This window comes from Dermacentor andersoni, chromosome 4 (assembly GCF_023375885.2).
Source record: "Dermacentor andersoni chromosome 4, qqDerAnde1_hic_scaffold, whole genome shotgun sequence".
NCBI lineage: Eukaryota > Metazoa > Arthropoda > Arachnida > Ixodida > Ixodidae > Dermacentor > Dermacentor andersoni.
In genome coordinates this window covers 158,771,754-158,843,842 of record NC_092817.1, presented here as the reverse complement: position 1 = coordinate 158,843,842, position 72,089 = coordinate 158,771,754, and the positions used below count along the sequence as shown (strand labels likewise).

General features: G+C 46.2%; 1 protein-coding gene, 1 long non-coding RNA gene and 1 other non-coding gene across 3 annotated transcripts; 2 read left to right on the top strand and 1 right to left on the bottom strand.

The window, feature by feature from the left end:
- The first annotated feature begins 20,216 nt into the window (after window positions 1-20,216).
- Window positions 20,217-20,287, top strand: TRNAG-GCC (transfer RNA glycine (anticodon GCC)). The gene has a single exon. It is a non-coding gene; the product is annotated as a tRNA-Gly (tRNA).
- A 4,429-nt stretch (window positions 20,288-24,716) lies between these two features.
- LOC126537983 (phosducin-like protein) lies at window positions 24,717-65,452 on the bottom strand. The gene is made up of 7 exons (XM_050185099.3): window positions 64,569-65,452; window positions 50,590-50,715; window positions 48,223-48,344; window positions 44,243-44,348; window positions 43,501-43,614; window positions 37,017-37,141; window positions 24,717-32,828 (listed from the first exon to the last, which is right to left on the bottom strand). The coding sequence occupies exons 1-7, from the start codon at window positions 64,737-64,739 to the stop codon at window positions 32,738-32,740; spliced, it is 855 nt and encodes a 284-aa protein (XP_050041056.2). The 5' UTR covers window positions 64,740-65,452; the 3' UTR covers window positions 24,717-32,737.
- Window positions 65,453-65,790: 338 nt separating this feature from the next.
- LOC140217391 (uncharacterized) lies at window positions 65,791-71,581 on the top strand. The gene is made up of 2 exons (XR_011893946.1): window positions 65,791-71,284; window positions 71,342-71,581. It is a non-coding gene; the product is annotated as an uncharacterized lncRNA (long non-coding RNA).
- Window positions 71,582-72,089: the final 508 nt, after the last annotated feature.

Here is a 72,089-nt window from a genome sequence, read left to right as displayed (position 1 = left end):
AATGACTGAAATATTTTTATGATCCCTTACAAGTTTATTACCTACAAACTGTATGTTATCTTGGTTCACTATGCCGAAAAAGTCATTACTGCTCGTAGGAGAGGCTTCTGGAAGAAGGACGCATAATTAAAACGTTCGACAATCTCCAAGTTAACATGAGTGATTTACACCGGTGAAAAAGCGAACAAAAGAGTAATAACAGATGGTACGTATCCAGTTACAGGCTTGAAAGTTGGATGTTTCTTTATTTTCTGCAACATATTAAAGTGTAATTGGCGGTGATAGAACGATGCTAAGCGACAAAAACACAAGGAAGACATGTACTGTACTTGTTCGATGTAGGGGTCAGATAAGTATACTAAGACCCCAGGCTCACAAGACGGACGTAGGTGCAGGGTACAACTAGGTCAACTGAGAAGCACATGATGAGCAGGCGATCCATGTGAGGCTGCCACATGAACATTTTTGGTCCTGCTGTTAAACGGTTAAGTGGGTACGAGCGAGTTCGCATGTGTGATCAGTCAGTTCACATCACCTCGAGCATCTGAACTCTTCTCAGTGGTCACATCTAAAGGCGGAAGTATATTCAGAGGAAATACAGCATGCTTCTGTCGATAAAAAAAGTTATGAATAAAAAACGGTGTTGAAGAGTAAACAAGCGACTTCAGTTGCTTAGGTGGCTAGGAAGGCCTGATTAGCAGGTTAGCGTTGGGCATATTTCGTAACTACAGCGATAGACACATGTCTCGGAAATAAGCAGAAGGAAGCGGCCGAATTGAAAAAATAACTTAATAGGAGCACTCTTATGGCATATCAAGGGACTGAAGAAGACAACCAGGCCAGATAGACACAAACTATGGCAGAGTTAGTATGTGGTGCCATAACGACGCACAAAATAGGATATGCCAACCAAAATGGCAGCAGTGTCGTGAACAGCACTGGATTATTCGCATGGACTGACAGCAGTATCTTTTGCTGCAGGTTGATGAAATCTGTTTACTTCTTTTGTAACTTCGTCACTACACTTGAAATTGTGCCACGCCACGGCTGCCATACGATAGCATACCAAAGTTTGTTGTAACTTACTGTTGATCATCTTGGCAAAAATAAGTAAAGAATTGGTAAGTTCCCTTGAGGACCTGAAGGGAGAAATCAGGATCGGCCTCAAGAATTTGAAAGATTCTCTGGAACGAAACTTTCGAAATGAACTCAGATAAATAAAAGCTGATCTCAAGTTTACTGATGACAAATTCGATGATGAGGTAACCTATCTGAAGGCAGTTCTAGAAGAAAATAAACGCTTGCGCATTGAAAATGACAACCTAATGTCTCGTTGTGATCAGATAGAAAGTCAAACGAAATCGAACGAGTCTCGAATCGTGGACTGCGAACAGTATTCGCGAAACGCAAATATAGAAATAAAAGGAATACCAGTGAGTGCCAATAAAAAACTGACGAAAATCATGATGAAGCTTGGTGACTGTATTGGGGAACCGATATTTCCGTCTGATATTGACGTGTGCCGCCGGGTTTGAGTACCAGGAAGCCAAACTGGAAAGAACATTATTGTCCAGTTTGCCCTCCGAAGGAAATAAAATGCAGTGCTGGAAAAAGAACGACGAAAGCGACTAACGGCTAGTGAACTTGAGTTTTCTGAATCTGCGCCCATTTACGTCAATGAGCACCGGTGTCCTCAAAGGAAGCGCCTCTTTGCGCAGGCCATTGCCAAAAAAACGTGAAACGAACTGGAAGTTTGTTTGGGTGAGTGATGGGCCCATTTATGCCCGCAAATCTGAAAACAGTGCCAGACTAAGGATCACTAGCTCGAACGATTTGAATAAAAGGAGCTAAAAACATGGGTGCCCCCATGAGCTGCCTCGAACTTCTTTCTGTCGCAGATCTAGTTAGCGTTTACTGTGAAAATAGCGTTGCTGTTTTTCATATGAACTGTCGCTCTTTGTGCAACAAGGCTGATGAAATACATAGCCTGTTTAGTTCCCTTAATTTTTCGTTCCATGCGATAATGTTTACTGAAACCTGGTACCACGATGATTCGCCATAGTTTGTACTAGACAATTATACTTACTTTGCTAATAACAGGCAAACTCGAAGAGGTGGCGGTGTATCCCTGCAAATTGTGAATTCGCTTCCTGCAACGACACTTGAGAAATTCACGTTCTGCACTCCGGACTGTGAAGTGTTAACCGTTCAGTGTGACAAAAATATATTTCGTGTTGTCTACAGCCCTCCAGACGGAAAACTTCAAATTCTTTTCTCATTGTTAGAACCCCTTTTTGACTTATGTGTCTATAAATGAGCATGTGCTATGCCTTTCCTGTGATATGAATACTGATATGCGAACCGCATCACCAAACCAGACACGATTTGCTTCTTTATTTGATTCTTGCGCTCTTGTGAATGTAATAACTGTACCAACGCGCGCAACTTGTTCCACTTCATCTACTTCAGATTTAATTATCACTAACAACAATAAAAGCACTATAACTTCCGGAAAGCCATGTGCCCATGTACAATGTGTGCCATTGCACCGCTTGGTCAACACCATTTTGTCGGACTGTGTACCGATTTCAATCAAGCGCCTATAAACTTCCTTGTTACCTTAATACACTTGAACGGAATAATATCTCACAGAAAAAAATATTGAAAAATAGGTTAATTAGTATTTTGCCGCTCTTGCACTAATGAATGGTGTTTCATTCTGTTTCTTGTGTGTTGCGGTATTGTTTGTTACATCACACAATGTAAACAAACAAAACCTATGGTCAGGCTTTCTGAATGGTCTATTCACACATAGAAACATCTTTTTCTTATGTGCATGCATCGCCTAAAAGTGAATTGTAACTTGCTTTGTGGTGCCCCTCGTAAAATATCGCCCTGTGCCGCGTAGCATCACGCAGAAATAATGGCCATTTCTTCGTCATGCAGCCTATTAATAAATTGCAGAGCATATCGCTTGTTACCGGAACTCAAAAATAAATTAAAAATGCTGTTATAATTTTCAACACAACTGTAAAATCGGCGCTTCATGCATTGCAGCGAATAAAGTCTAAATGCAGCAAGACATCTGCTTCATGCAACGTGACAAAGTCAAACTTTGTTGCATAATAAATTAGAAAAGAGTGCAGAATGTGTAATCAACAATATTGACAAATAAAAGCAAACGTTGCTGCGCATGCATCTTGACTATGATTGCTGTCGCAGCTATAGTAGGCCAACCTGCCCCCAAATTTTTCTCTCTGATGCCTCGTGTGAAGGTTCTTGTAAACATACGCTAGAAAAATCTGCGTCACAGAAAACAAAGCGAGCTCAGGAAATTAAAACATGTAAATTCGGACTTCAATTAGCAATATGTGCCAAGCAAGAAGTTTGACTCACATTCAAAATAAATTTAAGCACTCTTTCTCTTAACCCATTAGGAAAAATCTACCAGCCAGGTTTTGTTGACTCGTGGCAGACAATGGTCTTCTAACTCTGTAAATCCTTTGTGAAAGCTTTATGAAGAGGACTTTATTATTTGGACATTTTGCACTGTCCTGTAGTTGCCTTCATACTTAAACGTGACATGACATAGGGCAAGAAAGCACCGTACAGACAAATGGTGAAGCATAACAAAGCAACACTTTCAGGGCTATATTCCGTGTCAATCACTTTTCTTCCAGCTGACCCTTATTGGCCTACGTCCATCACCAGTAAGGCGTAACACTAGAATATACGTCATACAAAACTGAAAGTACTTCACGATGTGATCAGACGAAAATTTTGCGCCCTCTCTTGGCAGTGAACGTTTGTTGTTTGCGTTAGAAAGTGCAAAGTGATTTGTAGAAGTAACACAGTCATCAGCCCATCTATAGCCTCAGGTAATTCTTAGCACCTGCGTTAGCTATATGACTTTTGAGAAGCCATTGTACACCAAAAAACTGTATTCAAATGATGGCCCATGCTGAACAATTGCACACGCAGCGAAAGGTCAAACGTACGTGGCAGCCTAATCAGAGGGCCAAGGCAAATAAGTTATCAAATTTCGATAACACCGCTAACTTATATTAGTGAAAGAGATGACAAAAACGTGATGGTTCGACGGTGGTTGCCGGTTGAGAATTATTTTATTTTGTTTTATCAATGGACGGTATATGTGCGTAAGTAATATAAAAGGCATATGCTAGGTGTCCAAATGCAATGCTATACATAAGTGTTTCTTTGTGAAGTATTAAGATTTAAAAAATACTGCATAATAATCTACCTAGGCACTTTGAGAAACTATGTAGGTTACCCAAAGTGGAATCTCGTGGCCTTGCCGTTACGATTGGCTCTAAGGGCAGTAGTGGAATGCCTAGATTGTCCGGCATAATGTTGCTGTGTGCAAAACTTCGGCAGAAACACGTAATACTGGTTACGTGTGGCAATGCAAAGCATGAAGTCCCTTTCGTGAAATTAGGGAGGCTACATGCCAGCGCCGTTATTAAAACAACGCTTCTTAAACAGGGGGCATGTAGGCTCCCTGAGCGCAACTCTCGGGAACCCCTTCATTGCGTCCAGCACGGCAGGAACGAACACATTGAAGGATGGAAGAGCGAATGCGGTGCGAAACAGGGATGAAAGACAGTGATAGCGATGAGAGCGCGAGGAGGAAAGCGGAGGAAGCCACCTTGGAGTACCACCAGATCGCGTTCAGGTCCGCGCATCCGCGGCACCCGCCGTCCGGGGAAAGAAAACTAAGAACCAGAAAGCTCGTCTTAGCTCATAGTGTTCATCGCATACGTTTCCCAGTAAATATTGCGGTTGCATGAGCTACAGTTGCCGGGAAGCGGCAACGGTGTGGCCTGTCTATATACAAGGTGTCCCAGGTAACTTTTGTCAGAGTTTGAAAATACCCGAATGCCACGCAGCTGGACAGAACCAATGTAATGTTGTTTGTCGTGTGACTTGGAGATATTCAAATTATTATTTTTACATTCCGCCTAATTAGATGATTAGTCTTGGTTTTTCATCAATTCTCAAATATTATAATTAGATTAAAAGTGTAAATGAACAAATTGTAGAGCGACATGAAAAAACTCCCGATACAGCTTTCTGTTGCTCAATGCGTGCTACATAAAAGTGTTTTTCCGTGCGTGAAAGAAGCCCGTCAATTCACGCAAAATTGCCGCGCGACTGGCCGCTCGAGGCACTTTGTGCGTACCTGTCAGCCTTCTGGTGGTCGTCTGTTTGCGCTGTTACCCATATATTTCATGATGAGGCAACTCGCCCAAAAAGAAGTATCGATGACGTATAGAACTGCGCTAAAATTTCGCATTAGGTAGCATCGTGATCGTCGGTGATTTTTTTTTTCCGCTCGCTCCTCGTCCGCGCAAGCGTTCGTCAGCGTTCTAACTCCGTCTCGGTAAGGCCAAATCAAAATTCGCCAAGCCTGTCAACGCGCTCGCTTGCCCGCGAGGAGTTCATAACTCCAACGACCGCTCAGCAGCTTTGAACTGGACATTTATGCTTTTCATTTTATACACTCATGATGTGGCGCCAATTACAACCCATCGGCTTCGCCGTCATGTGCTCAATGATGTGAAGCATAGGTGCACTCCGCACTTTTCCCACAAAACCCCGTCTGGTTTTTGTTCAAAATTGCGGTCGTCGCAAAATTTTGCAGTTCCGTCTTTTCGGCATCTTCTGAGGTTCGTCCGATGAGAAGTCCAAGGAACGTACTTCTCCAGTTCGTCTAGAGTCGTGCACCTTTTCCAGGACCAATCGCTCTCAGCCTAGCTGGGCGACTACAATATTATGGATCCAAACATATCTGTTGGCATTATTGCAGATTGGCTTTATCACTTCTGCAGAGAAGAGTAGGAATAAATACCACGCCCTTTTAAAGTGTCTTGCGCTGATCCGTTGTGCTGTGCCGAGATGTGCTACGGACAGTCTTCTTGCATGAATAGAAGTTTCTTTGCTGCCAATGGCAGCAAGTCTTGACCAAGCAAAGTATGCACCCTGAAGACAATCAGTGACTCTCTCAGGTCGTGCAAAAATATCGGCAGATAAGCGCGCACAAAAAAGGAAATCGCTCAAGGCCGTAAAGGAAACTCGCCGGTGAACAGCTGCGCATGTCTCATGTTGACTCAAAACATCGTCGCCGTCAGAGCTTGGATCGGCTTTGCAGTCATTTTCGGAATCATAACTCGAGCCGTCACCACTAAGTTGAAGTGTGTATGCAGCATAGTTTCGAGAATGAAGCTTTTTTCGCGACGCAACCACGCGGGACGACGCCATGGGAGCGATTTTCGATAACTGTGCAGTGACACCTGCAGCCCACCTTGCCGGGGTTTTACAAGAGAAGCGAAACCGAAACTATTTCAAACTGGTTTAAAATACCAGGTCCACATGTTGTAAATTGTGGATATGGGTTTGCACAAGGCTCACCCTATAAGCGACGGTCAGGAAAGGGCACGACGCTCCTCCACTCCGTAACGCACAAAGGCGCTATGGTGCGTTGACTCTCCGACACGGCAGAGAAGGCTCCATAGTCAGATCGCCAACAAACGCGGATTTATTCACCCAAGGTATATCACAGTGCGACAGTCACGGCGCTTACGGGCAAAGGCTCACCGCAAGACCGATCGAGTACGCGCGCTCGCTGCGCTAGGGCTGACCGGTAAGCTGTCCACCAAGCGCGACAATGAGAAGTCGCGGAAGCAAGGTGCCGTTGTCAGATGGGAAGAGGACTTGGCACCCGGAGATGCCGAGTCCCAGAGCTTACATGTACTCATTAACCCAACATCATTCGGTACATTGACCCCGGCGCTTCCCCTCTACCCGGGCTGACTGGCCGGGGGCTTTGGTTCGGGCCAACTGTCCTTCCCGGACAAGGGGGCTGCTGTGGTGCAGCACAACTGAGTTACTGCCCTCAACACACAAACAGCCATGTCGGTCTTACAGTACACAAGCCTGTCTGACCCTCGGACTGCCTTAACGCAAAACAGGTCAAAACATATAGCCATGGAGACCACCCAAGCCATCCGCGGAGCAGCGCGGCTACACGAGGGCGCGCCACGACCGGTTCCGGCTCTAGGTTCCACTGAGCTAAACAAAACCCCGTAGATCGACTGGCACACACGGCCGAGTCGAGCGCCCTTAGGAGCATGCAACATATTTTAATGAAGAGCTTTCCACCTGACTCATCAAAAATCACGGCAGGACGAGCCCACACTTCGAGAAAGTCCTTGTCGCCCAAGCGATGCCGCTCCCGGATGAGATGGAACCAGACCTCCTTCCGTGCTTTCGCAAGCACTTCGTGAAGGCCCGGCGCCCGTCCCCCGAAAATTACATCACAGCGTGCCAACCAAACTTGGCACGAAGTGGTTGATCGCCTATTTAGGCAAAGGCAGCAAAAATCGGACAGTCTGATATGGAACACCTGAGAGCTTAAGGAGACTAGCAATCCTTTGGAGAAGAGCTGCAGGAAGCAAACACTACGTAAAGATATGAAACGAGTCCTCACGACCACACAAGAAGGGTACACTCCACGAGCCGAAACGGCTGTGAAGGGCCTGTAACTCAACGGCAGGCATCCTCGCGCCAGGTGGTACATGAACGTAGCTCGCCTAGCGTCGAGGAAACTGGCGGGAATGAGCTTCCAGTGTGGCCTGTGGATGGACAGATCGTACCTTTGGCAATGCTGGGGGAGACCTGGGGTGAGCATATCGATTAGTTCTTGGATTGGAGTTGAAACTACGTCGATGCCGGGGTGAATCTTGCGGAGGCTTACCAGAGAATTGGGAGCCGCCGCATAAATGGTGGACGGGGAACATGAGCGAGGCACACAGTGGGAAAATGTGCTCTGCGAAAACAAGCGTAGTCGTGTGCTAAGAAAAAAGGAAGTAAAGCTTCGAGTTAGGAGCATATCCGAGTTAAGAGCTACCTGGGTCCGCCTGACGTGTAATGCAGTACCCACGATGCCCAGGTCGGGAATTCCGAGTCCTCCCTTATCCCTCGACAACTTGAGCACATGCCTAGCTACACAACCATGTTGTCCCTATTCAGAGGAAGCGAAAGAGGACCCTGTCCAAGATAAGCTTGGTTCGGGTTGGAACAGGAGACACACACGCCACATAAGTCAGGAAGGAAAATAGAAGTGAGCGAAGAATTGTCGCTCGAGCAGTCAATGGGCATGACAACGCGCTGAATCCTCGTTTCGTGCTTCTCCTTAGCCTGTTGCCAGTTTTCAGGAGAGAGACCGTCTGGTTCGAATTGGAAACTTAGAATGCGCAACCACGTTTTCACGGGAAGACCATGAACGGGCTGCGGACTGTACGGAGAGGTGTTAAAGTACATGTCTGCACTTTTCGACCTATTCAACCTTGCACCGCTCACCCTGCAGTAGCCGTCCATGACCTCCAAGACGCTGAAGCTGATGTCTCGTCCGGGACGACAACGGACAAGTAATCCGCATGGGCAAGAGTGCAACCGGAAGGGAACCTAGGTAACCAGCGCGTGGTAGTAGGAACCTGCCAATCCTACTGTCACAGGACAACGTCTGCAGAGCGGTTCAGAAGCGAGTACGTAGAGGGCAGGTGAGAGAGGGTCGGTGAGAGTGAGAGAGGGCAGGTGAGAGAGGGCCCTGCCGTACACCACGTGCCACAATGAACGTCTCCAAGACGCGATCCCGTATGAGAACAGCAGAAGTAGGTCGAGAATACAAAGCTTGGACTATTTGCCGAAAACCCATACTAAAACCAGCCTCTTCCAGAACACGGAAAAGGTACCTATGGCTAATAATATCAAAAGCCTTCTCCTGATCGAAGGAGCAAAGAATGCCTGGAAGTTTCCTGGTATTTGCCCACAGGAGAAGGTCCCTCACTGCTAGACCGTGAAGCTGAGTGAAGTGCCCCGGGACACGACATGCCTGGTATGGACCCAAAACAGTGTTGAGTACTGGCGTGAGTTGCATTCACAGGCAGTGTGATTGGACGCCATGCTCTCAGATCGGAGCTTCTCGACTCGTCCTTACAAAGGATAGTGATTAGCCCCTCTCGTCGAGACGCTGACAAAGTCCCTTCACTGAGCAGCCTGTTCACCAGTGACGTGAACGGCTTCCCTAACAGTGTCGAAAACTTCGCGGACCCGCGTAGCCGACCCGTTGCGGGCCTGTGAGCATCTGCCGCGGTGATGAAGCGTTCAGCGGAAGAGAGAGAGTTTCTTGTTTGCGGAAGGAAAAAATTGGCGTTAAGTGCAGCGCAGTAACTGTCTCTCACTTGAGGACACCTCAACCGCGCTGCACAAGTGCGAGAGGGAATTGAAAGAGGGGTGAAATGGATGCGGCGGCGGCGGCCCGAACAGCGCGCGTGGGCAAGTTGGTGGCCTTCGCTTATGTGGCGCGGTGACGCGCCTAGTCGTGGTGAAGCAGAGCTTCCTGCGCAGCGAGAGCCGCGTCGCACATCTGTCGCACGTTGCCGTCGATAGCTGGGCACTGTACCAGCAGGGCACGTAGTGCAGGCGCGAGAGCGGCTATGAGCGCGTCCCTGGGGTCGCTGCTCGGAGCGGTTTGTGGGCCGCGTAACGGCTCAGGAGCGGCCGTCTGGGTGTTGCGGCCACGCAGGGCGTCACTGTAAGATCGGCCCTGCGGGGTGCGAGCAGACGTCGACGGAGCGGCTGTATGCGGCTCGTACGATGTGGCGCCGGCCAGCTCAAGCGCCTTTTTTTCTCGAAAGGGGCCGCTCAGACGAAGACAACAACACGGCCGCCTTCCTCTCGCGCTGCCACTCGGGACAGCTCGGCTCTGTCGAAGGGTGTCGGCCACCGCAATTGACGCAGCGTGGCTTCTCCGCGGGGCAGTCTCCTGTAGGATGCGACTCACCGCAGCGGAGGCAGCGGGCGTCGCGGAAACAGGTGGCGCCGGTGTGGCCGAAAACGCCGCAGCGGTCGCACTGAAGTGGTCGGGGCAGACGGGCACGAACGGCGCGCAGCTGTTTGAAAAGTCGCATGTTTGGAGGCACGACGCTCCCGACGAAAGTGACGGTGACGCTTGCGCCACTCCGCGAGCATGACAGCACCGCGACGGGTGCTTCCAGGTTTTCTCTCACTGTGCGGGCGTCGAAAGAAGGGTCGACCCCATAAATGACACCCACACAGGAGTTGCTGTGCAGTGCCTTCGAGCGCACCGCCACGTCACCAATGACGCACACTTCGAGAAGGGGCGCCGAGTCGGTACCGTGTGTCACGTCCACAGCCACCACGTTGCGACGGAAGGTGACACGAACGCGCCTCACGCCCGGCACGGCGGATAGCTGAGCGGCAACACTGTCCCGCGAGAGAGCCAGGAACGTGGCTCTGCGCTGATGGGCCGGTAGAGGATCGTGACGGTGGTATCGTGAGCGACACCGCCGCAACGGGTGGGGAATGCGGCTCAAAGTCGACGAACCGTCGGAATCGGCGTCGCCTTCTTGCGGCGTTTTTCGGCTTTTCCGCTGCGGGCTGGCAGGCTTGGGAGTCCTCAGCGACCGCGGGCGGCAGCGGAGAGTTCCTGAGGAAGTGCTGCCCTGTTCCCTCAGCAACTGGGGTAGGCGTTCTCGGCCGGCTGTGGTTGGAAGAGGGGCCGTCGGCGGGATCCTCGAGATCACCGGGAGGAACCACCGCCGTCGCGCACGGACCCTCGTCTGGTGCGGTGGACTCCGCGGTGTTGAGCGGAGGCGACGAGCAGGCTTCCAGCGACGAAAGCAAGGGGCTCTCCGGGCGGATAGGACTTGCCTCGGGTGAGGCGGTCGCGTCCGTGCGGGAGGACGTAGTGTCGGAGCCAATCATGCTTGCGGTTGGCAAGAAGAAGGTGCCGGCACTCTCGTCGGTGTCGCCGGTCGACGGGCAGCTGGCACTGTCGTCGGTGGAGGCAGCCGAAGTGGGGGCCTCCGCGGTAGTGTCCGTTGAAGCGGACCGCGCGGCGTGGTGATCGCTGGCAGTCGTTTTCGGCGCATCAAAGGGAAATGCGCGGAAGGGAGCATCCAGAGCAAATGGGGCGCGCGTGGACGGTGTCGCGCTCACTTGAGGAGGCGGGCATGACGGCGCGGAGCTCGTCGAGTCCGCCGAGAGTGCACGTAGTGTACGTGCTTGCAGCACGCTCTTCCATCGTAAGGCAGGAGGCGATCTGCCGGTGCGTGATTGCCGTCCACGTGGGTGGTGCTGCAGGGCTCGTCTGGATGCCGGGCCAACGGTGCAGTCAGGAGTTTGCTTCGTCGGCCTCTTCCTCTGCTGCTTCTTCGGAGGGTCGCCCATGAGGTGGGGCCTCCGTCTGTCGTGCGAGCCCTGAAAAGGACTGCGCTCGTAAGCGCGGTCGAAGGCGGAGACGTACGCGCGCGAGAAGTGGCGGGCGAGCCGTAGTCGTCGGAGCGAGGGGCGACGCGACCGCACACTTCGAGTGTCCGGGAACGTCTCCAGAGCTCGGGTGGAGAGGGCGCCCGGGAGCCGCCACTCGGTAGGCCAATCACGGCTCGTCACGGTGACACTTGCTCGCGCGGTGATTCGAGCCGGGGAGAAAGAAGCGCGGTTTGCGCGGAAAATTAGCTCCGGCGCGCTAGCCGTGTCCGTCATGTTGCCGTTACGGCGGCGGTTCCCAACGCTTCCCGGAGACTGAGCTAAACACAACGTGCGAGCTGGGGGACGAGGCGCGACAAGGTACCTCCATCCCTGGTACCTCCAGTCGACCTCCATGCGGTCGATACACTTTGGCGGAATAAAACGACTCGGACTCCAAGCCAAAGCTCACTAGTGAACAGCTGGCGTCAGTTTCAGATAATCATCACCGCTCAGCACTGTTCGACAGCAAAGCCGGTGAAATAATTTAATTCTTTACTTGGTGTGAGTCATTTGATTACAAAATTTTGATGCTAGTGCGGCGCAATCGTGAGCGGCATGCTTTCTTCTCGAGCGCGGCAGAAGGTGACAGTCACGCTTCTTTTCGCCACAACATACGCATATTAGTTCGCAAAAAGGTCCGTCAAAATCACAGCATCACCGCAGCGCAAAAATTTAAACCAATTCTGAAAGTGCAGTGTCTGTACTAACTAATGGATGACATTAAGTGGATAACGAACAGCTCGAACAAGTAGAAATGGGCCATTTAAAACATCGATCACCGGTGATCGATTTGAATAGGCGTGGTAACGAAAGAGTTCAGTGTTGTCAAGCACACACCCGAAGCGGGAAAATCTCCCCACTTAATCAGAGCCGCAGCGCAGGTGGGACTTTGAACTTTCGTTTTTGCTTGCTTCGGCGCTTTCGAAGCAGCTGACGCAGCCGCTGTGTCCACGTGATCCCACATACCACGTCACGCCGACGGCGGCGCCAGATTTTCCAGCAGTGGAGCTGGCGCCCAATATTAGTCAGGTTGAAAGCACCGCATTTATTTATATGGAAAAGAAATCAGATGCATTGCGTAAACTGGCAAGAACGCATTTTGCCTGAATATTTGCAACCAGAACATGTCGTTCAGGCTTGCAGTGTCAAACTTCTGAATAGCCATCCTGTACCGCTACGGATATTTGTTCCATACTGTAAAGCTTCGTACAACCGCTTCAAAACGTTATATGCACCATTTTTCCGTGCGTGGGAGAGGCCAATGTAGCAGCAAGTTTGGATTTCTCCCAAATGGGGGCCATGTTGTAGGACATACGGAAAATTTTTAAAACAGTGTAGTTTATTTGCAGTTAATTATTCTACCGCTGGAAAGCAATACAGGCGTCATACGCATGTTTTGTCGTTATTTTTAATAATGGAATGTGACATCATGTTTAAACATGCACAAAATGAGAGACATAAATAATAAGGGTCACATGCGCGTGTAGCAAAGAATCCGGGAAGCCTTTGCGGCCGTGAGGCGGCGCTATGAAGCCTTTCATCTGGGACCCGCTGTGCCACTGTCGCGCTCGCGCGCTGGCCCGATGGCCGTCTAGCTCGCCTGTCCTTGTCCACGTATTTGTGTTGTTCTGTGTTTTGTGCACGCATTCCGCCGCGGTTTTTCTCCAACCGATGACGTGTCATGACGAAGCCTCGTCGGAAGAATCAGTGCTTCGCTCCGATCCCCCTTTCCCTATACAGGGCTAAGCCTTGCACGGCCACACGCGAGAGGGTCCAACCCTCATGTGCTCGGGTACGTGGTGTCACAACATACCAAACGCCTGCTGACGCAGATGCCCCTGCGGGATGTTCATGTTAAATTGCATACCTTCCCCCCCCCCCTCTGCGGGCTGCAAGTCGCAGCACGCTATTAATGTGGCGCCAGATTTGAACCGGCGAACGTGCGAGCTTCAAAACGTGTAGGAAATCTACGAACAATCGGTTTCCGCGTGCTACATTTGTGGTGCTGATTATGCTACAAGGGGTTTCGTATGACTTATCAATGCAACTATCCCCTATCAACGCAAGCTCACCTGTTCCGAAGCATGCCGGCACCTTCCGCGCTTACAAAGTTTACTGTGTCGCACCACCTCGTTCACTCTATGCACCGGCGAACCCCCTCCCCCCACCACCACCACAAATTCGTTAAGGCTTTTCTGGATCTTCCCTGGCAATGCCTTCGAAATTTAGATACATTTTTTCCAAGTACCTGTCTTCACAATGGCTATAGGAGCGTGTGGCTTGAAGACATCAAGTGCTTGCCATCTTGAAGATGTCTAAACTATATCTTGACATAGCTCTAGCTGCTTCTAGCCTGCTCAAGCTTTATTAAGCTAACTAGTAGCCAACTTGTGCTTCCTCCACAGAGCAGCTATTCATTCTTGAATAGCTTCTTTATTGGATGCTCGAAAGATGTTCAGAGGCTATTGATAACTTCTCTTGTTGATTTTATAGCGATCTTATAGCGATAGAAACAGAGCAGTTGCGTTACCCGAAGAAAACCTAGTGCATATTGTTTCCAGTACCGAGGAGTATCCGCCAGTAATTATTTCGTTCCTGAAATTTAATTCGAAAATTGCAATTAATTATCCAACTCGAGAAGTGCTGTCCTAATTATCAAAGTGTCAATGAGGCATTTGTAGGCACCCCCAAATGACATCTAGCTGCTGTGTTTTCAGCGACGTACTAATTGCGTGAAATTCTTTCCGGTTGGCATTAAATAAACCCCACGAGATACGGCAAATACGACGTGACTGAGCTTCTACCCGCATCATTAAGCAGCGCCCTCAAATAAGCTGATTGAAAGCAACTGCATTGCCTGACGCAAACCCGAAAAGACAGCGCATCACCTTGATAATGGCACGGAAGGAGCACCAACAGCAGGTTTCGCGGCTTTGCAGCTGTTCCTTCCTCTCTACGTTACACTTATTATCCGTCTCTCAATGTCGACTGATCACAGTGATAACAAAAGCCCATTGATAATGCGCCCGAAGCTCCACTCTGACCAAGCACGAAACGCGAAAAGCAATGTAATAGGCATAGCATGTTTCATTATACCGACTTTGCTCGCTCCGCATCGACAGAGTGGACTGCGCGCGCAGCTATATTTGGCGCCAGAAACTTGCTTCGAACCAAAGTCAAATTAAAGTGACGGTTTTAGTTTTCATGAGTGTGCATACGTGCTGCAGAAACAGGTTCATGGCATAAAATAAAAGCGAAATAAACAGTCCTGGAAGCCACCCACGTGTCGAGAAAAGGCAAAACCGAAGCGTTCAAGATATTAAATAACCACTTCTAAATGAGCCGAATCGGCAATCGGGACGCCTGTACAGAAAACAAACAAATACATCAGATTTCAGTGTGTCATTATCTACGAATTCGTAAGCGCCGTTGAACACCAGCTGCTGCCCAGAGGACGTACTCGAATAGGTCTGCTCCTGCAGCTACGCAGTACCGAGTCCGCTTGCTTTATCACATCTGCAGTAGCTTTTTGATGACCGACGCTCGAATTCTACGGCAGACATCCGTTATCCTTGTCATGAGCTAATCGGACGTCCATCTCGATCCTGTAAGCACGATGTTTCACATATCCCCAAAGAAAGAAATCGAGTGGAGAGAGGTCAGGTGACCTAGCCGGCCAATTTGCAGGCCCATGCCTTCCACTCTATTGATTCCGCATGAAAAGTCGCATCCAGCCGGTTTCGTGCTCGTCTGCTGCTGTGTGCGGGTGCCCCATCTTGCTGATACCACAGTAGGGGAAGACGTGACAGCGGGTCTTCGCTTAGAAACTCATCCACCACTCCTTCAAGGATTTCGTCCACGTAACGCTGTCCAGTCAGTGAGTGATCGAAGAAGATGGGAATAATTATAGCACCGGCGTAAATGCCGCACCCCACATTGAACGATCACTGGTACTATTGGCGGCGAAGAGTTACGGATTCGCCATCTATAGGAAGCGCCTCGCTGGCGTAGTATGAGGGATCACGTGGCGCGCTCCTCATAGGTTTTGCTGTCATCGCTCATTGAAAACACCACGCGCGATGATGAAAAACTTTATTTATCCCTCTTTAAAGGGAAGGGGGCAATGGAATAGAGCGCGAGCTCTCCCGGACATTTCTCTAAGTACTTTCGAAACGAGAGATGTTTTTTAGTGTCTAAATAATAATCTTGGGCAAACTGAAAGCACAGAATCGTTTACAGACGCTATCTCTTTACTGAATACGTACAGTGAACGCCACTGCGCGCGGTCGCCGCGATGGAGTCTCCCGAACCGGCTTCTTGCCTGAAAGGTAGGTAAACGCTGGGAGCAAACTATGTCAAATATGTTCTTATAGTGTTTGTATAACTAAATGGAGCGTAATAGAATAATAGAATAAAGCTTCAATGCAGCGATCGCACAGATTCGCAGTGACCGACTGCGCGTCTGCATGCTTGTCCGTGCACTATTTCGCTTTCGCCGCGTGCGCGTTTTCGCACCGTGCCATGAGCTTTAGGCCGCAGAATATTAGCATTTGACAGTATACTAGCAATCATTGTTGCGTGGGCGCTATCAGAGCTATTAAAAAATAATTTCATTGTAGAGACTTCGACGCCTACGAGGTCTGTGATGTGCCGTCGCGACGATTCAATCTTTTTTTTTTCTTCTGAATTATTGGACGTTTCAGTATTATTTCTCGAGTTGCGTCGCACTGTATGTTTATCAGTGCTCTCAGAATGCGATTTCCCGCTGCTTCTTTTTTGTAATGCAGTGCATTAATTCATAACACAAACATGACCATATGTCATGCTTTTTTTAATATGCTTCTTACCGCTCCCTTTCCACTCCAGTGAACTTGCCAGTATTTATAGCATCGACAAGTTCATAGACCAAACCGTCATGACATTAGTAGGGCAGCCGACTCGGCCGAGCGCCTCAGTGCGCGTTTTCCGAACATCGCAGACCCGGCGCCGTAGCAGAAATCTTCCTCGCGTCTGTGCTTGCTGCATACCCGAGTTGTAGCCGATGGCTGTTTGCCGGTTTTATGTTTCGCGAGCCAAGCTTCACGCAGCTTCTTGTCCTGCGCCTACGTGTGAATAAGGCTGATACCGGGCTCCGTTGCGTACGTCCAGCACTGCGGCACCGAGCAGCAGTCTACCATGTTGCGCGCCTTCTAAGGCAGCCGCTACCTACTGTAGTGCTTTCAAGCGTTGTAAAGGAGACACTCGAAGCGGGAAAATCTCGCCACTAAATGAGGACCGCAGCGTACGAGCGAATTTAAACTCTAGTTTTCCGCTCGCTTCGGTGCTCCCTAAGCAGCCGACGCGGCCGCTATGTCCACGTGATCCCTAATAGCACGTCACGCCGACGGTGGCGCCAGCTTTTCCAGTGGTGGAGCTCGAGGCCAATAGTGTGCATTGTAGTCGCTCCAATAGTGTGAATTATGCAAATTTACCTGGATGTTTCTCTGAAAATTGGCTGCATCTGTGCACATGACGTTGCTCAAAAACTTCGGTGACTCATCGGCTCTCGTGAGCACCCAATTCGAGAAATCTACATGATTCCACAGTTCCCTAGCTTCCGAGCATTGGTGCTGGTTAAGGTGGCACGGGTGAAAGGCCGTCGTTTAGAATCCTCCAAACTGGTGACTTTGAAATTGGTACGTGGGCGGCCATGTCCCGCACGCTAGCGTGAAGGTTTGAGGCCATAAATGCTATAACACCCGTGCGTGGCTGGAACTCAAAGATGGAGTCCTCCGCCGCTATTTCTGGCAGCTGCCGGTTTGTTTGAGGTTTTTCATAATTTCTGGTGATAGTAGATGCTGTTGCATCTGGGTCGCAAGCCCCAAGGGTAGCGTTGGCCTGGCGGCCTGGGGCACAACTGGAAGCATCCGAAGGTGCTGGCAAAGGAAGAGTCGACTACTAACAGAACAACTTGTTTATTCTAGCATCTCAAAAGAACGGCCGGTCAGATCGAGCGAAGTAGAGACGGGAGAGCACGTTACTCAACAGAAGAAATCGGAGCCCCTCTCTTGGCGTCCGGGGGCAGCTGCTTTTATACTCTCAGAGTCGAGGGCAAGAAGAAACGGCTTGCGAGAGGCGCGCGCGTGACGGCGGCGCCCGGACACGTTGAGACTAGAAGGTGACGCATCCGCCGGGCCGGCGCCGGTCAGACCTCCTCGCTTCACAGTGGGGGAGCTCCTCTCCCCGGCTGCCGCGCTTTGACAAGCGTGGGCACCAACATGCACACACACACACACGCACACACGAAGACACGTGGCATGGAAACATGCCTGGACACGCATGGCAGGAGGCGTTGCGGCAGCGCTGAACGGGCCAAAATGTCCGCCGCTTTGAACGAAGCCCCGGCGTCCATTGCATCCGCGCCGGCTATACCGCGCGTCGTAGGCGAAACGTAACAATGCATTTGGTCTACCGCCACACTTCCATGACAGATATATATTTACGGCCTTCCTTTTGTTACTATTTGCAGCTCCCAAGGCAAATATCATGTTTTCCTTCTGTTCATTAGAGAAAGACATGACTGGGACGAAACAAAACGCACCTTTAAACATTTGCACTGACGTTGTCAATTCGCTTTTCTGGTGATATATTTTGCGGGGAAAAAAGCCATCCGTGAACTTTATCTGCGCTAAGACAACAGCTATCACAGCTTGTTTCCAACTAACGCCAAACGCGTCCTATTACTTCGGCCGAGGCGCAGCAGATAAGACACTAGCTCGATCACGATGTTTTACAGCGAAGCTGTATGTGGCTAGCCGATTCGTACGTCCGTCTGTCGTCTGTATGCCGAAAACTGCTCCGACGCAGCCTCATGCGAATGCACTAAAAAAAACCTAATGAGAGGCGCGCGATTGGCTGCGCCAGTAGTGGCGTCGTTGCTGTCACAGCAGAGCGGGCGCACAGCAGTTTCTCTCCTGCTCTTAAATGGCTAGGCCACGCTTCATACGCACTCCTGAGGAGCAGGCAGCTTTTGATCAGCAACGCCGCGAGCAGAACCGGGAACGAGCTTGCCTACGCCGTCTTGATACTGCAGGCCGAGCACAAGAAAAGGCTCGTGCAGCCGAGCGCAAGCAGCAACTGCCTGCTGATGAACCGGCAGCCTACCAAGCCGTCGTTTAATGAACCGTCGGTACTGACCCAGTGATAAACACCAGGGCCGCACGTTTCAGCTTCGCTGGTTAACCATCTGTACGGAGTGCTTGGGCGTTGATTTTTTGCTTTATTTCCTTTATTTCGTTCTACCTAACTCGGAAGAAGCCTGTTCGAGGGCGCTGCTTTATGATGCGGATGGGAGCGTAGTCACGTGGTATTCACCATATTTCACAGGGTTTACTTATCAGTCCGAAAGAATTAGTATGCAATTAGTACTTCGCTGAAAATCCCGCAGTTAGGTATCCCTTGGCTATGCCTACAAATGCCTCATTCGCACTTTGATAATTATGACAGTACGACTCGAGTTACATAATTACAATTACCTAATTAAATCTCAGTACCGAGAAAATTACCGGCAGCTACTCCACTGTACTGGAAACAAACATGCACTAGGTTTTCTTCGAGTGACGCACTGCTTTTTTAAAATCTTGGTGCATATATGAGAGTTAATGGGGACACCCTGTATATATTTATGACCTCTGCATGCAAACTACGATGTTTCCATCCCTAGTAAATGTTGTAAATTCTTATATGTAATTTTTTAATAAGTCATTAGCTTTGCTTACTGGAAAGAGAAGCGATACTGAGACCCATATCTTTCACGTGCATTTCACACGCCGTTGATAAAAGATCCTGCCGAAGGGGTCACTAAAGTCCACGTTTTTTTTTTTCAGGGTCAGAAACAGCATGCAAATCATTTTGAACCGAGGTGAACATACAACAACATATTCATTCTCTAGGTATGAGCTTTTTATGAATAATTGTTAATTGGCTACCTCCTTCTCTTAAAATATATAATACTTTGCCCTGTGTATATATTTAAATATATTGCGTGTGTGCATGGTGTTTACAGTGGAAAGTTAAAACAATGTCGACGTGAGAAAATAGGGATGAGGCAGCCGGCGCTGGTACTTCTAATACGCTTGTTCTCCTATTGTCAGGATTTGCAGAAATCAAGCAAAGTATGAATTAATATCCGTGCAGGTCCGCGCCAACAATCATGCAGTAAGCTATTAGCTTCAATAGAATTTTCAGTGAAAAGGTCGAGACAAGTCAAAAGAAACTTCAAATGATGTGGGTGACAAAACTCTGGCAATGACACATTAGGCGGGGCGGGGGGGGGGGGGGGGGGGGGGTAGGCTGCGGCGCCGTCGGTGGGGGCTCAGCACACATCCCCCCCACCCGGAAAACTCCGGAGGGGGGCTCGGGCCCCGAAGCCCGCCCGTAGTCGGCGCCTATGCTATCAGTACAACCACGGTACCTAACTATACTGAAATAAATATTCGCGTCTGCGTTTCACTATTCGATATATTCGATATTTACTATTCGATTCATATTCGACAACGTTGATATTCGCCCACCTCTGGACATACGTAGATCGAATGCACTAGAAAATGTACCATTACATTCCTACAGTCCTCTAGTTTTGAGGACAGTATAACTAAAATATAATGAATCACTGTGGCACGGCCCTTCGATAAAAACACACAATGTGTGTGTTTTCGTCTATGAATCATCGAACAGCCGTGGCTTGTGGATTGCTGGCGCAAAGAAAGGGATAACACGATACTTCGTGCTTGTGCAGCAGAAATGAGCTCGCAGCTGCGGCGACCTCGATATACCCGGACGTTGGACAGCTGGCTGGACTGTTTCAGGAAAGCTCACGTCTGTCGGCGTCGGTGGTTCAGTGGTAGAATACTCGCCTGCCACGCGGGTGGCCCGGGTTCGATTCCCGGCCGACGCAGACTTTTTTTTTTTGATTTGACAATATATATTAAGAGTTACTGAGCCTTTTTTGTAATCGTTATTGTGCGACGGATGATTTAAGAGTGTAATTGTCAGTGATTATAACACAAAAGTTATCTTGCATGTAATCGCGGCTTTTTTAACCCGTAATCCGGCAGATTTCGAGAAGCAAAACAGCACAAATTTCCTGAGTAAACGAGAACGTGACGTTTCGGCTGCGATGCGGCAGTGTTTACGTTGGCCAAACTGGCCAATCTATTAATGATAACTGCGGCAGCATTTCCGCTCCTTGAAGGGTGATGGCAGCGTCAATCTCCCCAGACACGCCAGGGAAAGCAAAGGTTGCTACCCCAAATTCAATCAAGCCATCATTGTAGGTCGGAAGACTAGACTTGAGCGGGTAATTTTGGAAGCGGCACACATGCGTATACTTGGCCTAGACACGTGTGTTCGGTTGCTCTCCTAAAGAAACCCGGTTTTCGATTAACCGGTGATAGTTGTTTCTTGCCCCTTGGCACTTTCCATAGTAATCTAGGGTGTTTTCTGCTACGTGTGTTTCATCTTCTTCAGCATGTCAATTGAGGCATGCTGCGCGCAGGTGCGACCTTTTGCTGCTGTATGGTTCGTGGTAATAAGCCTCAGTTGCTTTAGTTGCCGCTCGTCCTGTCCACTTCTTCGCCTTACGTCCCGTCTGAAGTCGCGGTTCTTTAAACGCGCCGTTGTCAGATGGATGCGGTTCAGGAGCTCGTGTCCCAGAAAAACCGGCGTCGGACATCACATAAACAAAAAGGTTTTCGAACCACACATACTCGGGCCGTTCATATGACGAAAGAAATTCAATGAAATAATCGAATTTCTCAAGCTAAAATATGTAGATAAATCGTAAACTACGACTTGCATGCTACCTACAAACATCATTGCTCTCGGATTGTAATTTTACTATACGAAAAAACATAATTCTGAGGCATAACTTGAGGCATAGACAGGCGCTTCGACCAGAAAGGCCGCCTTCGAGCACTCGCCGCAAGCGTTCCCCGGTAAACATTACGGTTACAAACGCTGCAGTTGCCGCGGAACCACGAGAAGCAGTCAGGGACCTTTGAATGGTATCGCGTTCCACCCTTAAAGGCGAAGCTTAAGCGTCCTCCAATTTCTTTCCCTCTTTCTGGTAGAAACGCGGCCTCGTGTGTTCTTGTGTGGGCAGCGACGGATGGATGGACGTTACGAGCATCCCATTTGAAACAGAGCGGTGGATTGTGCCACCAAGCTCTTGCTAGCTATTATATCGTCTAATGTCCTACCTGTGTTTAAAAAGAAACGCAAGAAAACCCCCAATGAATAAATTCCCATAAGTTTCTGAACCCATATTGTGAACTCTGTTTTTGTACGCCTCCATTGTTTGTCATTTCCCTACTTTTCTTCCACCAATCTTCCAACTACCTTTTACTAATCTCTGTTGCGGACATGTTTACTTTCCTCCTGCTCTCGCTGAATCCAAGAGCTTCAAGGAGGCCAGTGGTGCCTAAATCGACCGCCGGGCAGATATATTCACATTCTAATAAAACATGCTCCATCGTTTCCCTAGCTTTACCACAGCAAGAACATGCTTCTTCCTTCTTATATCTCGCTTTATAAGTGCATGTTCTAAGGCACCCTGATCTCGCTTCGAAAAGTAATGAGCTTCCCTTTGAGTTATCATACATTTTCTTTCCTGATTTCGTTTTTTCCTCTTAAGTAGTTCTTCATGGCAGGTTTCTTTTCCATTGCCGCCACCCATGAGATTATCTCAGCCTCTCCGACTTTCCGCTTGACATTCTTTGTTGCTGACCATACAGGCCGCGTACTTGCCAGTAAGCTTCCTAGTTCGTTTCCTCCACTGTGAATCAATGTTTTCGCTGTACAAATACCTAGACACTCTCCCAACCCGTTTACTTTCTTCCATATTCCTTAGTCGTTCTTTATAATCAATTTTACTGTGAGTTTCCCTCACTTCAAAACTTGTCCAGCCCAGCGTAAAGATGCGACGGAGGCGAGCACCACCTGGAGGTGTTGCAAGGAACAGGGTGTGCTGATTTATGGCCTCTGACATTGGCGCGTGCAAATCTCAGAGGCTATGATCTCTCTATGAATGGTACAAATGCTGGAAAAGGGGTTTGTGTCTTGAGTTTCTGCGTAACAGAATTGTTTTCGTGTATATTTAAATTACAATCCCACGCTATCATGTCTGTAGGTTGTGTGTAAGTTGTGCTTTAGGATTTTTCCAACGTATTTTACCTTGAGCAATTCAATTAGTTCAGTAACTTCCTTCCGCTACATGGAATGCCTATGTGGTTCGAAATTATTTTTGACAAAATGACAGTCGACGTTGGATGCCAATGCCAGAAAGGCTACCCGGCGCCATCACCGAACATGCCATTTCTGTTGCAGTTGCGTCCATATGTGTCAATGCGCGCAATGTGTGATGGCTTTGTCTTGAAAGAGGCCCACTTCCTTGGGGCTCCTGCTGTTGATGATTATCTTCCATGCATATATATGGCTGTTTGAAAGGCTTTATCAAAGAAGCCATTTGTTTTGCATTTGAAAAAGGAGGCGTGTTTCAACATGATTCGGGTGCCCCCCCTCCCCCCACCCGTCGTAGTGGCTGCAGAAAATATAACGAACCACCATACTTATGAGGTAAATGATAAAAAATTGTGACGTCTCGCTTCAACACGAACTAGGCATCGAAAGCACAACGCATACGAAGCTACCAGCACTCTGTGCACTTTGTCCTCATCGCAGATCGCTTCCAAGATATGGGCGCCCTCGCAGCGGGTGCAGTAGTCGCCGGTAGTGGCAGGCTAAGCCCCAGTTTGACCTCGGCCAAATTTGAAGGTCAGATTTACGGAACCAGTCATTTTCTGGGTTTGCACCTGGAGTAGCAGAGCTATCACTCTAAAATGTGCTCAGCCGCTCACGTTCATCTGCCACCCGCTTGAATCACGTTGGAGCACGCTCGCCCATCCGCTCACGCAGGAAGCCAATGCGCATCAAACCGCCATTCTTTTTTGGTCACTTTAACACCCATAACGTAGGGCACGCGGGTGCCATAGCATCATATCGCATGTGGACTTATACACAACATGGCACAACAGAATCTTGCTGCTACGCTTCGGCGACTGCTCTCTCTCGAGTGGTGTGCGATTTGCGAGGTTCGCCAGCAACCGCTTGTAATTCAGCCATTTGACCACCTGCGACCGTGGTAGTTTCCATTTGCCTCGATCCTTCGCGGCGGCAGTTAAATTTCGTTATATTGAAATCATGTATGAACACACTTCGTTATGTTAAGAGTTCGAAATTCGTGGTGTTTCACGGAGAGAAATTATAAAAATCTAGGATATTTCACTATATCGAGAATTTCGTTTAATTGAAGTACATTATATCAAGGTTTAACTGTATATATTGTTCAATTGTTCAGCAGCATGCTGCGGTTCATATGGCCATCTATCCTGACACTCCATGCCTGCACGGTGAGTATGCGAGTTCTCAAAACCCAGGGCCATGGACTTCGTTGACGCATACCCACAGCAACTCCTTCACTTCAAACAGCTTGTAGTTGGCACGGTGGTCACAGGCAAAATAGCCAATATACTGTTAACAAAGACTGTGCCTTGCTAGTTATCACGCAATATATGTACTGCATATATTACACAGTGCACAGACACTCGGTAGACAGTCTGTCTAAAAGTGTGACCACCAAGACTTGCCATTTTTGTCAGGCCACACCGGTCTAGAATACGTGGCAAGCCGCAAGTGCATTCAAGTTGCCACGAGCAAGTGGTGCTTGTGAAAGTGCAACCAAAAATTGTGATAACAATGACCATGTGGCGACTTTTCCACCATCACAAATATTTCTTTCATTACTTCACTAAATTAATGCAGCACTCAAAGGCGTTATGCAAGCGTCATTAAGTAGTACGTTTTCGTGGTTTCCAGGGACAACAAAATGTTACACCAATTTAGTCTTCTAGGCAACAGAAGCCATATTATAGGTCACAGACTAGTAATGTTTAAATTTATCATTTAATTACAGGCACTTAAAACATTACTAATATAGCTTCTTGAAAGAGACAGCTTCATTGAACATTTGGTCGTGATTCTAGAAGGTTCGAGAAATCCACTGCGTTTCATTTTCTTGTTCAAATGTGTGCATTAACAAACTCTACATTAGCCCATGAAAATTTAAAGAACTGAGCTAGGCAATTCATATACATTATAATTCACTTAATGAGCAGGGACAAAACTCGGGGATACGTAGGTACCCGTTTATTGATTCATTAGGAGCCTTTGTTAACGTGAACTATTATTCTCAACATGACTGGTTGCTGAGAGATGCTGTATGCAAGAAAACAATGCGAAATTTCAATAAATATATCAGTACACATTGCTCCACCAGAAATCTTTATTTTCCTTTAGCAATTAAATCTTTAATGCAGTTCTTGCCATGACACTACAACACTTCATTTTAAAAACTGCCTCCCAGGTACATAAGGAACAAGGTTAAACAGACATAGAAGCTTTGACATGGTATCATGTGATGACATGCCGGTAGAAAACCACCGATATTACGAAGATGCCTTAACATGCAAATAATACATTGTTTCCTCCTAAGGACTGCTGTTAAATGTGCAGTATGCGTGTGGTTACAAAACAACCGGCTCCAAACATTGAAAGGAAGGATTCAGTGGGTTCTTCTAATCCCCATACATGGAATTCTAACACACCGACAAATATAAATGCATGTTTACCCTGATAATGAAAAGGCTCTGGCTTGGGTGACAAAAGCCTGTAATCAAAGTTTATTGTGCACATTCTAATCACTTCAAAGTTAGGTGACAAGCATAACAAAGATCTCCTGAAGCTAGGTCAAGCTTATGCTGGCAAGCCTAGCACTGTGCAATTCCAAGCCAACATGGCGCTGCACATGAACAAGTCGTAAGCAAATGGGAAAATACGGATTCCTTAATCAGTCGTCTCTAGGGAGAGAGAGATGATGTTTCAGAATGTGTGCTCCATGTTGTGTGCTGAGGCATGTTCAAGCAAGGTTCTGCCAGACAAAAGTTCTTTGTGCCAGTCAAAAAACCTCACAGGCTCGCCATAATGCACCTTTCCTAGTCACGGCATGTAACGTACATACATCACAATGGGGCACAAGAGAATGAACTACATGACCACTAACAACATGTGCACATTGAGGATTAAGGCACAATCGTCACAGTGTCCACGAGAATCAAATTCAAGGCAAATACAACTTGCCAAGTGCTGGCGTGTTAGCACTACAATGACAGGAAACGAATGTTGACTCATTGCCTTTTTTTTTTTAATTCCACCAAATTGATTTGCTTATTGAGTGATCCTGTGCTCACAAGTTGTTGATTAGTCACTCTCACCCTACCACCTGGTCGCCTCATGGTTATCTATGGGTGCCATTTTGGTTACTGTGAAATTCGGCCGTGTAATAAAATTCTCCCATCTTGGGGCTTTGAGCCAATCGGAGAGGCCGTAGCCAAGCAGCGAGGCAATCAGAACTGACAAGATGGCAAAATCAACAATATGGCAGAACTTGACAGTGTCCAGGACTGGGATAACACGATTCTATCCCAATGCTATTCCTTCTTGTGCTCCACCAAATTTATCACTGAGATCGTGTGACTGTAAATAAATAGTGGTAGTCGATCATATGGTGGATGAAAAGAGAGGCACAGAATCAAGCAAGAGAAATCCTTGCATTATACCAGCCCAGAATAACACCTTCTGTTCGCAGAGCAACTGCCCTGGAAAACCATTGCTGCCAAGTTTGACACCCAGAGCAGGAAAGAATTTTTTTTTTTCACCTGCAAAGCTTTCTTTCCGAGGAAATTGCATGGTTTTCATTTGTGGCTTCACACTTGGAAATGGATGTCAACATTTTGCTTCAGTGAAACTTGCTTTGGGATCAGTCTATAGCTTTAAGCACACCCTTAGCCTGTGCACTCTACTGGACACTACAATCAACTTCAACATGACGGATAGACGGGGCATGCCACATCAGGAGGTATCAATCCTCTCTATGCATGCAGGTACATTCTGATGGTGTGATAGACCAGCACCAATATTCATAAAAATGTGCTCCATGCTAGGGCTGCTTGTAAAAGCAGGTTCCAGCCTATCAGAATATTGGGCATATTATCAGTTAATGCGGCCAGTCAACGGCCAACCACTCTAACGAAAAGGTTTGTTATTAAAGCCCGTTTCTTAATTTACAGGAGTGTTTTTCTCTGCATTGCACATTTGTGCGACTGATGGTATAAGCAGTTCGTCGTTCAAGTAAGATCAAGTGCACGTTCTACATGCTCGTAACCATCCATTGCATATGGATTTTTTGTGACAACCATCTTTATATTTTTCGTCCCACAAAAGGCACAAAGCCATGTACCTACTTGCAGACTGCAAAACCGACTATGCCATTTGCCTGGCAAACTGGCTTGCAGGAAAGCTAGCTTTAGGATGACGAAGCATGCCTATCTGTCGGTCAGTGGCTCTAAAATTGAGTGCTCAGACTTGACTACAGATTATGCATTTTGTTATTTACTCCTAATGGTGTTTACCAATGTGGCAGTAAGGCCTAATAATTAATGCAAGGCCAGCTTTGAGAAAAGCATTTAAGCTTGCCACAGCTGCAAGCTTATAAAAGCAGTACAAATTATCAGTTGTAATATTTAGAGAAAAATGCCAGTTTATCCAGTTTTGCATACTTTTTACAGTTTTGTTGCATAAGCAGGACTTAGAAACTGAAACACTGTGATAAAGCCACCTGTTCTTGCCCAAAAGAGGTTTTTCTCGTATGCTTTTTAAAAGCAGGATTTGCATGACAAAAAACTTCACTTTTAATTCATAGGCTCAATGGTCATTGAAACAATTACTGCACAGAATACGCTATCATGAAGAACCTGAAAAAAAAAAAATTTATGCACAAATAATTTTCACTAGTTCTTTAAATTGAGGGGCACAGTACGATGGTACCAACTGATTAAAATCATCTTACGGTTTCTCAGCATAAATAATTGCATAAATGTACCAAGTTTGGTACACGAATAGCTAAAATGTGACAATCCTTCACATGAAGGACCATTCTCATGAAGGGACCTGGCCTTTTTGTTTGGAGACAGCTTCAAAGTAAAAACCACGCTAGGCAAAGGAAGGTGTGAAAGACAGGCTTTCATACTGTGCAGGTATGCTCTCACAGTGAGGGCCGCACTTTCTTTCTTTTTATTTTCACAATTTAGACGAGGTGCAGCCCTTCCAAGGGATCGAACCTTTTAGTCAATATGGTGCCAGCGCAGCCGGTGACTTTTGCACAACCCGAATCCCCGAATGAGCCATTGCATCAGAGGTCAACGTGCAACTCTGGCTATCTGGCTATCTAGTAGCGGCACGCAGAAGTACGCGGCGCAGAAAAACTCGCCAATGCCCGTGCGCAGCAAAGGGCCACGGAACACGATTACTTTCCCGATGGAAATTTTTTTCTCCAGATTTTGGGCTGCCAAGATGGGGTCGCGGCTCTTACACAAGTCTATACGGCACTTGTTGACTGTTGTTTTCTTCTCCTTGCACAATCGGACATTCGTGAAGGTTTCGTAAGATAATACGTGCATTTATGCAACAACGATTTGCATTCCGCTTCATCAGTCACAATCCAGATTCCACGAAGCCGGCTGCCTCACTTAGCAGCATATGATCACGTGCAATTAAGGAGGAGATTAGCCTCGTAATAGTTGTATGTTCCATAAGAGGTAAAACAGAAAACTGCATTATTTCTAGACTTTCAAGAGCCCTACCATCTGATACAGTTTTGGTGCTGTGCAAGCACCAATGTGCGCGTACAGAATGTTATAAAAAACTGAACATGCAACGCCGAAGTGTGTAAAAACAACAAAATCACAAATTTTCACACAACACAAAGAAAGAAATTCACCGACGATTACAATAATCCCTAACGCGAAATTTGAGTACAGCTGTTAAGGTGTTTTGAATTCACGATATATTGAGACAAAGAATTTGGACATGAACAGCAGGGACCGCTCGGCAGCGACTCAGAGCCTCTCCTCGAACAGCGTGCTTAGCAGCAGCGGCAGATGAAGCATTTCTACCGATTGCGTCGCTCGTTGTTCAGAAAGAAAGCGTGAACCTAGGTACACGTGGCTCACACGGAGCGCATTCTCTAGTGGTGGCAGTGCAAGTAGCACATGGGTAGTGGGTCCGACGCCCACGCCAGCGCTTTGTATCGATGGACGCACTTGCCACGAGTTAGTAATGACGTCATCAGCATCGAGCACGTCGCATGCGGCACTCCCCTTTCTTCATCCCTCTTTCACCATACTCTCCTCCTCCACTCTCCTTCTCATGCTGTACCCTCCCCCTCGTGCTTTCTTCGTTGTCGCCACCTTTGATCCTCCACTGCGCTCCATCACCGCCCTCTTTTTTTCATCCTTTGGTGCACTCATTCGTTCTGCCAGTTACACTGACGATCAAAGCAGGAACGGCCATCTATGAGCTGTGCTCTAAAACTTGGCTAAGCAAATAAGAACCCAGTGCTACATAACACAGAAAGGGTTACTGCATCACTTGCACCCAATTCAGGATATCAGACGAAAACTGAAATGCACAGCTCAGGTTGACCAGAAATGAAGCGTTGTATTGCGACCAATTATGAAAACCAGAGAGACAATCACGAAAGCCACCCACAGCTCACATAACGAGGTGAGACACCAGAATCATGGGATCAGAATTAAGTTTCTCACGCCAAAATGAAGCTCTGCGCGTTGAAGAAGAGACAAAACTTGCTACCTCTGGCATGGTCCCTTGAATAGATTCTATCAGAAAATAAAAACCCAGCATTCACTGCAGTTTCTTCGCTGCACCTAATTAGATATTGCCATGCTAACACACACTGATGTACAAATTTTAGTTGTAGTTTTTGTCCGCAAAACTCGTATGAGTTTGCAATTGTGTGGCCCTGCCTTCCAACCTACAATGTTAGTGATACCATCAAGCTAGGGATCCCGATGTACTATGCCCATTTGCACTTATTTTTTGTTCGATATAGTCTAATTCAGATTCAGGAAATAATGAAAGCTTTCCTGCATCCTATGCACTCGTGACTACTTGACGTGATATGAACACTGTCAAATTCGTGCAGTGGGAGACGATCGCAGCATTAAGAAGGCACACTCACCATGGACATTAAGATCCGAAGTAACAGTAGTTCTAAAAATTCAATAATTTGAAAAGTATAGGATGTAGCAAGATGCACTTTTCACAGAAATGTACAAAAAAGCACGACTTCTTTTTCAAATATAAAAAAAATCTTGCATTTGTAGTTAGATTTCTCACAGAGCGGCAGCGCTGTTGTGACACAAAGTGAAGTTGCTGATAAAATGAAATTAATCAGAATATAATTTCTTTTGTTATAAATAAATCATGTTTCTAAGCATTTCTGTGAAAATGGTATTTTCGTACGCTCTATATGACTCTCATGAAAAGTTTTTTTTTTACTTTGTTACTTTCGGACCACCTTACAGAAGGGTGCAAAAGTAACTTTCACATAGTGTGTTTTTTTTTATACAATGGTCAACAAATACAAGCCTGCTTAACAGTATATGTGCTTTCAGGCCTCACACGTAAGCCTGGCAGCCCAAGATGGAAGTGAACAAATAATTACAGCGTGCAAACTAAGACAAAGGAATACATTACAAGTTGACATGCCCAACATCGTCAACAAGTCTCACCCTCACAATCATTTCATAGCTTCCTTGAATCTCTTTCACCATTTTGTAGCAATCACATGCATGGTGCATGCTGACATGTCAGCCAGGTCACGTAGTGCCCTTTACACTGTAGGGGCATTACTGGCGTGTTTCACGAGCCATTCGGCTACTCATATCTGCACATATTAGAGCCAAGGATACATGACAAGGAAACGTGCTCAGTGCAGCTTTAAAGAGACACTAGACAGAAATACCATGTTCACCCAATTCTAACATGCATCTTTGTTTTTCGAGAAAAACGGGTCTGAAAACTGCTCGTGCGTTACAATCAGAGACAAAACAGAAAGTACATTCAAGCTGTTGGCTACCATCAAAGCCAGCATCATTGCCATTGTCATTGCAAGATGGCAACAAAAGTTTTAATGCGGGTTGACAATACTGCTGCGATGAACGTTCGTTTACATGCTAAGGTTGCAGCTATCAATCTAAGTGTTTTTGCCTTCTTGGCCTTCTGCAGTAGTAAAGTACTTCTGGTGTGGGCCACCATCCCATTCGTGACTGTTGCAGAGTCGTTCAAGAAACGTGGACCATCAAATGCAACAAAATGTACAGAGGACCACATGTTGTGGTCCATACACGAGATAATAGAGCTGTCTCTGTAAAGGTGGCCCTATCCCTGTCCGATTGCGAAAATCAGAGCCATGTGACTCTGTTATAAAACCACGAGTGCATTACGGTATATTTGGGTGTACATCATTTTCTTGAACTGAAATCATAAAACAAACTGCGCATGTGTTACATTTAGGGGACTGTCAAAATAGGGTAAACGTGGTGATAAGCAACCATATGCCTCCGACAAACCATCGATGCTCAACATTACCAAGCTCTTCTTTCTCAAGGCGTCAATACTGATGCCTTTGCCAGCCACAGACCACGACCAATGTTAGGGTGCAAAGTAAACCCGTACAAGTACAAAACAGTGACACATAATGGGTGAGATTAAGTACAGCTCATATTGTATTTAAGTGATGTAATGATACAACTAATCCAGCTGATTGCATTCTTGCAGCCAGAGTTTTCCTGCAGCCAGACAGAGTTTACAGCTCTACCACCCGAGTCACTTGAAGAGCTCAGGTGCTATTCAAGCCAGCCTAGTTTAATAATGCTTTAATGCTCTGCACCAGGACAAATAATTAGCCAACAAAGGGAAGTGTAAAGCTTTACACTTATACAGCATACAGCACTTGTACAGCATAACCTATACAAGTACTAGTACAGAAGTACTAAAGAAAAACATCGCACATACCCAGTCGACTAATTAATAAAATAAAAGTTGATCTTGTTGAGTGCTGCAATGGAAATTTAAATGCAGTCACGAACTGAACTGCAGAAGAAAAGTAGGCTTGCCATAGCGAGGGGGGGGGATGTAGCCGACTGGTGTTCTATAACTCGCACGGTTGCTTTGTTCACCCACCATCGTCTGGGCACGAGCCGGCTGTTCAGTCTGCATGACTGACCCAAGTTGTATGGCTGATGGTGAACAAAGAATTTTTGAGTGTTTGAACCCACATCCTGTATGACATTGCCTCTGACCCTTTCAGTTCTACAACGTGCTTACCAATTTTTTTCTGGCTCAGAATACAAGGCTGCTTTTGTGCTAACCAACTGGATGAGAATGGTCGAGCCTGGCTTGCTGCTTTGAAGTTCGAAAAGGTGAAGGCTTACAAAGCCACACATAGCTTCAGTGGTCCCAATTCAGGTACCCCGTAATGTTGCTGCATGATATGAAAAACCTGGCACGAATGACAGTATGGAGCTTCTCTTGTTTACTTTTATTTTCATGCTGCCATTTCTATTCTGTCCAGCAAGGCAAGCGATCTACTTTTAGCACTAGCTACACTATCACCAATTTTTTTAAAGGGCAAATCAGCTATGCTTACAGGATCCGATGAAGCTTTTGTGAATAATGATTGGCAGTGACAGTTTTAAAGCAGCTACTATGCATTACGATGAATACTTTTTGAGTTGCAAGTACAGCCGCATGGCGGCACTGGAACCACTTCAAGGAGTGAAAACTTGAGGAACTTCGCCGAGTACCTTCTTGTGTACTTCGTCACCAGTAAAGTTAGCCTTACGCCATAGAAACGGAACGGGGGGCCAAGGCAGCCACCACCCATATTGCCGAACAGACATGTCGAACACATCTGTACACATACCATTACAATGTTATGTGCACAGTACACCAGGAAACAACGGGAGACCATTCCTGTAGCAACAAATGCTCAAACAAGTGCGGTACATGGTTGCCATGGCAGCCGGGCATGAGCACTTGCTTTGCGTTGCTGTTCGCTCGATCCGCGGATTCATCCCATGAGGGCAAATGTAGCTCTGCGCTGCAGCCAGTCTGGTCTCGACTTTCTACCGATGCTGCTCTGGCGCCTCAGTGCCGCCACAACTGCAGATAAGTTAAATAACCTGCCACCTGCTTGCTGTGAACAGCAAATGGAAACGGTCTTCAGGTGACGACGGGGCCGGCGGTACTTGGGGAACAGCACGAAAATACTGGTGAAGAATAGACAACACAGCGTGCAGTCCCGCGTTCTCGCGCGGCTCCCAAGTATTCTCGTTATGTGCCAACAAGCACAATTTTCAACCCTTCTGCATCAGTGGTCATCGTCGTCGTCGTCATCGGCGTTGCTGGAGGGCTGATTTCGTTCTGCAAGCCGCAAGCTCTGGTCAGGAAGAAAGCCATGCCTGGTGGGAGAGGTATGAGTGCAAAATGTTACTCCTGCTATGATACACATCGTATACATATCATACATGTGGGTGAGCTGGTAATTAAGACCAAGGCACGTAATTGGCACTGCCAATTCAAGCGAAATTTGGTTATTGGTGTTTAACATACCAAAGCGATAGAGAGGCTGTGTGAAATGAAATACCGTATTTACTCGCATAATGATCGCACTTTCTTGTAAAAAAAAATTGATGCGAATTCAGGGGTGTGATCATTACACGGATCAAATTTTCCGCAAAAAGAAAAAAAATTTTTTAAGCCTGCATTTGCTGCAGGATGACAACAGGTCAACAAACAGGCGGCTGCCGCTGTAACAATGCAGGACACCAAAACAAAAATGGCGGTCGGTAGTGGAGGCTGAACGCGCCGAACATGATTTTTTTTCTTCTTGCGAGTATATTATGTGCATTGAAACAGTTTCTTCCGTATCAGTAATGAATAATATTGTTAATATCGTAAGTTTACGGCAATAACATAGCCATGTCCACTTTGAGGGGGCAGAAAGAGAGATGGGCACGCATAGCTGCCAGTGACATAGAAACTCATGGTGGGCATGCTGCGAAAACTGCGGCATTTGTCTTTACTACTATCCTAATACGGCAGTTTCTGCTAAGGGTGGGCGAATAGCTGTGTTACAAGCGTCGGCGTATGAATAGGGTACACTTGTAACATATCAGTGTCAACGCGGCTACTATTGTTGCTGCTCGCGATTTGTTGCGTGCCGACGAGTTCAGACGAGAAGAATCAAAAGGCACCTTTTTTATTGTTGTTGTTGACCCCAACAATTCCAAAGCCTAAAAATAATAAAGCCAAGGCAAGTTTCGTAGTAGCTTTTTTTCTCTCATGGAAGTGTGGAAAGTGATGAAAGGAATGAAATGGGACATCTGCTTAAGAATGTTTGGTGCGTGCAAACCCGCTTGGTATGCATTGAAAAGTCGTTCACGTAGCATTCGACAGCATTCGACAGATGGTAAGCACGATCATCATTAACTTGACTTGGCACACAACATATCGCTGCAGCAAGTTCAGGTTGCGCGGGAAAGGAAAAAAACTAATTTTGACGACGAAATTCAGGGGTGCGATGACTATGCATGTGCGATCATTATGCAAGTAAATACGGTAGCATACCTGCAAAGCAGTGAAAATACCGAACAAAAAGGGGGAGGGGGGAGGAGAATAGCACGCATTAAAATAAAAAAGCTTGCCTTGACAATTGCCTTGCATGGGATACGTACAAACTTTACTAACAATGATTTCAATTATTTACCTTGAGACGCAGTGCAAAAACAGCAGCAAACTTGTAACAGCAGAGACCGGCAAGCGATCAAGCAACACACTGTAATTTTACCAACTTTGCACTTGTCGATACGGCCAGCTTTAGGAATCTGTCTGAATAAACTTCTTAGATGTAATTAACCCTTTAGCACATGGCAACCTACAGTGCCGCAAGAGAACCAGTGCAGGTACTATCACAATTTCAGGGTGTCTACCAAGTTGACATTTCCAAATTCCCTGAGTTTTCCAGGTTTTCCCTGAGTGCCTTTGCCCATTTCCCTGAGTGATGCAGAACTATGTTTTATGTCAAGACGGGCTGAAACCATATCGCCTGATGCTGTCACTCTCTATTAAGCACATGAAAAAAATAATAAAAGCGACTTAATCCAATTTGAATACTAAGGAGTAGTGTTTATGTTATTCAAAAAGAGAATAGAAGGCAGGGGTTAGTAAAATGCACAGCAAATAAAGTGTCTTCGAAAAAAAATTGCAAATGAAGTCGGACATTCACAAATACGAATAAAAAGGAGATGCACATAGAAGCAAATATTCGAATATGAGCTATTTCTATCAACTAATAGCATCCTCAGTGGTATGAGGCCCGAACTCTTGTCACAATTGAGATTCTCTCTCAACCGCTCGTAAGTCAACCTCAACTGTCCTGACATACTCTCAGCCCGCGCACGATGCCTGAGTGTTGTGTTTCACTGCTTTAAAGAGTTTATTCTGGTTTGGATGAGGGACACCTGCATCTCGGTATCAGCCAAAATTTTGTTTTTTGAGCTCAAGCTTCTTCAAAACGGCGGTAGAAAGCTTCCTTTCCCGTTTATTCCTCAATGTGTACATCATTTCTGTTCTTGTCCTCCTTCTGCCACTCGTTCGCCCCAAGGACCATTTGAAGCATCTTGGTCAGTTGCAGAGACCACGACCGATTTTTAGAACTCCCTAGGGGTCGGGAAAATGTTCGAAAAATAGGCCAGTTGGAAAAAAAATAAATGCGTGTCATGTACTGCCCTTAGGGGCTCAAACAGCGACAGGCACGTTCGAAAACGCTGTGAAGGCCTGTCAGTACACATATTAGGCATATCGGCGCTCGTACTGTGACAGGAAATACCGGGTGCACGTGTGTATAATTAAGGAATGCATACTGTGTTCCGTGGCAATAGCCCCTTCCCACGCTTGTTATGCTTCACTGCAATACTTTTGCGTATGCTTCACCATGTAACATTTCTGTACACAGGCCAAGCTGATTTTCGGAAACCGGCATTATGCAACGCACCGTGTTTTCTATGTTCCTAAGCCAATCGCGAGGGTCACAAATGCGGAGTCCGTGCCATTGCTGACAGCAGCTAATTCTTTCAATAAAAAACTCGGCACCCAACGGCAAGAAGCTTCATAGCGAACGTCGAAGGAGCTAGGCCTAGCGTTGCCGCAGTGGTGGCAACGGCTGCCAGCGGATCTGCGTGCGAGAGTGCCGGTTCGAGGTGGCGAAGTAATGAAAACGGCAGCGGTGGTGCCTTTGATTATTGCCGTTTCGGACATGCGGTCACGGCCAAAACGTCCGGAAAATCGGACGGCGAAGAGTTCTTGCGTCCGAAATTTCACACGATCTGATACGTTGACTCTATGGGTTACGTGGCAGTGGCGCGAAGCCGTCCAAATTATCGGGAATCCGGAAAGTCGGTCGTTGACTGCACACTGGCAACTCCTCCAGCCGACGACAGCGCGTCAAATACGATTCATTACGACTCCTTTCTGTTGCTCGAGCCAGCATTACCGCGACTTTCGACCCTTTCAATATATTGCCGCTAATTTTCCCTGATAGAGGCCCAAATTCCCTGAGTTTTCCCTGACTTTTTCCAGACTACTGAAAATCCCTGAGAATTCCCGGTTTTCCCGGTTTTCCCGGTTGGTAGACACCCTGAATTTATATTCTGTACACGTTTTTTCTTTCAGTGATGCTGCACTGTCCCATCTGACATGAGCATGACTTATTTTTTCTTACAACTTGACGCAACATTCATGATATCATAGGATGAGCCCAAGGTCACAGACTTAACAAAAAGTTCACCAACGTTTACGATGCTCCCTAATGCGAAATTTGAGCTCAGCTCTATTCGTGTTTTCATTTTGCGATATACTGGCTGATGGAGACAATCTGCCTCGTGCGGCACGTTGCAAACGGAGCGAAATGTGACACGACTGCCTCACTAATCGGGAGATCACGAGGGGCAGCACATTGGTGATGCGTGGGGCACGATTCACAGCAGCCGCCGCATACAGACTTCCGCTCGAGCAACGCTTCGTTTCTATGTGTCTGACGCGCACTACTCTGGCGCCATGTCATAGCCTTCATCATCGCAGAGCCCGTCTTGCGTGGCCCTACGCTTTTCTTCCCACGTTTTCGTCATACCCTCCCCTTTTGCTTTCCTCCTCACGCTCTCTTCGCTATCACTGTCTTTCATGACCTGCTGTGCTCCACGTTGGCTCTTTCATCCTTCGCTGTGCTCATTCGCTCGGTTATGAGGGTCACAGAGGTTTGCCGATGCAGAACACAGGAATGGGCGCCGAAAAGCTGCGCTCTAAAACTACAGCTGGTTTTTTTGCAATACATCTCGTCACGATGTTGCTGTCGTGGCTTGGAATCGAATCTGCGATTTCGTGCTAAACAGTGACACACCACAGCGAACAAGCCACTGTGGCGTGGAGAGAGAAAAAAAGTCAGGATTCCGGCAATCCTGGACGTTCTTAGAGGCTAGCAATGCTCTGTGCTGTCAAAAGTATTGGAAATTCGAACTCTACTGCGTCGGCAGCGAAGATCAGCCTGGTCGTTCCATAAATCCTAGCGCAGAAGAACCAAAAGAGCTGCTCACTCAACAAGGAACGACTCTACGTCCACGGCGAAGAAGTCGTCGCCGAACTCGTCTGTGAGGCGTACAAAGTTGCCAATCAGGCCTCCGTTCTTGTACACCAACAGTGCCGGCACTCCTTTGCGCTCCTGCAGGATACAGCATGGGTGTCAGACTGAAGCAACCAGGTTCAAATGTGACACAGGCACATTTTCAGCATAGAACAATGGCATTGTACACCGTTATAAAATAGACAACGCTAATGCAAGGCTTGCAGGTCACCACTTTAGCAGCAAAAACAAAACTCTAAACAAGGAGCCACCAGCATAACGCATTTTGTCCTGTAGGTGACATTTCCCATGTAAAAAAATCCCATGCAAAAGACGGTATGTTGCCACATAGTAAGTTGTACTGACAGCACTCTCTGTCCATGTTTGAATTAGCGGACGTTGGTAACGTGCGATTCAGTACCACAAAAACACAGTGCTTATTGATGGGCTACATCAATGTTAGTATGGATATGAACAGCAGGAATTGCACACGATGGCTCCGATACCAAGGCGCAGATTGGAGCCACCGCAGCATGTTAAGCACACTTGGCAATGGCAACCGCAGCCACAGTGATAACGTAGCCGACCATGCTGAGCAGCCAGCTTGATGCATCAACCACTGGTTTGAAGCCCATTATCAAGTTTCGGAGCAGCAAGGAGTCTCGTGCTGGAAAATATTAGACAGCGGCTACTACTGTTTAACAGTTGCTATATACAGTAGAAGCTCATTCAAACATCTTGCGAAAATGCAAGAAAAGACATACTAATGGAGGCAGTGTACGATCACAAGCTACTAAAAAAATTTACAAACTATACTGTGGTTGACATCTACGTATATGTGAAGCATTGTGCGAATCGTTGAAGCATGAGACACCAACGCGAGCCGAGCTCGTCAGGCTCTAGCGGCCCCGAGACAGGTGATGACATTTTTACGACTTCTGCAAGCTTAGGCTTGTGGTCCTCGAATTCTGCCTGGGTCCACAGCTTCTTTGAGCAGGGCATTCTGGCGGGAAATTTTGACGTGCCCACTCTGCGTGAATCGTTGTAGCACGAGACGGGGGTTGAGCTGGTAGGGCCAAAGCGACCCGAGACACATGTTGTCGTTTTGCTATTACGCAGTAACGCATAATATAAATGAAATCGAGCTGGTGGGCAACACGTGAATACAATGCCTACGATGCCGCCAAAGCAATACATGAGGCTCCCTTTGCACTGCCTGCAGCAAGGAACGGCAGATCGTTTGGGTTGTTGCATATTAAAGGCGTGCAGTACATTTCCAATGGCACTACGGCCCACGCACTGTGAAGCAGATAATGAAGATGCTTATTGCAATAGGGTCGGCGGCGATAGCTGTGAATGCGATGTGCAAGATGTGTGGAGATTTGCTGGTACCGGAATAAGAACCTTAGTGGGCACCAGTGTTTCCAAGTGAGACGGGCGGTGAGTACTGCAGGGAAACAGCTGCGGCTACTGTTCTCGGTAACGTGTGCCTCACGCCTTTGCTTATTTACATGGGATCTAACGGCCGGAAAACATATCATGCGATTGCAGTTTGCTAATTACTGAACAATGGTGCCGAAAGGTCATGTTCTCTGAGAACATATGAACTGGAAAAAATAAGCGTAACTGTATAAGGTCATTTTTTTTTGTTCTCAATCACGAACACAGGCACCGGGAAATCGTACATAACGGGATCGTATCAGCGAGGTTCTACTGTAGTATACTGAGAGCTGGAGTGCAAATGAGCCTTAACCAGTAAAGCTAAGGGTGTGGATGGCACACAAGTGTTGGGTCATCCGTGAGCACGCATCCCAGGATAAGTCATCATAAGCAAAAGCCACTACTCATATACACAGGGTGTGCGGAATGCTCAGAATTGGATTCAGCTGGATCGTGCCAGCAATCCTGTAATCTGGCTATTTCATAATGTTGCCAATTTTGACGTCGAGGCTACTTGTGTGGCTCCGTGCTCTCTTCACTGCTGAAACAATATGCATAGCATGCACTGTACTTGTACAAACCCATGACCGATTAAGGTCAAACTAGAATGAAATTTCACTCTGGCTAAATTTGTCATAAATGAGCATTACGTACCACTTAAGCAATCCTGGAAAGCCACGGGGCTGGTAATTGCATAGTTTTCTTGTTAGGAGCCTTTAAAAGGTGCCCAAGCAGACGACGGGTGCAATCAAGTGGTTCTCGCTCACACTGTCTCTCAGATTTGTTCAGTGCACTGCAGTCACCGCCTTATCTCAAAGTCGTGTGTAACTTCCTAAGTGTGGTGGTAATGAAGGCATTTTATTCAGTTTCGTATCAAAAACAGCTATTTTTGCTAGCTTTTCGTGACGCTTCCGCTTGTTTTTCAGATGTCAAATTTTGCATGAAGGTTCCTTTATATCTAAACCATGTTATCTAAACCATGGGCAAAGGCGCATTCCAAACTTCTGTTGCAGTTGGCCTTTAACCTACATGCACGAAACTGGTGTTAAATTAATGTCTTATGCTATACATCTCTACATACCTGTGAGGAGGCCATTCCATAATTACATATTATCTTGATTTTTGTTATAACTGCACTGAACAAGGTTTTCACAGTTTTAGAAGGCCTAGCAGGAGATGGCACATCATTACACAGGATTGAAGAGGTCCTGCAAAATATTGTGGGGTAAATTGGCTATTAGCTTTACGTGGCCTTGAGAGAAAGAAAATTTGCTTGTGGAGTCTCAAAGTCTCAAAACTGCAGAATAGGTTATGAGTAGGGGTGTGCGAATACCGAATAGCAGATTTCAAAACGAATATTGAATTGAATAAAGAAAAAAAAATGCTGCATATCGTATCGAATATTAGAAAAAATTGTTACAAAATTTAATGCTTGCAAATTTTAGTCAAGGAAACACGGTGCTGCACATACTCATGAAACAAGAATGTAGTAAGCTATCAGTAAATTATGTACATGGAAATCATGATATACAGTACAGTCTGCTCTTTCTAAAGGAAACACCAAATTACTAGGCCAGCACTGATTAAAGCTCAGTTCCAGTATATGAAGGTCTGAGCGATATTTTTTTTTGGTATCAATAGAATTTCAGTTCAACAGAATCAGGTGTTCTTTTTGCTTTGAAACTAATAAACTAGTGACGTGCCGTTGTACTGAATACCAATGAGGTTCTTAGTTTGATAGTGTACCTGCATTTTGCAGCCATGTTTTATCTATTGCACAGAAAGCTTTGCTTTCCAGTTTCTCTCCGAATTACAGAAGGGCTGTCCCAATTTTACAGCAGGTGGGTTAATGCAAGGCAAAAATAGCACGACAGAGGAAAGGACCACATATCACGTGACTCAATCACCGTTCCGCGCGTAGCCGGCGCCGACAGTAAATTTGAGGAGGCACCGTGCACGCCATTTAATTGTCCGGCTTGGCGTTATTTGCAACCTGTCAAAAATTCTGAAATATGGAGGGTCACGGCAAGTTCGCGCGATGCTTGCGTTCCCTCCCCACTTTCCATACCCCTCGTTGATCAGCTGTCCACACAAATGCATGCAACCGGCCATGACGCTTTCGTGGCCTCTGTATAAATACAACACTATAGTCTAGTACGGGGCTGTACAAAAAGAGACCAATGTGCATGAACGAATGGCATCGAAAACTAAAGGCTGCCGTATGGTGTGTCTTAAGGATGGCGGCCGTGAACAGTTTTGTTGCTATCCCATGGATTAGCCTTCATCTGTGAGGTGGTTTGTCGATTTTTCAAGTGTCACGCAGCTGTTGCGAATAGACCTGCATCTATTCAGCCCGAAACCGTAAGCTTACTCGCCGACACCCAATGAAGCAGGGCCGATTAAGCCTAATTACCTAGGCAGTGTGGCCATTGTGGTAATGGGCCGCAAGCCGTCACAGAATGCTCACCACTAATATGTTCGTACAAGTGGCTCATCAGTGATCGGTCCCGAGATCACACGTATGGGTTGAACTGACGGCTTTGAAGCAGCATGAAGTTTGTCACCGCATATTCAACACAGACCACATGCCTATTGGCAGCTAATCAGCCCGATCGTCACACATGCTTTCTCACTTCATGAAATATGTGCTGCTATGTTGCCATTACCTCTGTATGCATCGCGTTATCAATTGAACCGGTCCTGTCAACCTGGATGAATCTTGTACCGACAAAGGCGGTCACGGCCGACTTGGCACCATTCTGCATTTGGGTGCCGTGTGCGATCACACATCGGGCCGACATTGGGGAGTGCTCGTAGTGACAAAGTATGTCACCGCGTCAGCCGGGGTGCCCTGTCCTTGACTAGCTCCGTGTTTCTTTTGTGCCGAAAACGAAGTGAAGCGCTTGCATGGCCAGCATCGAGCATGAGGGGCTCCGCGGTGTACGCGACCTGTACCAATGCTTGGATCTCCACATCGAACTTATCAAATATTCGAAAAATCTAATAGCAGATATTCTATTTGTGCACAGAATTATTTGAACGATGACTAGTCGATTCAATTCGGTGACATATGAGTATTCGCACACACAGTTATGAGGGCCACGCACCATAGAGGAAGACTATGAATTAATTTTGACCAACTCCAGTTTTCTTACACCTAAATCCAAGCACATGTGCATTTTTAAATTTCACCGCCACCTAAGTGCAGCTGCCATGGCCAGGAATCTAAACAGTGACCTTGCTCTCAGCAGCAGACCATCACCAAGCCACTGATGGCTAGGCTGATGACTGATGGCTAGGCTCTGTAAGTAATAACACAGGGTTTCTCTCTCTCTTTGTCTCTCTCTCTCTCTCTATCTCTTTTCTGCAGCCTTTAGAGGGGCCCTGAAACAGTTTTTGAACATAATAAGAAAATGTTGCCAATCTGTAAAAGAGGCTCCGGTGAACATGCAATCCAGTTAATATTGCAGTGCATGCAGCAGGGAATTTAGAAACTCGTGTCAAAACTGTGACAAACTGCTTGCACTTGCCTCCACAATGTCGTCATGCTGCATCACCACAAACAGCGATGCCCATCAACAGCATTTCGTGATTGCAAGAATGTTTGCAGTAATGCTATTATTGGTAGTTTTAAACACATAAAAGCTATATACTGGGTGGGCGAAGTACTTGAGGACTCGGCTTCGAATCATCATAGACATTAACATTCTCATTCCATCTTTCTAGGCACTTCATCTTCTAGACTAGTGTAGACTTCATCTTCCACAAACTCTCTGTCACCTGTCTAGCATATTTACTCAAGGATATCGGCTTCCACCTGGCCACGTGAGATGAATCCATACGCAGTCCTAGTTGCCTTATACACCGACCACAGCGACTTCCAAAATTTCTACCTTTGTGAATATTACCAAAGGTTTTGTTTTTGGGGTAAGACAAAAGGTTTATGTCCAATTATTACGTAAGAAAAAAATAATTAGGGGAGAGATAAGAGAGAAATAAAAGCTGCCAAAGATCAAACGCCATTTAGGCAGCTGTGTTTTTCCAGCAGCTGGAGGCCATGATGAGCGAGAACTCTGAATAGCTAATCATGGGCATCGTAGAGCAGCCTCAAGAGGTAGATTCAGCTGCCAAGCTTTCTGTGCACGATGTCATCAGGTGCCACTTCTAAGTAATTGATTTCCTTGCTCCCACAGGGCCTGCACCAAATAAGAGTGGGCACCCATGAACTTGTGCAGCCACATCAGCCTTCATGTGGCATCCTAATTCTGAATATAAACATGTCACGACGCTATGTATGCAGGGCGTCACTTAGAGAGAGAGTAAGAAATGCCACAGAGTCCTAAATACTCGCTAGAGGTAATTACTGTGGAAGCCCTACCCCACGTGAATACGCACTATCTGATCTGAACATGCGGCTGTCTTTTAAGCAGAATTCAGTCAATAAACGAGCTTCAAGGTGGTTTTATCCAAATGCTGTAGAAACACAAGAAACGGTGTAAAACATTCGGAAAGAACATGTCGATTCTTGCCTGACATATTGTTGTGATTCAGGAAGTCATCATTATGCCCCCAAATACTTTGGGCATACGGTATGTCGATGATCTTAAAAATACACAAAAAGCACTTCCTCTTTGCACTGCCGGCCTACTCCGTGTCGCCTCAGAGATAGCATTAACGTGCTGTGTAGCATAGCCTACTGCGGCCACCCCAGGGTGCCGCGACAAGCCCTCTCACCGCTGAGACACTAAACTTTTGGGCGGAGCTTTGCCTCCTTGGCCTGTCCCCTGTGTAGCTTACCGCACACTAGTGGAGAAGAAAAGAAAGAGAAAGCCACTCATTGGTGCGATGTCCACGTCTAACAACCCTGCTTATACTTGAAGGATTTGTGAGGCGACGTCCTTTAATAGTGAGGTCATTCTATGATTACAGAAAAGTGTTTCGGGGCTCCTTTAACATTTCACTCAGTAGGATAAGGCCCCACGGTATAACCTGTCCGCAAGTGCAGAAGACGTCCTTACAAAATGCCGGCTCATGCCAGCCGCAGAGGCCTCGACAGTGCAGAACTTGACCTGTGGGTACTCCTCCGCCAGGCACTGCAGGCAGCCATTCATTGCTTCGCAGCCGGGCATGCCCTGTGAATATCAATGCAGTCATTTGGATGTCATTTATCCAAATCATATATCATTATCATGTTATATATCATATATCATGATATATCATATATCATTATCATGTTATAATCATATATCATGATATAATCATAAATGATAATATCATTTATCATTTATGTGGATATCAGGTAGTCAATTGGAAAAGCAAGCGGGTAGCCATCTAAGAAAAAAGCACCAGCAAGCAGTGCCACCTCAAAAGAAGCAGAAGGTTCAAATGAACAAAACACTAGAAAATTCTATTGTTTTGCACTAAGAAGTATATTCCTGTCATTGAAACAATAACAAGTGCTCTTACATACAGACAACTTTTTTTAGTACAACCAGCATAAAGAATTTTCGGAAAGGGAAGCATGACAGATTGGGCTAGTTGTGACTTCCCACGGCGATTGGATACAATGCAAATGGAAGACATGGGACTCGGAAAGATGCGACAAAAACAACTACTGTGCGAATACCCTTGTCACATCGTTCAGCGTCCTGGGTCTTCCATTAAAGGTGTACCCAAGCACCAAAGAAAGGGAATCCTTGGGTTTAAGTTTATTCTATTACAAAGTCGCTGCATACGTTGGATTGTACTGAAACAAACTACCTGAGCATAAATGTGCACGATGACGGTGACGCCAGACTTTTCCCGGTCCACAGCATCCAGGAATGCTTGGCCGTTCTCGAGACGAACTAAGTGGCCAAACTTCGGCCTGCATAAAATGCACCACAGCTCAGATTCACAATGCTTCTCTCACGTAAAGCATACTCTTGTCGTCGTCACTGCAATAATGATCCCAACATGAATGTCAAACGATATTATGAGTCACGGCCACCCAAGCACCAGCTAACTGGGAGACGCCCTAACATAATAGGCTCTAACTTAATTAATAGCCTGTGCCCAGCTTCTCTCCAAAGACCACATTAGGAACCAAATGCAATGAAATCTTGCCCACTATAAAGACCTTTTTCCTCAGTGTATGCCAACCTCCATTTTTATTCTGAACTCTGAAAGCATATTTTGAGCTTACTGCTGTTCCAGCCTGGCTTAAACTTGGAGTGTGTTTTCACAAGCAAGATCACATTTTTCGGCTTACATTGTTCAATTAACTGCTGTGCAACGCTGCGTGCATGCTTTGTCGACACCATTGGTTGCTGACAGGCAGTAAAACCAGTCCATGACTCTTCAGTACCCATGCAACAATGGTACTTAATCTTCTCTAAGCAAACCAGGCAAGCAAAAATGGGAAGTGTTTTGTTGAATAATGCCCACCTTCTGAGTGAAATGAAGCACCAGCAAACACAGAACCATCTTATGAAGTAATTAGAATAAAAACGCAGGCCACTGTAAGGTGCAGAAGACCAAAGGCAAAATTTATGCTGTAAAACCCAGTGGATATGCCACAGAAAGCCTGAAACTGGACAAAATTCCACCATTATCACCCCCGAGATGGAAGTGACAAAAATCGGAATGCTGTCGACCCACTCTACCACGTCCGCTTTGTTGCTGCACCACATGTAGTATGTATGTGGTCTGTGTTTGCAGTTCTTTTCATATCTTAACAACAAAGCGTGAGGCACTGGCACTGCAAGTTCTGTAAACAAATATACAGAGCCTACTGTGCATTACAGTACATCATTGGGAGGGCAAGGCAGGTTTTAAGGCGAAAGAAAGGCTCATGCTGAAGTTTGTGTCAGCAGACGTGACTGCCAGAGTGTGGAACGGGGGGGCGGACTGGGGGTAAGTTGACGTGCATCTCAGCCACGGTGGCACATGGCTGTAAGCGCAGCTGAGCACGTACACAGCCGCGCACCCTGTTTTAGAGGTAATCTGCCGCATGTGCAAAGAGTGGGCGTGCCGAGACGGCGTGGCATCATGTAAGCTGTCTTCCAGCGCATTTAGTATTAGAGGTTGCATAATATCGGTTTTCAGTGACCCATTGGAGAGAGAGAACGACGAAGCCTTCACTCCCCGCTGCCGGCACTTTTCCTAACAGGGTCATCCCAGTGCTGGCGATGCTATCAGCTGCGGGGCCGGAGTGCACGCAAAAGCGTGGCTAGCTTCGTTTAATTCGTACCGCCAAGAAGATGTCGTCAACATACGTGGCATGAAACTGTATTATTCGTCGCTGACTCACAAATTTATCAAAATGAATTATATTCTCATTCAAATTTGCTTTTCTTTGACTGCCCGATAATTAGGAAGACTCAACGACCCTTTTGCATGTAATAAAAATCGATCGGTGGCTGTACTTATTTGCATAATAAGTCGAATTCCAATAGAGTGAAATTTCAATAGAACGAAGCAAACTGCAGATTTTACCAACTTCGATATATCAAGGTTTACCTTTTGTCAAAGTGTTGCTGTACACAGACGAACCGCATTTATAGAAAGTCATACTTGCAGCAGAAGGGTTCAGTAAATTGTACCTTTCAATAAATTGTGCTTTCCATGCAACAGAATGCAAATAATTGTATTTACATTTCCCTGTAACAGCCTCTCTGGCTAATATACTGTGAACCAGCGTCCTAATAAGACTTCAGTAGAAATGTGCGAGTGAAGAATACCCAAACTGAACCAATCAGACACAACCTATGCAGCCACAGATGTTAGAGAAGCATGAACATAGCACCACCGCCATGATACAAACCTCAATTTTTTTACGGTACTGTAAGATATCTCTGATCCTCTCCCTTCCTTCTTTCGAATGTAAATATTTTTTGCACGCACAAATGTCTCAGCTACTTAGATGACAGACTGCTCTAAAAAAAAGAAAGATCCTAGGAATGTGACTGAAGTATTCTTGGATGCGTAAGGACCACAAAAACCTCATCGTGATTTTTGAAGGTGACCGGCCTATACGACCCCCTGTGATTGCGTCAGACAAGGTTGCTCCACGGGAGGGTGCACGTCGACTAACCCTTTTTCGTATTGTTCTCGCCTTCTTCCCCAAGCGTAGGGTAGTGAAGCAGGCCTGACCGTGTTTAACCTCCCTGCTCCACCCTCCTTGTCCCTTACCACCAGCAAAGCCAAAACTATTGGTTGCAGCAGCAGCTTTGATTTTCTCCTGACAATGCGAGAACAGCACACATGCCAGTCGCCCGAAAATTTTAGCCATACACATCAAACGCTCTACAGCATCTGAAATAAACATAAAATATCACATGCCTGGTGCGAGTCCTCAGCCTGTGTGATGCATGCAGTTCAACATTCAACTCCTAAACACATGAATTATAACAATATGAGGCCACTGCCACATAAAGCCGATGAAAAAAAACAACAACAAGCAGTCATGTTCCAATAGAAATGAAAGCACTGTAGCTCATTAAAGGTCATTAATAAGTTCAATGTTCGGAGATAACATGCTTGTGTGGAAGGTGACAAACACAAATTAAAAATTAAATTATGGGGTTTTACGTGCCAAAACCACTTTCTGATTACAAGGCACGTCGTAGTGGAGGACTCCGGAAATTTCGACCACCTGGGGTTCTTTAACGTGCACCTAAATCTAAGTACACGGGTGTTTTCGCATTTCGCCCCCATCGAAATGTGGCTGCCGTGGCCAGAATTTGATCCCGCGACCTCGTGCTCAGCAGCCGAACACCATAGCCACTGAGCAACCATGGTGGGTGGGTGACAAACACAAGCTGATAACATTATTAAATAAACTCCCTAAATGTCCCCTATTGCTTAGATGCAATATAGATGCTTGCTCAAACCCACATGCTCATGCACGCATACATCCAAGGCTGTGATAACATGTAGGATCAGTTAAGCAACGAAGGGCCAGTGATTAAATAAACTTACCTAGTATTGCGTTTTAACGGCCAAGAGGTGTAAACTGGTCTACAAAGGACACTGTAGTGAAAAGCTCCAGATTAATTTGCACCACCTAGAGTTCTTTACCATCGCCACGATCATCAACCTACCTATCTTTGTGTCCACTGCAGAACGAAGGCCTTTCCCAGCAATCTCCAATTAGCCGTTTTGCACCAGCTGACCCCATCTTATGCCAACAAATTTCCTAATCTCGTCACTCAACCTAATTCTCTGCTGTCCTCAACTGTGCTTCCCTCCAATTGGCACCCATTCTGCAACTCTAATAGACCACCGGTAACCTGCTCTACACATTAACGGCCTGCCAAGCTCCTTTTTTTTCCCTCTTAATGTCAACTGGAATAGCGACTATCCCCGTTCGCTCTTTAATCGACACCACTGTCACCCTGTCTATTAACATTACCCTTAACACTTTCCTCGTTCTTTAACGTGCACCTAAACCTGACTCGTGTTCACATAGGAATGCTGCCCTCGTGCCCGGGAGTCGACTCCACGGCCTCCTCCTCAGCAACAGAATGCCATAACAATTGAGCCACCATGGCGTGTGAAAGCTCAGCCACGAAGAAGGACCATGAAATCACAGTATCTTTTACTCGACGCCTTATCTTTCTTTTTGAGTTGGTTCTTCTGTTTGGAGATGCAAGGTGGCAAAGAACACCTGGGAACACAATGCACAGAGAAGGACAAAAAAACAAAGAGAAGAGACACGTGGGCACAAGCACCCAGCAAGCACTGAAAAAGTGCGTCACCTGGCATTTATCTCGGCCATCATCTCCTCCATCCGTTTGCGCATGTACTCGCGCAGGAAGTCGTCGTCCTCTTCCTGTGGCACTTCCTCTTCCTTCTTTGACTTTGACTTCTCAGCATCAAGCTGCATGTGGCCGGGAATAAAGGTCACCGCAAGCCATTGCCACTGCTCGATACTGTAACAAGACCTACACTGCCTACTTGGAGCAGCTGTAAGAAATTAGACCGCTGCATGCAATGACCTCAATGACATACAATGAAGAAGAATCTGAACATATTAACATTATTGCATTATTAGTTATTCAGTGCAATTCATGTTCTGCGAGTGTCCACGTTTCCTATGCACTGCAAGAATTAAGTACTAATGTTTCACTCAGTAATACACACTGCTTAGCTAGTCATTCAACACCTGGCAACATGAAGAGTGCTAATACAAACGTCCATTAGAGAAGACCGCTTTACTAACAACTTTACTAGAAGTAGACCCAGTTAAACTGGAAATACAATATGTATACAAAATAGGCTTCGAGCAAAATAACAAGACACCTGGTGCAATAACCCAACTCTTGTCTTTAACTAGCAACACCAAATGATACACGGGCAATGTGAAGCGTGTTAGCACAAATTTCCAAAAGATAACAGAAGCATACATAGTTATCGGGGAACACTGAATTTCCTAGTAAATTGCTACTAATAATTCTTGGTCTAATACGCAACTTCTGTTTTGAACTGGCAGCACTAAATGCTGTATGGAAGGCTACTGCTTACCCACACGCTTTCGTTTGGCTCAGTAATGATTACAAGTATACGAAAAGGGTTATGCTTTGTGACATCACACATACAGGTACGAGCATCGGTGCACTTTCATTTGAACTGATGCAACTGCTTTATAACTGAACAAGTGTGGTTTGCATAATTAGCATGCCAGTTACTTCGCCAGGCGACACCAACATTTTGAAATATTTACCTGGCTATTTGGCACAACAAATTGACAGAATGATAGACTGAAACCTTGTCTGATGAAACAGCACTTACAAAAATTTGCGCTGTGTCAGGATATCTTGTGCGCTGCTCCCTGCAAACTGTGTTCCTAACTTTTAAATAGTATGTACTTGTTTACAATACAGTTAGTAACAAGTTGTGTGGCATCTTCTCTTCCACTCCAAGCAGCCATCCATTGCATGTCGCAACGAGGCAAAAGTCTTACCTCCCTCACATATCCTCCTCCACAAGCACCTGTGGGTGCTGCATAATCCTGGAAGTCAGGCGGAGGAGCCGTGTTTTACATTGTGCATCAATTTCAAAGAGCGTTAACGGTGACATTTTATTTTCAAATTCAATACTAAAAAAGACTGTTTTTGCAAGCTTCTTATGATGCATCTACTCCTATTTCAAATGTAAAATTGTGCTGTCCGAAACTGTGCAAAATTAGGCTTTTTATGTGTTGCACAATTTCATTGCTAAATGCACCTTTTAGGTAATACCCTAAGATACAGTTAATGTATAACTTCACGAGTAAAGGCCAGCTGCAATAAAATTTTAGGTCATGTAAATAGCCTAGATTCAATTTATAGGTGACGTAAATAGCCTACTTTCAGATAAAATAAAGATACAGCAGCCTCCTTGCAAAATTTCACGTTTGACAAATGTATGATAGTTTCAGCAAGAAAAGCTAGTAAAAATAGATGTCTTTGACACCGAAACTCCAGAAAATGTCACCATTACCAGTCGCCAGAAATGATGCAGAACTCGGAACACTGAAGACCAGTGCAATACCTGGGCATGAACTCCCAGATTTGGTGGCGCCCATGGCGTGCCGTAAATCTTGGAGGCCACGATTGGCAACTGCACGATATATGTAGAGCACCATCTGCCTGTGTGCTACTTAAAGGCTGTTAATAAGAAAGTTAGATAATTACCAGCCCTGCAGCTATGCCAACATTGCTTTTAATAGTTATATACTACTGATTTATAACCCATTCAGCCAAAGTGAAGTTTTGCTGCACTTGGCCTTTAAGCACAATTTTTGTTTCCCTCTCTCTGTCATTGTCTCTCTTATTCTCATTAACATGTGTTTTGTGCATACAGTGGTATATTTTCCATTTATCGTCTGATAAAGGCATGGTATATCTTTATTTGACTATTAAGTCTATGTTGTTTGCTACCCTCTGACAGAAGGCCTTGAAATAATGAATAATAATGAAATTAAACATAAACGGAAAATAATAATGAAATAATATTAATAAAAAGCAGAATTTCTGGGCAATATTGCTCTGTCTCTCCCTCAGACCAACTCTGTTTTCGTGCGTGCTGCTCCACAATGGATTCAAGCCGTCTTTGAGCCCAAGCCATGAGCAGGAGGCACCCACCTCGGAGCGGCAGGTGAGTGACAGCTTCTTGATGAGCTGCAGCCGCTCCCGTTCCTGTTCCTCTCGCCGCTCGTTCTGCAGCTGCTGATAGCGCTGCCAGTCCTTCAGCACACCTTTGGGTCCCGTCTGCAAGGTCAAATGGGAACTGTTGGCCTCCCCAATAGGGTTTCTGCCACAAAAGCTAAAAAGAGTGACGTAAACAAACTCAATGCCACAATGCACCTTCACACTGCTCGGAGTAGGCCCTCCACTTGTTTACACTCAGAGGAAGAAGCGTTAAGGAGAGGAGGAGGAAGCACATTCAAGGAGTACTAACACAAAATGTTTATTTCTATGTCCCCACCCTTTCTTTTGTTGCTATCTAAGGTAGCTGTGGAATCAATAAATTACAGCACGATCGAAGCATCAATTCGTTAACAGTGCCACAAATAATTACTTACAGTGCATGTCATGTGACCCGTTCAAAACATGCATCAAGTGCAATGCAGCTTCAGGTGTATGTAAATAAAGGAGACTTATTCAACTCACTGAAAGTGGAGGTTGTGCCCACATGGTATCACAAACAACGCAAGAATGCACCAGTCAACTTGGTGCAGCAGTTGAAAGCCATACAGTGGCCATGTTGCCAAAAGCTGCCAAATTGGCCATTACAATCCTTTTTTTCTGAGAAACTTGTGGGAACTCACTCTCGCCTCTTGTCCCATCGAGTGTTAAACGAACTGGACCTTTAGCAGCACAGCCATAGTGTACAAGTATGTGTCAATGGTATCTGGTACGAGACCACCACATGAGCTTTCAGTGACCTGGATGGTCTCCTTTCGTTCCCATCTGAAGCCGTGTTGCACTTCGTGCACATATTGAACTGGTTGCATTAATAAGGTAATATAATACACAATATTTTTCCACCAGTATTCCTTTAAATATATATATATATATTGTGACGCTCTTAGGTGAATAGTGGGTTCACGAATGTGACGCGCTTAGGTGCATAGTGGGTTCACGCCTCAACAAACAGTATGCGGGGGCACCGAAGGGTAGTGAACGAGGACGACGACGTGTGGCTGGCTGGCTGAATCTCGACAGGCGCTCAGTTGACCAAGGCCATCGCTTCTAACTCTACCCGGCTTCAAAGTAACGCCTTTTGTGGGCGTAACAGAGTGGTGGAGGTGCTGGGTACGACAGAACGTACCACGGAGTCGCAACATCTAGAACTTCGCCGGAGCCGTCGTCTTGCCGGTCTCTTGCCAACGACCTTCCCTATGGCTCAGGACGGAGGTGGACAAATGCCAGCTATAGTTTCACCTTCTCAAAGGTCAGCGCCAGTTGGACCTTTGCGGCACTACATGGAACCACGCTCGTTCGCGGGAAAAGTGGGCGAAGACGTCGACGAGTGGCTGATGCACTACGCAAGGGTGAGCCGCTACAACCGCTGGGATTCTGTCACTCAGCTTGAATATGTTGCACTCTTTCTGAGTGAGACAGCGCTGATGTGGTATGAAAACCACGAAGACTCCCTAACAACGTGGGAGCACTTTGTCGAGGAAATTAAGAAGTGTTTTGGCGACACCCACGCCAAACAGAAACGCGCCGAGAGAACACTTGCTCAAAGAGCTCAAGCTCCTGGAGAAACATGCACTATATAGAGGAAATCCTCAAGCTGTGCAAAATCGTAAATCCGCAGATGTCCGAGGAAGACCGAGTCGGACATCTCCTCAAAGGAATTGCAGAAGATGTATACAATTTCCTCATAAGTCGGGAACACGTTGATTCCGTCTCAGATGTCGTACGTCATTGCCGTACGTTTGAGACGTTGAAAACACGTCGCATTGTGCCAAAGTTTGGACGCCTGGCGAATGTGACAACCATTGCCAGCGTTGATGAGAGCCCGTCTGCCGATCTTTCGTCTACTATACGGCAGATCGTGCGTGAAGAACTGCTGCGGCACCAGGAACTTGCGCGCGACGTCATACGACAACCTGACGCTTATTACCCGCAACACATGGCGCCTGCCGCACCCTGCGCTTGCTGGCAACCGGCGGTATGTGTCACAGACGTCAACCACAGAGGTGCTCCATGGCCACGTGAGGACACATTTACGCCCGAACACCGACCAGCAGAACACCCTCGCCCCAGCAGGTTTGCACGCAGACCGACCGTTCCTCCTGTGCAGCAGGCTCAGCCGCTCCGCTCTGCTACACAACCCCCCACGGCCGAGCGCTTCGAAGGGCAGTTCATCGATCGTCGTTTACCTGTGTGCTATAGCTGTGGCGACTTGGGTCACATTGCCAGGTACTGCAATCGCCGCCAACCACCGAGGTCCGACCGATCGACGATGTCTAGGCGGTACCGCGCTCCTCTGGGCGAAACATATTCGCCCTCGCACACATATTTAGAAAGCTTGCCTCACCACCACCCGGAGCCGCTACGGAACCGTTCTCCCGCATCCGATCGCAGCTTGACACCACCACCCGCTCCTCGTGTAAGCCGGTCGCCCTCTCCGCGGCGTCGATACCCGTCGCCACCTCCGGAAAACTAGCCAGCGCGGCCGTTGGAGGTGAGGTCGCTGGACAATCTTCGATATCGACAGAGATACCTCCAACCATTTGTATGTTTAAGAATAAGGTGTTTGTATTAATTGACGGGGTTTCATCCATGGCCTTAGTGGACACGGGAGCAACCGTTTCAGTGATGAGTCTTGCGTTTAAAAGCCTCCTAGGACGAAAGGTGATGTTTCGCTGGGACCGTGCCGATACGTTTCGCGGAGTGAGTGGGGAGTTGTTGTATCCTGTGGGCGTATGTAATGTAGACGTTGCCTTGGGTGGTCAAATATTTAACGCGGAGTTCGCTGTTCTACCTCATTCTACGCATGACGTAATCCTGGGTCTTGATTTTTTGAAACTGTGTGGTGCCACCGTCGACTGCAAAACGGGTGAAATCAGTGTAGGTACGAGCTTTGCTGCGGCGTTTATGGAAGCCCCACCGTATCGTGAAAGTGTGCTTTGTGTATCCAGGGATACAGTTGTGCCTCCGTTATCCGCAACGTGTGTTTCAGTCGCCTGTTTCCCCACCACCGACGGAACGTTTGACGCTACCGTGGAGCCCGTTCACCTGAGTTGCATCAAGAGGAATGTACTGATACCGTATTGCACGCTGTCAGTTGTTCAGGGACACACCAACTTATGGGCCGTAAACTGTTCGAGTGAACCTGCAATACTACCACAGGGTCTGAAACTTGCCGCCTACCATGAAGATCACGTGCTATCGCTCGCCATTCTTACAGAGGCCCTTGATTCTGCGGATGAGCGCCATTTCGCTAATGTCTGCCCTGCGGCGCACTCCTCATTTCTGACTATGGTAAACAAGTCGCTCAGCACTAAGCACCGTCACGAAGTGGCGAATATTCTGCTAAAACATGCCCGACTGTTTGACTTCTTCCAGCAAGAGGGACCACCATTGTTTCCTCCTTCTCGTATACACCATCGCATCGATACGGGATCTGCCCAACCGCTGCGACAGAAACCATACAGAGTCTCACCGTCGGAGCGCAAGGTGATCAATGACCAAGTCCACGAAATGCTAAATAAGAATGTAATCCAAGAATCCTGTAGTCCGTGGGCAGAGCCAGTGATCCTGGTTAGAAAGAAAGATGGTACATGGCGATTTTGTGTTGACTACCGCCGCCTCAACACCATCACTAAAAAGGACGTATATCCTCTTCCGCGTATTGATGATGCTATCGACTGCCTCTCATCAGCGTCTTACTTTTCGTCTGTTGACTTGAGGTCGGGGTACTGGCAGATTCCTATGCACGAGGCAGACAAGGAGAAAACGGCATTTGTAACACCAGATGGACTTTTTGAATTTAATGTGATGCCGTTCGGGCTCTGTAATGCGCCTGCAACTTTCGAGCGCTTCATGGACAACATCCTGCGTGGTTTGAAGTGGGAAGTATGCATGTGCTATCTAGATGATGTAGTGATTTTCGGGCGCACATTCAGTGAGCACAACGCACGTCTCGATCTTGTGCTAGACTGCTTGGACAAAGCGGGTTTGGTGCTCAACTCGAAGAAGTGTCATTTTGGAGAGCGCCAAACGCTCGTTCTGGGACACCTAGTGGATAAGGACGGTATACGGCCTGATCCAGCGAAGACTGCTACGGTGGAAGCCTTCAAGCAAACTCGCCATGTAAAAGAGCTACGCAGTTTCCTAGGGCTTTGCTCGTACTTCCGCCGGTTTATTCGTGGATTTGCCAACATCGCGTATCCGCTGACATGCCTCCTCCAGAAGGGCGTTCCCTTTGAGTGGACTCCTGAATGTGAAGCTAGTTTTCGTGAGCTGAAGTCTCGTCTGACGTCTCATCCCATTCTCCGACACTTCGATCATGCGGCTCCCACAGAAGTTCATACTGACGCTAGCGGTATTGGCATCGGCGCCGTCCTTATTCAACGCGTCGACACCAAAAAACACGTCGTCGCCTATGCGAGTCGTTCTTTAAGTAAGTCCGAGCGTAACTACACCGTTACAGAGCAAGAATGTCTTGCAGTTATTTTCGCAGTACAGCGCTTCCGGTCGTACCTGTACGGGCGCCCCTTCACTGTGGTGACAGACCATCATTCTCTCTGCTGGCTGGTTAATCTCCGTGATCCGTCGGGCCGGCTTGCGCGTTGGACACTCCGTTTACAGGAATATAACTTTACCGTTTCTTATAAAAGCGGCCGCCGACACGCCGACGCTGACTGCCTCTCGCGCATGCCGCTTCCAACGACGGACTGCGACGCGGACAACTTCGACTGCTATATCGCATCACTGGAGCCGGGATTTCCTGATATAAATACCTTCAAGGTCGAGCAACAAAAAGACAGAACTTTAGAACCACTGCTCATTACTGCAAGGCAATCAGCACCATCCACTCGTTTCTGTGTTCGTGATGGGGTTCTTTACAAAAAGAACTATTCTACTACAGGCCCACGATATCTTCTGGTGGTCCCGGAGAGTCTCCGTGTCTCCGTCTTGCGCGCTATGCATGACGATCCAACATCTGGACATTTGGGTTCTGCGCGAACTCTCTACCGCCTCCAAGAAAGGTTCTACTGGCCTAAAATGCGCCAGACGACCGCCCAGTATGTGTCCAGCTGCAGCGAGTGTCAACGTTATAAGCGTCCGACGAGTGCTCCTCCTGGTCAACTCCATCCAGTGCCACCCCCCAGCTCTCCCTTTGAGCAAGTTGGCATCGACCTCCTCGGTCCTTTCCCGCGTTCATCCGATGGGAATCGCTGGATTATCGTGTGTGCCGATCACTTGACACGCTACTGTGAGACAGCTGCAATACCATCGGCTACTGCAACCGAAGTGTGTATTTTTCTGCTGCGTTTTGTCATTCTCCGACATGGACCTCCCAGAGTCATCATCAGCGATCGTGGGCGGCAGTTCACTGCAGACGTGGTCGAAGAGATGCTTCGTCTATGTGCTTCAAGGTTTCGACATTCCACCCCGTATCATCCCCAAACAAATGGCCTTACGGAACGCACGAACAGAACTCTTACTAACATGCTGTCCATGTATGTCGAGTCAGATCATAAGAACTGGGACAGCGTGCTACCTTTCATTACGTACGCATTTAACACCTCAAAGCATGAAGTTACGGGCTACAGTCCCTTCTTTCTTCTCTACGCTCGTCCGCATCGTTATACACTAGACACTATCTTCCCGTTTTCCAGCCACGATAATCTTTGTATATCAGAGACAGTCTGTCTTGCTGAAGAAGCCCGACGACTTGCTTCGTTACGCACTCTTGTTTCACAAGACCGCTCGAAGGCACGCTGCGACCGCCGACGCCGACACGTGATATATGACCCTGGTGATTTAGTGTCGCTCTGGAAACCAACCAGGAAACGTGGACTATGTGAAAAACTGCTGGCCCACTATGTTGGACCCTATGTTATTACGGAGCGCATCAGCGAATTAACCTACCGCATAGCACGTCTCACATCAAATGGCCGACGGTCAGCAAAGACTGAACTTTCGCATGTCGCCCGTTTAAAGCCCTTTATTTCTCGACAGCCTGTTTGACTTGCCCGGCGGGCTTCGTCAGCGCGGAGGGAAATGTGACGTTCTTAGGTGCATAGTGGGTTCACGAATGTGACGCGCTTAGGTGCATAGTGGGTTCACGCCTCAACAAACAGTATGCGGGGGCACCGAAGGGTAGTGAACGAGGACGACGACGTGTGGCTGGCTGGCTGAATCTCGACAGGCGCTCAGTTGACCAAGGCCATCGCTTCTAACTCTACCCGGCTTCAAAGTAACGCCTTTTGTGGGCATAACAATATATATATGAGCACATATGTGTGCATAAACAACGCACTAGGGTTACTTGAATGGACTGGCATTCTTTCAAAACTTCATTTGCATCAAATTGGTGTAAAAATGGGTTTTCATTACTGGAGAGAATGAACACAAAATTGCTCTTTGTCGAATTTCACGCCAAGATCTCGTTCTGCTGGTACAAAGGCGATGTCATAGATTCCAGATGGTTTCAAAATTTTTAACACCTTGGCACCAGAAACATTTCTCCAAACTTTTTAGGCTGAGTTTTTGCTTCCTGCGGTCTACGGGCCTTCCCGATACACTTTAAGAATGCTGCCCCCTGTGGCTTTATAGTGCATGCAGTTTGTTTTTTGCTTGTCTCTCTTTATCTCTCTCTCTCTCTCCCGGTCTGCTCTCTTTCTATTTTTTATCCCCCTACTCCTTCTCTCAGTGCAGGGTAGCCAACCAAAACTACCACTGGTTAACCTCCCTGCCTTTCTATGCATCCTTTCTCTCTCTTTCTCTCTCTTGCTTCTTTTAGAATGCAATTTGGTCTTTTTCTTGCCACTAATCGACTTACTAGACCAAAGTTGACGCTGTCAATTCACAAACTTCACGGCAGTGTCACTACCCAGCCTTCATTTTTGTGTACTTTCTGGCTTGCCAAGCATCCTGTAGTAGCAGGAGTGTGTGTTTTGCTATTGCAGAATTGTAATTTGAAAATACAGATTAACTCAATACTGCTCTTTAGTGTGGTTTTCAAGTGATTCCAGAGGCCAGCTTTGAAAATGTAGACAATGGTTTTGAATGCAACAAAGGGGAAAGGCAGTACCACTTGATGATAGTTCAGGATGAAAGAGCATGAGTACAGCTAATGTGACTGGCACTTCCGCTTTGTGCTGGCAGTCCTTACTTGAGGAAATGCATGATGGCTAGAGAAAGAGGTAAGTGCCGAAGAGAAGGTTGAGATAATAAATTTTATGAAATGGGCACAAAGCCAAAAACCTTGACGATGCAAGAGAAAAGATTGGGTAGATCTAGATATGATTTCATTTGGTTGACACTGGAATTGTGAGAACAGTTCAATACAATGAAACAAGCAGTGATGTTGAATGGCTTTAATGCTACGAGAGAGCTGTTCGTTCTGACCACATGCTATTCCTTACTGCCTAGGGTTATAAAAGAAACTTGCTGGACTTACTGTTCTGTAATGTGCACGCAAAGCATGGCAGATGAGCTTTTTAGCATCCCACCAACTACATGATCAAGACATGGGGCTGCAATACCTTAAATGTAAAAACGAATTAATTATATATTTACCTACCGTGGTAGCTTAGCCGCTATGGTGTTGTACTGCTAAGCCGAGGATGAGGGATCAAACCCCGGCTGCTGTGGCCGCATTTCGATGGGAGCGAAATGCAAAAACGCCCATGCCCCGTGCATTGGAGGCACGTTAAAGACCCCCTGGTGGTCAAAATTAATCCGGAGTCTCCCACTACAGCATGCCTCATAATCAAATCGTGGTTTTGACACGTAAAACCCCAGAATTTGTTCAATTATATACTAACTGAGGTCAATGTGACAAGGGGTGCAATGCTTCACGGTGTATGTTATGTTCAGCAGGCTTCCTTGTTACATCATATAAATCGGAGGTGGCAGCAGTCACGTGATATGAAAGTATGTTGCAGCGTAGGTTGGTCAGCCCGGTGAAGTGGGTGCACCGTGACCGTCCCGCCAAAAGCTGGGCTCTGCCACCACATCAGCCATTTTTCTTTTGCTCCTTTACCCTGCACTTCCCCCCATTCGACAATGATTAAGCTTGGTCTTTCGCTGTGACTTCCCTTACGATCGAGTGCCCTCACTCTATCTCCCTTGTTATCCGTCGAGTACATGACACCCTCAGCTTCTGTTATGGTGTGGCCTGCAACCATCACATAGAGGTGACCAACTTACATGTTAGTTGTCTGCGATGCCATGTGACTACCACCAACGATTTCTGTGCGTAGCATGGGAATCCGCTCAACACATTCAACTCTTGATGCTCCTTGACCGTAGACACCCTTGCACCACAAAACTCCACCAATCGTTCAATCGCGCACCAAGTTAATCAATAAATACAAAGCCGAACTTCACTTGACATGCATCCTTAGATAGTCACATTAAGAGATGATATGACAGTGATTAGTCGCATGCTCGAGGAAGCTCCGTACCATGGTTACTTAGCACCTATCTAACAATGCAAAAGAAAGCAAGATAAGAAAATCTGTGTCAGTATATGTTTAACCATATCCAAAATTTTCTGCAGTGCAGAGTAAACGAGATGAAAACTCACAATGGAAAAGAATTTCCTTGGCAGACACGCAGTTACAGATGATCTCTATACACACTACGCAAGCTTCCCCACATCATTTCAACAGGCTTATACAACTTCATGCATGCGGCAGTAACCAGACTCGCCTATTGCATTCTCCTTTTCTGAAATGGTGGCCATATCCACACACCTAGCAGACACACGTAACAGATGTTACATCATCGGCTTGCTACTCTGCTTAATGAGCTTTACAATAAAGGTATTGTAAACAATGTAACAACAATGACAATACATAAGCTACAAGACACATATCTGCAGCTGCTACCCTGAGGAAGACAAGTCCCCTTATCGGAATATTGGTGCAATGCGACATTTCTTGTTAAACTACTGATGAGTCTACTACTACATGTGTCTTGCTTGGAAGACATGTCTGTTACACAAATATTCAATGAATGGGCGGCTTTTCTTCTTGGTGTCCTTACTGCAAAGGCTTGTGCAAAGGCTTCATTATAAGTGTCCTCGTGGCTCACGTGCAATGGAAATAGAGCACTTGAAATATTGTCACCTTGTACCGACGGTGAAAATAAAAGTAGTAACAACTGTGACTCACGTAACTGATTCTTTATTTGGCGAACTTGTCCCCAGCAAAACAAGTAACACTGAGAGACAACGATAGTGGTGAGTAAAGTCAGTGACCGACAAAAATCTGATCTGCGGGTCAAGCGCATCGGTTTTTATACATGATTCGTCGAAGGTTCCGGCGTAACTACTTGCACCTGCATGCCTTCCAGAAAATACTACACACTTTGTGTCATGTATACAATCAGATTACACCAGCTTCGGTGACAATAGACACAATAGATAGAATCAATGATAACCTTCAAGTAAGTTCCACATCATGCAGGCACGTTTTGCTCTGAGCGATAAAAGTTGTTAGCAGGTGAAATGCAGGTCCGAGAAGAGGATAAATACGTACATGTTTCAATAGTGGCTCCATTTGTATCTGCTTTGTTTGCCCACAAGAAAGATGTGCGCATTATTTGTACATAGTTGTAATTATGTTTTCTTTATTTTATAGCACCTCTCTCCCTTTACCATTGTACCTTTACAAACACAAGTGTCCGTAAATGATCTGTTTCAGTTGTGTCAAGGAGGAATTCACCTCATCAATCTGATAAATGTAGTAGCTTTTAGCGAATGCTCATTCCTTTCATGGAAAGGAAAATAAAGGAAATTGAAATCTGATGAGGTAACAAGAAAGACGCTCCTTTACATTTGGTTTATAGGCTTCTATCCCAACGATGTGGGGTCCCCACTTCAAGATGCATACATGTAGTACTAGTACTACTACTGTGCTGGAGTGCATACCTTTAAAAGAGCACATGTCATGTACATTTGCACTACTAAAGCTATTTCTGTCAAGACTTCATGAAAGCAATGTAAAGAAACTATTACTTCAGATTTTTGGAGTCAGCAATACCATTGCAACACTAACAAACTACAAGCTTGTTTTCATTTGGGGGTCGTCAATTGAATGCGTTCATGGTTCTTTAGTACGCTGCAGGTTTTACCGTGTGTGTGTTTTTTCGATTACCATCTTATATAGTATCTTATACATATTAGTAGGAATTCAGCCCTTTTACGGATTAATCTCTTGTGTTTTCTTGCTGTCTTTATGTAGTGCTGTGTCTTCAGCTACCTCACCCAAAATCAGATGTTTCTGATTGGTTTTAGACAACCTTCCTCAGGGCATAAAACGAAAAAAAATGAACGGCCTCTATAAGCAAAGGGACCAATACAGTGAACATTTTCACTGGTCTTCACATCTTCACCACTAAGAGGTATTGCCGCCAATAGTTAACACCACTGATGTGATGCACGCAGTGGACAGTAAACTACCGAATCCAAACGACACCGTGTTCCCATAAAAGCTGCTTCTCACTGTCACAGCCCCTTGGTCTGACCCTGTGCAAAAATTGCTGCAAGCAAATGTTGATTTTGAAGTTTGCAACCGAGATGGTTAGCAAAGAGGCATCAGACTTCTTTTCATAAAGACTGCAATTTAAGACTGCACTTCGGACTTCGGGAAGGCAGGTTTAACTGGGGTGCAAGACGGTAAGGTGACACCAACACACTTTGAGCTACTTGTTTTCACTCTGTGGGAAGGGAAGACCATCATCATGCACCGGCACTGACACATACGTACTGTATCAAGTCAAGGCAATTGTGTCCTCGTTACAGTATATACAGCTCTCCTACCTCTGAGACCTGTTGAATGCTGTGCTGTTACTAAAAGCACGGACAAATGAGAAGGGAAGATATTCATGCATGGATTGGTGGGCAAATAGAATGGATGGATATTATGATGATGTATGTGGTTTGGTGGCACAAGGGCCAACGGATATTTTAAGCACCCCTTTGAAACAAGGTGGTGGCTGATTCCATTGAGGCCATTATTTTCAAATTTCTGCTGCATTTATTATCGACTCTTTAGGATCCATAGATTATTGTCAAAAATAAATTTATTGCCCAAAAAGGTACTGCCTTTTCATTGTGTGTATTCCAAACCTTTACATAACCAATACTCTGGCTGCCTTCTACTATTTTCCACTGCACGTTCATTAAGCTTTAAACTATTACCCTTAAAGACCGAGGCCTTGGACAGGGCTATTACACTCTCATCCACCTACAGATGGATATTGCAACATACTAATAAAACATGCTCAATGGCTTCTGTACTATTCGGGCACATTATACGCGTACTGACACTATGTTCAGAGACACGTCAGAAGAGTAGTGCATAGCTATTTCAATTATATAAAGCTCTTATGTTTCGATTTGATTCTTCACCATTTTATATATTTCCGTCACTGGCTTGTCCATCATGCCTATCTCTAACGTTTCATTTAACCGCCTCCTCCCTACTGCTGCCCAAGCTCTTAATGCTACATTTACTGGTCAGTTTCCTGCTTCTTTTTCTCCACTATGAGTCAATGGATTTTTATACATAGTAGATACCTAAGTAACCCTAGCCACCAATCTATTTTCTTTCATATGGCTCAGTTGTTTCTCAAAGCTTTTTTCTTTTTTTCTGTGAGCCTCCCATACTTCAAGGGTTCCCATCCGATGTCTCCCTGTACAGCCTCTTTATTAGTTTTTCTGTGCACATCTAAAGCTAGCCTTCCCACAGCCTTTCGAGTAACCTGTAGTCACAACAGCACTTTGGATTTTAAATATAATACTGAGTTTTCATGCATAAATCCACAAATCACAACTCCTTTCCACACACCTGATACCTGTTGTGCTCCCATAGTGCTCTATATTTCATTATAGCTGTGTTCCTCTTGGCTTCCACTTTGAGTATTTGCTCCTGTCTTACTCTAAAGTACTTGTAACTTCAACCCTCAGTATTTCGTTTCCCTGTAACGTGGTCGTCTCATCATAGGCCATCATTAGATACCATGAGGTCCTTCCATGTCGCACTCCTCCCTGCAAATATCCGCTAGGAGCTGAATAAAAAATTCAAATAAATTCTAGGGTTTTATCTGCATGTTAAAGAACTCTAGGTCATCAAAATTAGAAGCTGAATATCTTTCTGACTATCCATAAACAAAACAATGTCATCAGTAGTGATTGAATGGTTAGGCACTAAAGAATGCTGTTTTAGGCACCTATAACGGGCACTAAAGCTGCCACTTAAGGCACCAAATACTGTCCTTTAGGCATATAAAGGCTCAATTAATAAGAACTTGTATCCGAGATTCGAGATGTGAGATCAGAAAAATTTGCTATAAGAACTGTGCATCTGGGGATAAATTCTGGTTTCTTAAGGAACACAGCCCACTAAACCCAACTTTTGAGAAATTCACTTCATTTTCCCAATAAAATGGAATGAGAAAAATTGTGAAGATTACAAGATTTACCTGAAATTTAGTGAGACTGGACACCATGAAAAAGGTTGTGAAGGGAGTGACAAGCAAGCACCATCTCAAGGTTTTCGGGTTCCATATGGTGCCTCCAGAAAAGGAATGCTCAACCTCCACCAAAGTTAGGAGCACATATTTGTACTTCGTAACATTCGATGATCCAATGCCCTCTGGAATTAAAGAATATATTTGCTGGTCAGAACCTTCGACAGTTCTTTCAGTGTGTGCCTGGGATAGATTGTACTCTGCAACTAACTCTTATCAGCAACAGGTTCATTGGGGAAGGTGGCTTGAACGTCCAAAATAAGCCCTACACTCCGGGTCACAGTTGCTCCCCGCATTCGAGTTTCTTGATGATGTCAGGTAAAAACATGAAGTGAGCACATAAGTACGCTAAGTCACCTTCAAGTGCATTGCCGCATAGCGCAGTTTCAGTCCTCACAGTGATGCCACAAACAGTTAACAACAGTCTTTACGCCAGCTAAGTGATTCTGGTAATATTCGGCTGCCTTTAGCCAAGTTACTCTGAGGGTGATATGACATTATGAACAACATAAAGGTAAGCCAAAAGACGGAAATGGGCATTTTTTAGGCTTTGAAAATCCACTATAGGGACGAATATTGATAGAGGCATTTATAAGCACCATAAGAGTGCCACTAAAATGTTTCTAGACCCACAGTTTGCCTTAATGCATTAAATAGGCACAATAAGTACATGGGGGGGGGGGGGGAGGGGAATAGGCATTTTGCCTAAAGTTCCAATCTCTTAGTCATAAGCGCACATCAAAGCCGGAAGATCCCCACTGTCTTGACATGACAGTGTTGTGCACCATACACTTCGCCGCAAAATATATGGCACACACAATTATTCCTGGTGGTGGTAACCGCCTCCAAAGGAGCTTGTAATAAGTCCAAAATAAATCTAAAAGCAACATATATTATAACATTAAAAATTTGACATAGTGGCTCCTAGAAACAATAATGCGACTGCTTCTATGATTCGTTATTGTATGAGTTGGACAAGTAACGCCAATCCTGCAGATGCTGCTAAACGCAGTAAACTAATAAGCTTTCGTATCTTTACGCAAAACACGGTATCCAGAACGATCGCAACCGTTTCCATCCATTCCAACTAAGGAGACCTATTGTTCGGGGAACTGAGCGAAAAATCATAAAAGCGTCGACTCCATACAACCTACGAAAGGCCAAGGCGAAGAGCAACTACCTAAAGGTACTAGTGCCTGCTTGATTACACTGGCTGTTGTCGTGTTTTGACAGCCGTACCATTGTGCGTGCGCGGACGGCGGAGAGTTTACACGCTTCAGCTGACTGCCGCCAACCCGCTTTTCGAACAAAACAAAAACACAGAAAAGTAACGAGCGCCTTGACGTGAATCCGTGCCGTGTACGTTCGACTCGGCGCGTTCGCGCGGCACTCACGTTGACGGAGCATCCTTCCCGCTGCTTGATCTCGGGCGGCGGCGGCGGTGCCGCGGCGGGCACGTGCGACGGGGAGCCGTCGCTTTCCGCCGGCTCATCTTCGTCTTCGCTGCTGCTGCTGCAGTAGTACTGGAGCTTCTCGCCCAAGATGCGGTCCTCTAGAGTCGCCATCGGTGCACGGCGGGATGACGAGCCGACGAACGCGACACAGAACTCAAACGCGCCGTCCGAGGAGCCGTCGCCTTGTACAGCTTCGCCGTTGCCAATTCCGTTAGCGACGAGATCAGAGGCAGCGGAGGAAGCCAGACGACGCGCAGCACCATTCGAACGCACGCTCGCCTGCGTTGTCGCGCTCGCCGTAGCAGCACCGGTTGCCCGCTGCGGCGCGCGCAGGCAGCCCGCAAACAGGGATCACGGGATATCCGATCTGAACGGCGTTTCCGGCGACGGTTACTTTCCGCTCACATTTTGCTCGGGTGCTGCATGGGCTGCATTTCGTGGCAGTGGGTTATTATTTAGAAGTACGCCTAGAAGCGAGTGCTAAAAATAGAGCAATATTCAAGAAGCGGTGACGCCATCTGCGAAGGCGAAAGGCATATAGTTCCACGGCGAAAGGGAACCGCGGGAACGACGAAATCGTGGAATGTGGAGCGGTTTCGCCGTGCTGGCGATAGGCTAGAGCGCGCGCACTACGGAAGACAAAACAATTTCTTTAACTGAGGCGGTCATTTTATTCTTGTCTGCACCAATCCGGCTTTACGACGCACCGCGGACGGCTTGAGTTTCCTCTCGGTAGAGCGCACAAGTACTAGACCCACCGCGAAATCCATCCTCTGTGTAAAATTTGAGCGCGAACAAACCACCGGTTGAGCAAGAATATCAAATTGCAATTTCGCTCGCGAAATTGCCTTGGGAAAGTAAAACGTAGCAGATATACAATTTTCTTTCACTATCTCCTTGAATACACCACACTTTGGCCACTTCCATCTATGCCGACATACTGTGCAGTCACAAGAGCTGCCACTAATTGTGACGCAGGTTCTTTTACTTCATCTTGCTGTGCTGCTCATGAGCTGGCGACCATCATCGTCAGCTTATTTATACCCATTGCAGGACGAAAGCCTCTTGAAGTGATCTCCATTACCCTCACCTTGCGTCAGCTCATTTTGTCTTATGCCTGCAAATTCCTTAATTTTGTTACACCACCTCCACCTTCCTTGACAGGTACTTCCTTTGGCACCCATTCTGTCACTCAAATAGACCAGCGGTAATATGCCCTGTGCATTACATGGCCTGCCCAGCTCCATTATCCCTTCTTATTGTCAAATAGAATATACCCCCATTTGCTCTCTAATCCACGCCACTGTCCTCCTGTCTTAACATTGCACCTATGATTTTTTATTCCATCGTCTGTTGCGAGGTCTTAAAGTTCTTCTCAAGCTTTTTCAAGTTGACGTCTAAGTTTATGCCCCATATATGTTAGCGCCTGTATAATGCAATGATTTTACACTTTTCTTTTCAAGAACAGCGGTAATTAAGCTGCCAGTCATAATTTAGTAATGCCTACCATATACGATCCAACCCATTTTTATTCTTATTAAATTTTCTTATTCCTTCAGAGCCCCCTTTAAAGGGCCCCTGAAATGGTTCGGAAAATTTTTGTAGACGCGTAGGATACAGCTAAAGTTAATAATTCGCACCACAATTTGTGTGAAGTGTCTCATATTAAGAGAGCTACGGATGATTACAAGTTACCCTTCTCCATAGCCATGCATTTTCTCCTCAACTCGTTCGCCAAGTGATCGGGGCTAAGCTCCGCCTTCGCTGGCTCTGCGTCATGATGGCACGTCGTGTCGTCTACTTCCGGTTCTCTAGGAGCGAGCGTGCGAAGCCTCTCCAACCTCTCCGCCAGCTACTTGGCAGTCGACCCCAAGCAAGAGCTATCGAAGCAGCGTGTGTTGCGAACATTCTGTCGCAGCGCCGAACGTGTCTGGTATTCCGGTAATCACAGGCGAGCTGGGCGTTTCGACGGATGGGTGGAGGCATAAACTCAAGCTGATCAAGGAACCTTAGCATAGGTGTACGTGAGCTGCCTGATCAGTATGCACGGTCCAGCCACCCGTTGGCGCACAGCTTACCAGCCAAACAAAGAGCTAATATTGCTCTAACCAAATGTAAAACATTTTAAACATTTACAAAAGCAATGAGTTAACAATTACGCTCCTGCGAAAAATTTACACCAGCAGCAAAGAAGAATACACTTTGTTACTGCTACTGTGTTTGTGAGCTCTGTGCCACTAGGTGGCTGCACCATGCAGACCTTTCATGTTTGCGCTTCTGCTCATCCCGTGAAATGGCCCGGTCAAACGGCCGGGCCCTGTACCCTTGTGCTTGCGTTTACCAGAATACCGGACTCGCGAAACGTCGTTGTGGTAGTAATCTTCCGGTGTAAAGTGACGGCCGCAAACACGCAAATCCTGGTGCCGATCGGATAGCCACAGTCTGATGCGCTGCAGCCACTGCGCTCGGCTGCTGCCTTGCAGAGGGACATGATGTCGCAGCTTGACATATTGCCAGTCGCTACATTTGCTGCCCAGAACGCAACAAAGTCGAATCATGATGCTGGCGAAAAGACTGAGACCGACTCTGACCGCGGAGCTCATGTCAAAAGTGAGCACGTTCTAACACAAGCAGACGATGCTTGCTGTGTGCCGGAAGTGCTTAAGTGTAGTGAGAGATTGTTCTTGTGCATTCTATTTCTGTTACTTTCTTTTTACAAAAACAAATTAACTAACATTCCAACTATTATGAACAACATTTATTCATCATAAAGTTGGAAAAATTATTGATGACGCGCCCTAGGCAGCCAATCGGATAGCTCGCCCTACTAACGTCATTGGGGCAAATGACGTCAAATGGGTAGGGGGCGGCTTAAAATTCAGCTCAGCGATGTGCTGCGATTGGCAGCAATGTATATGTTTAAAACCTTATAATAAATTGCACACTCTACGTGGAGCACTTAGATGCATCAATTATCAGAAGGCCTTACTCTAACGACTCGGTACATTTGCACAACATCGTCAAAATTGTTTCAGGGCCTCTTTAAGTAAGAATTGAGTCATATTAGCTCATGCTAAAGAGGATGAAGGCGAACGCCTGCCCACTCACAAGAAATTAATTACATTACCTGACATTTTTATCCTAATGCATTCTTACTTCCTGTTTTTTTCCACCAAAGGTCGTGGGCTCAAGCACCTTAATTAACTCTACCTTGATTAACTTCACCCTAATTAACACTAAACCTCGCGGGTTCGACTCCCACCCAAAGGTTGTGGTTTGAGTGTCTTAATTACCTATATAATTAATTGTAATTTAATTGCATTTTTAATTAACACCAAGGGTAGTGGATTCAACTCTTGTCCTTCACAATGTCAATTGGAAGGCAACTTGGAGATATCACCGGTTTGCCCATATCTCCAAGTGGTTTTGACTTGCACCAAAGGTCGAGGGCCAGAGTGCCTTAACTGCACCTTAATTCACTTCACCTTGATTAACACCAAGGGTAATGGGTTCAACTCTACACCTTCTTGGTTTCAATTAGAATCCAACTTGGAGATGTGGCCGGTTCGCCCATATCTGCAAGTGGGTTCGACTTCCAGCAACAGTCGTGGGTACAACTGCCTTAATTAACTGCGCCTTAATTAATCCCACAGGTCGTGGGTTCGACTACAACCAAAGGTAGGGGGATTGACTGGTTCGAGTGCCTTAATTAACTTCACCTTCATTAACACCAAAGGTCGTGGGTTTAACTCCAACCGGAGGTCGAGGGTTCAACTCCCAACTTTCACGATGTCAATTGCAATCTGACTCGGAGATAGTATTGCCGGTTCACCTGTATCTCCAAGTAGGTTTGACTTGCACCAAAGGTTGAGGGTTTGAGTGCCTTAATTAATTGTGCCTTAATTCACTTTACCTTAACACCAAAGCTAGTAGGTTCAACTCTCTACCTTCACAATGTCAACTGGAATTCAACTTTGAGATATGGCCGGTTCCCCTTATCTCCAAGTGGGTTTGACTTCCACCAAAGGTCGTGGGCATGAATGCCTTAATTAACTACTTTAATTTATTGTGTCTTAATTAACCCCACAGGTCATGGGTTCGACTCCAACCAGAGGTAGGGGGATCAACTGGTTCAAGTGCCTTAATTAACTTTGCCTTCATTAACACCAAAGGTCGTGGGTTCGACTCCCACCAAAGGTCGAGGATTCGACACCAACCACAGGTTGTGGCTTCGACTCTTAGCCTTCACAATGTCAGTTGGAATCCAACTTGGAGATGTGGCCTCTTTGCCCATATCTCCAAGTGGGTTCAGCTCCCACCAGAAGTTGTAGGTGCAAGTACCTTTATTAACTCTGTCTTGATAACTGTGCCTTAATTACATTAGTCTTAATTAACACCACAGGCCGTGCCAATGCTTTTTATTCACCTTGGCTTCATGCTTTCTTATAAAGAAATTGCTGGCCAAGGGTCCCAGAAAACTGGAAGAATGCAAAATTATACTAATCCACAAAAAGGGAGACATTAAAAAATTGAAAAATTATAGGCCCATTAGCTTACTCCCAAGTATTATATAAAATATTCACCAAGATAATTTGCAATAGAATAAGGGCAACACTGGACTTTAGCCACCCAAGGGAACAGGCTGGCTTCAGGAAGGAATACTCTACAATAAATCACATCCATTTCATTAATCAGGTAATTGAGAAACCCGCAGAGTACAATGAGCCTCTCTATATGGCTTTCATAGATTACGAAAAGGCACTTCATTCAGTAGAGATACCAACAGTCATAGAGACATTTCGTAATCAAGGAGTACAGACCACTTACATAAATACCTTGGAAAATATCTACAGATTCCACAGCCACCTTAATTCTACAGAAGAAAAGTAGGAAGATACCTATAAAGAAAGGGGTCAGACATGGAGACACAATCTCTCCAATGCTATTCACTGCATGCTTGGATTCAAGCTATTAAACTGGGAAAGCTTAGGAGTAAGGTTCGATGGCGAATATCTCCGCAACCTTCGATTCGCCGATGACATTGCTCTATTCAGCAATACTGTAGATGAGTTACAACAAATGATTGAGGACCTTAACAGAGAGAGCGTAATAGTGGGGTTGTAGATCAATATGCAAAAGACAAAGATAATGATAAATAGCAGGGCAAGGGAACAAGAGTTCAGGATCACCAGTCAACCTCTTGAGTCCATGAAGGAGTCTGTTTACCTAGGTCAACTAATCACAGGGGACCCTGATCATGAGAAGGAAATTCACAGAAGAATAAAAATGGGTTCGGTCGCATACGACAGACATTGTCAGCTCCTGACTGGAAGCTTACTGTTATAATTGAAAAGGAAGGTGTACAATGAGTGCATTTTACCAGTGCTGACATACGGGGCAGAGACTTGGAGACTGACAAAGAAGCTTGAGAACAAGTTAAGGACCGTGCAAAGAGCGATGGAACGAAGCATGCTGGGCGTAACATTAAGAGGTGGGAAGAGAACGGTGTGGATCAGAGAGCAAACAGGGATAGCCGTTATTCCAATTGACATTGAGAGAAAAAAATGGAGCTGGGCAGGTCATGTGATGCGTATGTTAGATAACCAGTGGGCCATTAGGGTTACAGAATGGGTGCCAGGAGAAAGGAAGCACAGTCAAGGACGGCAGAAGACTAGGTGAGGCGATGAAATTAGGAAATTTTTGTGTGATAGTTGGAATTGGTTGGCTCAGGACAGGGGTAATTGGATATCGCAGGGAGAGGTCTTCGTTCTGCAGTGGACATAGAATAGGATGATGATGATGATTAAAGTTCCAGTTAGCCTGGTTAGATTAGCAACTGTCATGAAAACGAAATAGCAACCTAAAACCTGTTAGCATAGACACGACACAAGTTAGCATTGCGATTAATTAAACTTATTTATGGCAGTTTTGCTTCATTTAAAACAAATTTGGCAGTCTGAAACAAGTATGAAAACAATGCACAGGCATGTTTCTTTAACCTAAATGATGCATGTCCTATATTCTAAATTTAATCTTCAACTAGCTAACTATATTGGGCTAACTGTGCTGCTCAATTGGTCTTGTTTTGAGAAGGGTAACTCTTTTTGCCTGTTTCATCTGGTCAACCTGTTAAAGCAGTAATGTGGTATGTGTAGCATGCAAATGACATGTGGCAAAATGCATGAAAACATAAGCCTTGGGTAATAGCAGCACTGGTTTGTCCATTTCTAGGTAGTTGTTTCTTCAATAATTATATCAAAGTGCCTTTACTCATGCAATCAGTTTATACTTCCGGAGTGTTGGGCTTCCACGCACTGTTTATGGTTCTCGTCTCGTTTCTCTCATTACAAAGTTTTGTCAATTCACCCGGCCCACCTCATTTCGATGGAGTGCGTTGTGAGTGCACTGCAGACTCAAAACAAGTGGACGAGTTCGGAGAGGGCCCACAGGTGTAGTAAATCAAACAACTCTAATCTGGCCACTCCCTGGTTATCTGCGAGTACGAGGAGCGAGTACAGACCATTATCGCCATTAATTTGTAAAGCTGCTATCTGATATTTTATTACCGCTAGGGAATTGGCTGACATACTAGAGAGGGAGCACCATATCATGGCAACAGTCCTCCTGGTGCCAGGGAAGCCTATTGAAAACAACAGGTACAATGGTCCTACTTGAAGTGTAGTTGTTTCTAAGGCTGATTTTTTATGCTTCAGAGGGGGCGCAAATGTGCGGAGTGTCGACACCCTAGAGCCTTTGCAGGAGCCAGGGCCATCTTGCTGCCAGACCAGCCAGGACCCAGCGAGAAAGTCCACTACCTCTGTGGAGGCTCTTGTAGAAGAATATACGGCTACAAAGCAGAAGCGTGAAGCGCGATTTGACAAAAATATGGCACTTCTGGAGCGCCTTGGTGTTGTAGAGGCATGTGCAGCCGATAAATAAGTTTTGAGCACGAATGCATGTTTATTTTTCATTAAACTCTAAAGAACGCTACACATTACCTCCCATATGAAGACAGTGTTCTGTTAAAGAAATGGGACACCAACACTGATTTTGTGCAATGCAATTCCTCAAATTTTTGCTACAGGCAGCCAGACTTCGGTCAGTAATGTCATTTTCATCATCATTTCCAACCTCTTCGAGCTCTGGCATTTCTTGCAGCTCAATGCAATAATCCCACTCTTTGTTGCACATGTTGTGCAACACACAAGCACCCATTACTATGAGGCAGCACTGTTTGACCGTAGCAGCATCAACAAAGTAAAGCCTACGGAACCTTTGCTTAAGCAGACCAAAGGCATTCTCAACAGAAGACCTTTGCCGAGAGTGGCACTTGTTATAGCGCTTCTTCCATGCTGCAAAACTGTGCTCATTGTCACGGTACGGTATCAACCATGTAAGCAGGGGGTACTCCCTGTACTCGCTCATTATTTTTTCTTTTTTTTTTTAGCTCTCTGCTAAGTG

What these genes read in the sequence shown, in the direction of transcription:
- LOC126537983 (XM_050185099.3), bottom strand. Translation starts at nt 64,739, where the DNA reads ATGGCGACTCTAGAGGACCGCATCTTGGGCGAGAAGCTCCAGTACTAC. An exon ending in CACTCACCTGCCGCTCCGAG is followed by an intron (nt 48,345 to 50,589) that starts GTGGGTGCCTCC and finishes GGCCACATGCAG; the next exon opens with CTTGATGCTGAGAAGTCAAA. An exon ending in CTGGCATGAGCCGGCATTTT is followed by an intron (nt 37,142 to 43,500) that starts GTAAGGACGTCT and finishes TGTATCCTGCAG; the next exon opens with GAGCGCAAAGGAGTGCCGGC.